This window comes from Salmo trutta, chromosome 2 (assembly GCF_901001165.1).
Source record: "Salmo trutta chromosome 2, fSalTru1.1, whole genome shotgun sequence".
Taxonomy (NCBI): Eukaryota; Metazoa; Chordata; class Actinopteri; order Salmoniformes; family Salmonidae; genus Salmo; species Salmo trutta.
Genome location: NC_042958.1, coordinates 53,442,820 through 53,514,388, shown reverse-complemented (window position 1 = coordinate 53,514,388; position 71,569 = coordinate 53,442,820). Strand labels below are relative to the sequence as shown.

The following is a 71,569-nucleotide window of genomic DNA, read 5'->3' as shown; positions in this document are numbered from 1 at the left end:
CTATTTCTATTGAGATGTGGTTGTCCCAAACCCTGACTCCTAAACTCCATGTTTGAAAATAAAGCAATTTTTTTATACTACAATTTCAATAGAACATCTTGAGTTATTATATTATTACATTGAAAGATACTGATCTAAATTAGTAGTTTTGTTTAATTAAAAAAAAAAGTTCAAATAAATGCTGTCCCAACTTTTGATGGCACTACTGAAACACACACATTTAAAGACTGTAGAATGAATGTGCCTTAAGCCACAACCCTACAAATATCACCAAGTAATGGGATTATTTTTACATTTGTATTTGAATTATTATTATTTTTTTACCTTTATTTAACTAGGCAAGTCAGTTAAGAACAAATGATTATTTACAATGACGGCCTACCCCGGCCAAACCCTGAAGACGCTGGGCCAATTGTGCACTGCCCTACGGGACTCCCAATTACTGCCGGATGTGATGAGGCCTGGATTCGAACCAGTTACTGCAGTGACGCCTCTTGTATTGAAATGCAGTGTCTTAGCCCACCCCTCTCCAGCATGACCACATGGTGAGCAGTCTGCCTGCAAACATTTTAGAGAAAATGAGTGAGCAAGTTGGTAAGTCTTCATGTATTTTTAAGCAGTTTCACTGCCGAACATCTAGTATAATCAATGAATATGTAAAGTACGGTTCTGCGATGTACATCTGCCCAAATGAAAGATAGCCAGCTATATGTTAGCTATGGCGATTCTTAAAGTCCAAAATGTGTCAAAATTGTCCAAACCAAAACGGTTACAACCGAAACAATTGACACCATACAGATATATAGAGTTCTCGTCTTTGTATCTGTGCCATTATGGTATCTGTGACAGCCTCAATGGTGTTGCCCGTGCGATCTCCGTGTAAAAGTTACGCTCCATGTTCTCCCAGCTGAGGAAGAGAGGACCACCATGTGGGTAGTGGACAAGCGCACACTTCAGGAAAAAGTGTCAAGTATTAAGATGCATAGCCAGCAGGGGAGCTCCAACCCTCCAAGAGCCAAAACACTGACATCTATTTGGCCAAAACATAGACACCTTTAATGTGCTATACTGTACTGTGCTCTACTATACTGTACTCAAATTCATCCTACTTGAGTTTCTTACAATTTAATAAAGGGCTCATGAACTCAAAACCACAAATTCAGGGTTATAGTCACCTAGAGTGATCCATGGATGTCTATGATTGACACTTGACACAGAAACACCTGGTATTTTGCCAAAATAAAGATAGGTAAAGTGATCATTTAAACATCTAAAAACACAATTAGATGCTTAAGCAATTCAATCAATCAACAAGTTTCGGATTCATACAATCAACATTTCACAGAGAACAACAAAGATTATATTTATGTTTTTCCTATTTTGTTATGCAAATAAAATCTGTAATACGTTAATCAAAATGATCACTACTGTGCATGGTTCTCCCTTTACCGCAACTCGTTCACTATGTTGTTTCCATAGTTACATATTTACTAAGGTGGTAAGGAATACAGGTAAAATATGCAACACAAAGTGTGCAAGTAGCATATACAGTAAGTCACCTGACATATGTTAGAAGATGTTTGCTGAAAGTTTGGGAAAAATAGGATACAAATTATTACAAAAATTCAACCCCCGATTTGCACATTTTCTGTAGAATGACCCATATAAGCTATAACATGGGGCTTTTGACTCCACTAGGCTATTAAACAAGGAATTTGATATGAAGAGCAGTTTGGATTTTGCACTCCACTGAAAGAGAGATATGTGGGGAAAGGCACTACCATAGTTAAAGCGGCAATCATTAGTAGAAACAATAACAAAGCCTATTCCCCCGTCCCTAATTCGGTAAAAGCTAAGGATGGGGCTGGAGAAATGCAACCACGCTCACATTTATAGACAGAGCTATTGATGCAAGGACTGACCTTCCATGGTATTACAATTATAGGTTTTAACCATGTTTTGAGGATATATCCAGTTTGTTTACATTTACTTTGTTTACAAACATTGGAGTAAAACAAGTTTATATTTTGGGTTCAGATCGGGTACGACAGTTGAACTAAGCTCGTGAGGCATTTATAAGTTATATTCTTCAAGAATCAATGGGCATATATGGTTAATTTATAAGTCCAAAAACAGATATTGCAACTGCTGATTGCCCCTTTAATGATTAAAAACAGAAGTAAGGGGAGAGGTCATGTAAGACACTAAATACAGCATAGATAGGAGATCGGGGGAAATATTATGGGCCGTTTGCCAGTGTACACCTTTGTCTTGGAATATCTTTCTTGTGTTGCGTAACAGTGGATTACTAGTCATTTCACTTTGTATTATTCTGAACACTTTCAAGTGATGTGGACCAACGGCAGGTCTTCACTCTTGAGTCAGTTACATTTTGGTACGTTTCCAAGCATTAATACGCCATGATATGCAGGCATGTTCTTAAACCGTTGTTGCGTTTTAGAAAGAAATCTGTGAAACTGGAAGATAACATACAAGAACAGAATGAGATTAGAGGCAATAACGGACTACTGCATGCAGATGATAGGAAGACGTGGTCCTTGTCTCTTGTGCCAGGCACATCCATTCATTGTGTAGTCTGTCAATGGGCTGTTAGTGCAGGAGTAGTCCCACGTCTCTCTCCGTCAACCAAAGTCTATCCGTGGCCGATATTCTAGTACCATTGGGTAGGCCTGAAAGAGGGAGATGACATTGGTCACCCTTGGACAGAATCCACTACAATGGAGACAATAATCAGAGAATAAGTAACGTAGACGTTCTAACATTGTAACAGCGGTGGGAAAAATACCCAATTGTCATACTTGAGTAAAAACATTTTTACAAATGAAGCATTGTGTTTAGTGAGTCTGCCAGACATGATGCAGTAGGGATGACTAGGGATTTTCCCTTTAAGAGCGTGAATTGGACAATTTTCTTGGCCCGAAAGGCATTACAAAATGTAACGAGTACTTTTGGGTGTCATGGAAAATGTATGGAGTAGAAAGTACATTAATTTCTTTAGGAATGTAGTGAAGTAAAAGTTCTCAAAAATGTAAATAGTAAAGTACAGATACCCAAAAAATGACTTAAGTAAAAATACTTTAAAGTACTACTTAAGTACTTTACACCACTGCATTGTAAGAATAGCATATAAACAGTAGGCTTGCAGGGGACCTTTCTACCTAAAACACAAAAACAACACAATCTGATGTGCTGCTTCATCTATACGGATTGTAGTTTCGTAGCCAGGATATGCTGCAGTGGAAGGAAAGGTATGAGAGCAGAGCAGAGGGAGCGTGATGAGGAGAGAAAAGTCTGATGCAGGTGAAAGAGAAAGACACTCCACAGACACATCATATAAAGCGGGTCTATTTTTAGACAGGCTGGTAGACATGCAGCAGCGGTAGGCAGGAGACACTTACGTACAATCCCAAAGAGAAGGGAAATTAGTCGGCCCACACTGACCCAGTTTCTGGTCATTTGTTCCAGGGGAGGACAGGGATTCATTCTAGGCACAGAGCTATCACCTATTCTGCACAGTGGGACAATCTGCCCCAGATGCCAAATTTGGTCATGTGAGGTCAGTAATACTGTCATCGGATTTTTGGGGGGGTTCAACGTTGATCGCTACATTAAATATTGTTCTTATAAGCTAGAGGGCTTTACTGCTGCCTTCCTTGGATTCTGTTCTTGGAATCAGAACATTCTGCGTAAGGACTGAGGAGTGAAGACGAGGGTATTTTAAGCTTGCCAGAACCTGTCTTTAACACAAGCCTAAATTAGCAGAGTATCAGTCAAAACAGGGAAATCAATTGAATGATTAAAACTGTACAGTTTACTTGGCCTTAGGGGTGTTGTGTGTTGTAACTAAACCAGGGCCTAGTGCTGAATGATTAACCAAAATGTTGGTCATTTTCTTTAAACAGATTGTCCCACTTTGACGGTTAATTTATTTGAATTCCATTTCGTTCTACTTTTTCATGTGAGCTCAATGCACAGTTTCTCTAGAGAGAAATCAGATCAAGCCCAAACTGTGCGATGTAGTAGGGAGTTGTAGTTTCCAACAGGCCAATATTCTACATAGTTTTGGGCAGAAAACTTGGTAATTAACTACAATGACCATGATCCATTGCGTGCCTACTTGTCCGGTCTGTGTATGTCAGACAGAGCGGGAGAGAGAAGAGGCGGAAGAAGAACACGCGATGGAGAGGATAGAGAGCAGTTGTTTAACGAAGTATCTCTACCTGAAAATACATGATCTTGGTGATTGATAGTAGGTATTCAGCAGTCATAAAAGTATGCCTTATTTACTTTGAAGAACTACTAAAATATTTATTTTGTCAGACAGCATAGGCAGTAGCTCTATAGAGATGATCAATTGGAATGAAATAATGTCATCAAATAAAACCAATGTAAAATACACAGCTAAAATATTTAGTTGAAGTAATGTGAATAAATTATGGCTAATAATTACTACCATCATGGAACTTTTATTAATTGTTTTATTTTGTGTAATTAGAGCATTCAACCCACATAATGCATAGTGCATTTCTTGTTTAAAATGACAGAAACCGAAATCGGTGAATATTTTTTTAGAATTGAACTGAAACCGAACCGACCTCAAAAAGCACAAATCACTCAGCACTATTAAAAAGACCCCCCTATTGAGCCAGTGGTGATAAACTGGCTGTGGAAGGGTAGAGTGTCAGGCGACAAGCCCAGGAACAGGCACCCTGCTGGGGCAGCTGTCAGGGGCCTTCACTGCTTTCCTCACCTGTCTTCTTGGACCAATACAGCGATTCATGATCGGACCCTGTGCTGCCGGAGCCCAGACCTGCCCATCTAAAAGTGACAATCATGAGCAATGGAATGAGCAGCCAAGGCACCCGGCTAGCAAATGTGCTTATGAGGTCAAGCTGAAGTGTGTTAGTTAGTGTGTTAGTGTGTTAGTTAGTTAGCCTAGCACACTTTGCAGAAGACTTGGGGGCCCTTGGTTAGGTTTAAGCATGGTTGACTGAAGTTCAGGTGAAGATATAGTGACCACAACATAGGCCGATCTTTTGTGAGGTGAACAAGAGGAAAGTGGATTAATTGAGGAAGAGAAGCAGCCATATTTCTACTGCATTTTACCATGACCTAGCAATACATTACCAGCCTTGCAAATGTCTCCAACTGTGAAACAACTTCATTCACCATTCCACTTCGCAGCTTTTTTTCCTTTCACGGACGAGGCATCCAAACATGCTTTGATGCAAACCTATAGTACCAGACATCTTACAGCCTATAATAAGCTCTGCTAACCATGTCACTGCTACTTCCTGCTTGATGTATCAGTTCACACAGTAGAGTGATGGTGGCATTTTAGACGGCTAACCAGCTAATCGGCTTAAAGCCAAGCAAGCATTGACTCTCATGGAGACTAGTAAGACTACAGCACCGTCATTCAGCGGCCACAGCTTATCCCCTGGCGAGAAAGGTACGGGGCTTAGCATCTTTATAAACGAGGGGAATGGGGGGGGGGACATTGATATCATTGAGGGTTTACTTACGGTTTCACCGCGAAGTCTCCACCGCGTCATGTAGATGAACTCCATGGTGTGGTCTTTTCCCATGATCTCCCCGTTGCATAGGACGTCTAGCTGCAAGGGGACACAGAGGCTGGTGACTAAGAATTCGACTACTATGGGATGATAGTCAGAGCACAGGCTGCTAGAGAACAGGACTAGAGTTAAACATATCTCCCTTTCTCAGAATGTTCAAACAAAAGGACAAGGACTCAAATAGCTCTTAATGGAGAGAATGTGACAGACATTGTACATCGAGAAAGCTGGGTAACATTTTATAATAGCCTTCATTAATAATCCATTAGAAATGTGTATGAATGCTTTTAAATGCCTACAAATGTTTATAAATGCTTGAAGGCAAATGTATCAATGGTACAGTCACTACTTCTAAATAGTTAGTGAAAGTGTTACTGTGTGTATGGCATCTATGCAATCTTAGTGCTCTAGAGGCCCACACTCTTAGAAAACAAAAGGGTTCCAAAAGGGGTTTTCCGCTGTCCCCATAGGAGAACTCTTTTTGGTTCCAGGTAGAACTCTTTGGATTCCATGTAGAACCCTTTGTGGAAAATGTTCTACATGGAACTCAAAAGAGTTCTACCTGGATCCAAAAATGTTCTACCTGGATCCAAAAATGTTCTACCTGGATCCAAAAAGGGTTCTTCAAAAGGTTATCCTATGGGACAGCCGAAGAATCCTTTTAGGTTTTAGATGGCAGGTCTTTCCTAAGGGTGCAGGGTCTTTCCTAAGGGGTGCAGGTCTTTCCTAAGGGTGCAGGTCTTTCCTAAGGGTGCAGGTCTTTTCCTAAGGGTGCAGGTCTTTTCCTAAGGGTGCAGGTCTTTTCCTAAGGGTGCAGGTCTTTTCCTAAGGGTGCAGGTCTTTTCCTAAGGGTGCAGGTCTTTTCCTAAGGGTGCAGGTCTTTTCCTAAGGGTGCAGGTCTTTTCCTAAGGGTGCAGGTCTTTTTCTAAGGGTGCAGGTCTTTTTCTAAGGGTGCAGGTCTTTTCTAGGGTGCAGGTCTTTTCTAAGGGTGCAGGTTCGGAGAGTAAGTACAGCTTGCCTGCTAACAAGGCCAGCCCTTTCCCGCTCAACACTAAACACAGGAGAGGCTGCAGGATACTGCTTTATGTGAGGCCCACACAAAACTAATATTCAATAGCATGGGTTTAATATCGGTCATACAGTAGATACATACAAAAGGGTATAGAGCACGTACAAAAGCTTAGCGTGTTACCTCATAAGAACTTGGAAGCTTTAACTTCAAGCTGAGAAACTTCTTGATTGTTCCGACTGTCACTCGAGTCGAGCAGCGTATAAATTTCTTCATTAAGCCCTAGAGTGGAGGTTCAGAAGATGAATTCAATGATTCAGGCACATTTATTCAGAATTATGTGAAGAGCATGCAAATCCATAGGTTTCAAAGAGCCATTTTCTGGTTAATTTTTATGAATGCATAATTAAGTTCAGTTAGTGCATTTAATACTAATAGCATCCCTTTGGCACAGAGAATCATCCTATATTATACCTCAATATGAAACCATTATGATCCTCTCTCCTCTCTGCTCTCCTCTCCTCTCCTCTCCTCTCCTCTCCTCTCTCTCCCTCCTGCTCTCTCCCTCCTGCTCTCTCCCTCCTGCTCTCTCCCTCCTGCTCTCTCCCTCCTGCTCTCTCCCTCCTGCTCTCTCCCTCCTGCTCTCTCCCTCCTGCTCTCCCTCCTCCTCCTCTCCAAACCACATATTCACTGACCAGCTTTCAGACCAGCCCAGGAAATAAAGGATAACAACACAAAAGAAAATATCACGTGAAAGAAACATGTGGTTTTCAGACACGTGTGAACAACTCAGAATTATTATTTATATTTTTCACAAGTCAGACACGTGGTTTTCAGACAAGTGTGAAGTTTCACAGATAGATTTGTACATGTTTTTTACCCTCATGGGGAAAAAAATCCCCATGTGACATTTGTTTTCCGCACGTTTAATTTTCATGTTTCATTTTTCACCACTTCCAGCTACATCTGGTCTCCCATCCAGAGACCGACCCTGCTTATCTTCAGAGGCAACCCAGCAGTGGGATGCAGGGTGCTATGTTGCTGGAATGAATGTGCCAAAACTTCCAACTGGAAAAAAGACAACGAAAGCAAAGGCCAGGGTAACATAACCAAAGATAGGGAACATTTCTGTGAAAAGGGAGGCATTTTATTTGATCACATTGTCATTTATTTATTTTTTATAACTGAAATTCATTTTGTTCTTGCATTTCAAAATTATTCCCTTGCAATATTTTGTTTTGCTGTCAATACTTTGGGGTTCCTGTTTTTCTTTAGATTTTTTGTTCTGGACTTCAGTAGTTTTCCTTGATCTTATTGGCACAAAAGTAACTCACTCACTAGAGGATTGCACCATATAATAACACTATTACACTATTACTCCCTGCCACAGTTTCAGTAAAAACCTGAGGGAGGGGGCTGGACAAATGCAACCACTCAAATCCATTGACTACGCTATGGATGCAAGGACTGACCGTCCATGATATCAACATTATAGTTTTAAGCCTATACAGTGGTTGTTTACATTTACTTTGTTTACAAACAATGGAGTAAAACAATTGTATATTTTGGGTTCTGATGGGTACGACAGTTGAACTAAGCTCATGAGGCATTTATACGTTGTATATTTAACAATCAATGGGTTCATATCATTAACTTAAAAGCCCAAAAATGTATGTGGCAACTAAGGATGGGCTCTTTAACAGGCAGTGACCTTCATACAGCAGAACTATGTCTCCGTTTGAATGTGATCCATTAACCTGCCTACGAAACATTTATTCTGGCCACTGTTCCGTGAATGTCTTGCAAAATCGTTCCCTTGTCCCGCATTTGGGCTGTTTAGATCTGGTCACCTGTTCCAGATTCTGAGTTTTCCTTTCATATTTCGAGGTAGCACGTTAGCAGGTGGGGTGCACCGATCGGTGTCACCTCATTAGTAAGTACGTGTCACACCAGTGCTGGCTTGCCCATCTCGTTAGTCGGAAGGTGCTAGCCCAGGTGGTATTTAAGAGTGGCTGAGCCAGTGCTCCGGTGGATCTTGAGAGAGTGGGAATGAGAGATGTTGGAAGTGTTTGAGCGCGGATTAGCACTTCCTCTTTGAGTGTGATAAAAACAAAGCCTTTTATCATGTGTTCTCCCCTTTGGTTTGCTCCACTTGCCTTTAGCTCCATATTATAACTTGGCATGGGTTTTTATTTTGGTTAGCCTTTTCTTGGGCAAATTTAGTGGGCATTCGTGGTGTGTGTCTTTTAGGATCCAGACTCTTGTTGCTAGTCAACGTTCAGTGGACAACCCCCGTGAGATTCTTTGAGAACCCCTACTAAAACCCAACTGTATCCGTTTGTTTTGGTTGTCAGTGATTTGCTTTGTTAAGTCCCTTTGTTGTGAGCGACATTTTGAGTTTGTAAGGAGAATAACATTATTTCAACCCCACATGTGAAACTGAGTTTTTCACCAGCGTTTTACATGTGAAACTGCAAATGTGGAAAACATTCAGATGAAAATCACATGTGAAAATGCAATTTCACATGAAAATGAGATTTTCACAAGTGAATGTTCTTCACATGTAAAACTGCATATCCAGTTTTCTTATGAGGTGAAAACATGTTATTCTCCTCACATGTGAAAAAGGTGGAGTTAACATGTGAAATCTAAATTGAATACAGTAAATACGGTTTCACGTGTGAAATTTAAGCTCAATGTGAAAAACAGCTATTTCACATGTGAAACTGCAAATTTAACATGTGCTTTTTGTTGTTGTAAGGGCACAGCATCATTGTCTATCTATATTCTATTCAACTCACATTCTGAGATGTTAGACAGTTAGAAGGACATAATGGAGATAGCTTGATAATACTGTACCTAACCCAATCAACCTAAAAAAGTGGGAGGAATAATGTTAGAGAGACAGGGAAGAGGTAGCAGAAAAAAAAGAACAGCGCAGCAGGGAAGAGATACCTCTCCACCATGACTTACCTTAACAATGTTCTCTCCCACCAGGCTGCTGTTGCGTAGACAGTCAAGACAGATGGCTATCTGCGGGTCACTCCTGTGGTAGTCTCCATCCCCACCATCATCATCATCATCGTCGTCGTCATCCAGCCTGGATCTCTTCGATCGGGGGCCGTCTTCTAAGACAAAATAAATGGATAAGTATGTTACGTGTGAGCAAGAGAGTATACGAGTTTGTTTTCCTTGAATTCATATAAAACTGTGAAAAGACAATTCACAATAGGGCGGTTTTGATTGATACCGATGTCTTTCGCTTTTCACCTAGAAATGCAATATCATAAAAGACCTTTGGGACAAACTGTCGATCGTCATATTGCCATGGGGATGGCATTTGCATCTGGCGGACCGAATCCATCCATCTTTTTAGTCATTCTGTTGTTTCCATGTGATTTGTACATCATAAACAGGGGGAACTCGTCAGTGCCTTGTAGAGAGTGCTGTTAAACCGTTCTCCTTCCTCCTCCCCTCCTCTCAGCCACCTACAGTCACTGCAACAATGCAACCTGAGTCACAACTCCTCTCTGTCTTTGTCTGCTCACTGATCTCTCCCCACATAGAGCCTCCTTACCCATCGCCTCAATAACCAATCACAGCCCACCTCTGCCCACCCGAGTGGGTTCATTCTGGTCCCTCCTGAGGAGGGTCTTGGTCTTCATGGATACACTAACACAGATCATTTACCTTCTCCATTCTCCTTCCACTTTCGACTCCTCCAGAACTCGATCTCCTGCTGTTGTTCCTCTAGTCAATAAACAAAAAGAGAATATATGAATACACAGAGTAGGGGTTATATCATTCAGGTCAAATAGAAAATAGCTTGGCCTACGATCAAATGCAAGATTTATATCTGATGTTGGTGGATACTAAAATGACATCACTCACTTTCTCTTAGCCCAGGCACGAGTTTGAAAATGATTTCCTCTAAAGTGTTGTCCAACCTGGTGATAGAATGAGACGTAAAGGAAGAATAAAAGTACACGCACACTTATTCCCAGACATTGCATCTGTGGGCTGGGCACTGGGTAAGGTCTTCAGCTGTAACCTTGGCTCCAGAATGGTGTCCAGCTGTTGCCTGGATCTCACCCCATCCTCCCCCAGCCCAGCCCACACCAGCCTTACCATCTCACTAGTCGGGTGGACAACTAAAGGGTGTAAACTCAGATCTGCCAAAATCCGGCTAGGGCCAGTTCAGTAGTGCAAAGGCCAGCATGTTTTTACTTTACTGATGGTAATCTATTCAGTAGCATTCATTATCATCCTGTGATTCTCAATATGGAAAATATAAATGCAGATGAGATTCTGTTAGACGTAAAATTAGGTGTATAACCTTAACATCTCTCGAGGGTTGGTTTCATGGACTTGGATGCCACATTTTGGGCAGTTGTTGCTGTCTTCAAAGTGTTGGATGATGCAACTTTTACAAACTGTTGACAGATTAAAGGAGATAGAGAGAAAGAATGGTTGATTTTCTCCAAATACAGACCTAAAGTAAATATGGATTTTTATCACACCATTCAGGTGGCAAAGAAATGCCAAGATGACTGCAGTTTCTCTTTTCGTATCAATTTCTCTCAAATAACCTTCACAATAAAAGGATTTTGTGTTGAAAACCAGAAGGAATAGCATTCTAATATCTAATTTCTAAAGTTTGAACTTGATAAACATCAGAGTATCTGTTGAGCCTTGAAGCATGACTAAAAACTCAGTCCTGCAGTTGAAATTGAAACTGTTGACTAGCAGGGAGATAAGGAAATAGTGGGTATAGCCTGGCCGGTTCTAGATGCATCCATCACACTGTAGCCAATACGACAGAACACACAGAAACAGCGGTCAATACCACAACACACACACACATATATACCATTGCATACAGTATAATGTATAGCTTTATCTTTCTTTGAAGAACACTTAATCCGATTCCATGCAATACTGAGCTGAGGATTAGGCCTATATCCTATGATGTGACGTCACCAAACAGTCAGGAAAAATAAATAAATAAATAAATCAGATCAGCAATATCTGTCACAAGAAGCAGAAATATAGGTCACAGTCTGCCCTCTAGCAATTTCCATGTAAACAGTATATACACTTATTCACTATGCACTGGCCTATAGCCTAGATCAACGTATAGTATTATAGAGCCATGATTACGTTCCATCTCAAAAAACATAAAAAGCAACACGTCACGGCGACTCTCCCCCATGTGACTTACTTGTTGTGTATATACAGTGGGGGGGAAAAGTATTTGATCCCCTGCTGATTTTGTACGTTTGCCCACTGATAAAGAAAGGATCAGTCTATAATTTTAATGGTAGGTTTATTTGAACAGTGAGAGACAGAATAACAAAAATAGCCAGAAAAACGCATGTCAAAAATGTTATAAATTGATTTGCATTTTAATGAGGGAAATAAGTATTTGACCCCCTCTCAATCAGAAAGATTTCTGGCTCCCAGGTGTCTTTTTATCTTGTCCCTGACATCCTTGGAGAGCTCTTTGGTCTTGGCCATGGTGGAGAGTTTGGAATCTGATTGATCGATTGCTTCTGTGGACAGGTGTCTTTTTTACAGGTAACAAGCTGCGGTTAGGAGCACTCCCTTTAAGAGTGTGCTCCTAATCTCAGCTCGTTACCTGTAAAAAAGACACCTGTCCACAGAAGCAATCAATCAATCAGATTCCAAACTCTCCACCATGGCCAAGACCAAAGAGCTCTCCAAGGATGTCAGGGACAAGATTGTAGACCTATACAAGGCTGGAATGGGCTACAAGACCATCGCCAAGCAGCTTGGTGAGAAGGTGACAACATTTGGTGCGATTATTCGCAAATGGAAGAAACACAAAAGAACTGTCAATCTCCCTCAGCCTGGGGCTCCATGCAAGATCTCACCTCATGGGGTTGCAATGATCATGAGAACGGTGAGGAATCAGCCCAGAACTACACGGGAGGATCTTGTCAATGATCTCAAGGCAGCTGGGACCATAGTCACCAAGAAAACAATTGGTAACACACTACGCCGTGAAGGACTGAAATCCTGCAGCGCCCGCAAGGTCCCCTTGCTCAAGAAAGCACATATACATGCCCGTCTGAAGTTTGCCAATGAACATCTGAATGATTCAGAGGACAACTGGTGAAAGTGTTGTGGTCAGATGAGACCAAATTGGAGCTCTTTGGCATCAATTCAACTCGCCGTGTTTGGAGGAGGAGGAATGCTGCCTATGTCCCCAAGAACACCATCTCTACCGTCAAACATGGAGGTGGAAACATTATGCTTTGGGGGTGTTTTTCTGCTAAGGGGACAGGACAACTTCACCACATCAAAAGGACGATGGACGGGGCCATGTACCGTCAAATCTTGGGTGAGAACATCCTTCCCTCAGCCAGGGCAATGAAAATGGGTCGTGGATGGGTATTCCAGCATGACAATGACCCAAAACACACGGCCAAGGCAACAAAGGAGTGGCTCAAGAAGAAGCACATTAAGGTCCTGGAGTGGCCTAGCGAGTCTCCAGACCTTAATCCCATAGAAAATCTGTGGAGGGAGCTGAAGGTTCGAGTTGCCAAACGTCAGCCTCGAAACCTTAATGACTTGGAGAAGATCTGCAAAGAGGAGTGGGACAAAATCCCTCCTGAGATGTGTGCAAACCTGGTGGCCAAATACAAGAAACGTCTGACTGATTGCCAACAAGGGTTTTGCCACCAAGTACTAAGTCATGTTTTGCAGAGGGGTCAAATACTTATTTCCCTCCTTAAAATGCAAATCATTTTATAACATTTTTGACATGCGTTTTTCTGGATTTTTTTGTTGTTATTCTGTCTCTCACTGTTCAAATAAACCCACCATTAAAGTTATAGACTGATAATTTCTTTGTAAGTTGGCAAACATACAAAATCAGCAGGGGATCAAACACTTTCCCCCCCCCCACTGTATACTGACATGTATGTGGAACTGATTGATGCACACACACACACGTTACATGTTAATGTTTTCAAATGTACGTACAGTGCCTTCGGGAAAGTATTTAGACCCGTTGACTTTTTCCACATTTAGTTACAATACAGCCTTATTCTTTTTACCCCTTTTTCCTCGCCAATTTCATGATATCCAATTGGTAGTTACAATCTTGTCGAGAGCTTAACCCAGAAGCCAGCCTGTGTCGGAGGAAACACCGTACACCTGGTGACCGTGTCAGCGTGCATTGCACCCGTCTCGCCACAGGAGTCGCTAGTGCACGATGTGACAAGAACATCCCTGCCGGCAAAACCCTCTCCTAACCCGGACGACGCTGTGCCGCCCCATGGGTCTCCCAGTCGCGGTCGGCTGCGACAGAGCTTGGACTCGAACCAGGATCTCTAGTGGCACAGCTAGCACCGCAATGCAGTGCCTTAGACCACTGCGCCTCTCGGGAGGCAGTTACAGCCTTATTCTAAAATGGATTAAATAAATAAAAAAATCCTCAGCAATCTACACACAATACCCCATAATGACAAAGCGAAACAGGTTTTTAAAATTTTTGGTAAATATATTAAATAGAAAAAATAGAAATACCTTATTTACATAAGTATTCAGACCCTTTGCTATGAGACTCGAAATTGAGCTCAGGTGCATCCTGTTCCCATTGATCATCCTTGCGATGTTTCTACAACTTGATCGAAGTCCACCTGTGGTAAATTCCATTGATTGGACATGATTTGGAAAGGCACCCGTCTATATAAAAAGGTCCCACAGTTGACAGTGCATGTCAGAGCAAAAACCAAGCCATGAGGTCGAAGGAATTGTCCGTAGAGCTCCGAGACAGGATTGTGTTGAGGCACAGATCTGGGGAAGGGTACCTAAACATTTCTGAAGCATTGAAGGTCCCCAAGAACACAGTGGCCTCCATCATTCTTAAATATATGAAGTTTGGAACCACCAAGACTTTTCCTAGAGCTGGCCGCTTGGCCAAACTGAGCAATCAGTGGAGAAGGGCCTTGGTCAGGGAGGTGACCAAGAACCTGATGGTCACTCTGATAGAGCTCTAGAGCTCCTCTGTGGGGATGAGAGAACCTTCCAGAAGGACAATGATCTCTGCAGCACTCCACCAATCAGGCCAGACGGAAGCCACTCCTCAGTAAAAAAGGCACATGACAGCCCGCTTAGAGTTTGCCAAAAGTCACCTAAAGACTCTCAGACCATGAGAAACAAGATTCTCTGGTCTGATGAAACCAAGATTGAATTCTTTGGCCTGAATGCCAGGAAACCTTCCCTATGGTGAAGCATGATGGTGGTGGTAGCAGCATCATGCTGTGGGGATGTTTTTCAGTGGCCGGGACTGGGAGACTAGTCAGCATCGAGGTAAAGGTGAATGGAGCAAAGTACAGAGAGATCCTTGATGAAAACCTGCTCCAGAGTGCTCAGGACCTCAAACTGGAGCGAAGGTTCACCTTCCAACAGGACAATGACCCTAAGCACACAGCAAAGACAACGCAGGAGTGGCTTCGGGACAAGTCTCTGAATGTCGTTGAGTGGCCCAGCCAGAGCCCGGACTTGAACCCAATCGAACATCTCTGGAGAGAACAGAAAATAGCTATGCAGCAACGCTCCCCATCCAACCTGACAGAGCTTGAGAGGATCTGCAGAGATGAATGGGAGAAACTCCCCAAATATAAGTGTGCAAAGATTGTAGCGTCATACCGAATTAGACTCGAGGCTGTAATCGCTGCCAAAGGTGCTTCAACAAAGTACTGAGTAAAGGGTCTGAATACTTATGTAAATGTGATATTTCAGTTGTTTATTTTGTATAAATGTGCAAAAAATTCTAAAAACGAGTTTGTAATTATAAGGTATTGAGGGAAAAAACAATTTAATCCATTTTAGAATAAAGCTGTAACATAACAAAATATGGGGGGAAAAAAATCAAGGGGTCTGAATACTTTCCGAATGCACCATCTTGAAAAAAAGTATTTTATCTGTAATGTCTTTTTCGTTATGTGACGGAGCCCAGTAAGACTAGCTGTCGCCATTGGCGTCAGCTAATGGGCATCCTAATAAAGTCAACAACAACAAATAAACAATCCTCACATACATACATCTGCTGTCTTAAATCAACCCTATAGCATGTCAGAACAACATATCACATGTTTTTTCAATAGCCAGCACACTGCAGCACACACTTTTGTTTCCATTAAAGTCCATCTAGGGACGGGTGTTGAAAATGTATGTGAGCTAGAAACACTATAGTGGAATGCACTGGACGATTGTTTGTTAAATATGTCAAAGTCGGTATACTTGTCCCATATAAACTAAACTAATGTATAGCTGTTTAATTGCATTCTGACTACTGTATTTTTATTTAACTAGGCAAGTCAGTTAAGAACAAATTCTTATTTACAATGACAGCCTGCACCGGCCAAACCCGGACGACACTGGGCCAATTGTGTGCCGCCCTACGGGACTCCCAATCATGTCCGGTTGTGATACCCAGAATCGATTCCAGGCTGTATGTAGTGACGCCTCTAGCACTGAGATACAGTGCCTTAGACCGCTGTGCCACTCGGGAGGTTACGATGAAATAGTATAGACTAATATCAAAGACAATTTTTCCTGGGGATCGCCGAAATATACTGACATACACAGGGAAAGCAATCATAAAACAGCCAAACCATACAGTACTAAGCAGCTGCTGATATTTTTCATTAGAGCTAGGGTTCAATCTGACTTCTATGACAGTAAAGAAGTGACTTTGCCTTCAAACAAACTGGACCCAAACTGCTCATCCTGTGTGGAGGATATTTGTTGTCATGGTGACTGAACCCACTGATCACTTGAGATGTGTCATTCCTGGAAGTGAGCTTTTGCATCTGCCGTTCTCCTCCAATAAAACATTCAGTTCAGATGGAGAGGGCAGAAATGGAGACGGAGACCATGTAATATGATATGTAAATCATGCAGGATGACACAGAGGAGATGGACAGAGCGCGCTCTTGACATTCATAGCACTAAGACTGTGCAAGGCCATTGTATAAAACAACAAATAACAAAGCTAACTGATTCTGTGAGCTCTAAATCCCAGCCACCTTTTAGTGGTGCCATAGATGCCATTTGACATTTTATTAAAATGTCCGTACTACACCAAAATAAACAAGAATTTATAGTAGGGGATGTTAGGTGTAATGCATATCTAATAGAATACACAAATATGCCTGGATATACTGTAACCTATGCAATAGTGAAATTGTGTTTTTCTGGTATAGCCTACATTACATGATGTCATGATGAATGTGGCACCTGAGAGAGAGAGAGAGAGAGAGAAAGAGAGAGAAAGAGAGAGAAAGAGAGAAGGGGGTGGTCTTACAGGTGTGCAGGCACTCTGTCACCGTGGTGGGCTTGATCAGGTATCCTTTACACACGTAGCATGTGATAAAGTGGTTGAAATCCTTGACCAGGTGCTTTCTCGGTGAGGTCATCTTGGACCAGAGCAGGAGTGGTGATGGGAGTGTTGTGTATTTGGGGGAAAGGAATGATGGGTGGATGGGGGCTGGAGGTCAGAGTTCACAGGACTTTCTGCAATGCTCCACACTGTTGGGTTTTCCCCTTCAGTCGCTTCATCTTAATTCAGGCTTCCCCTCCAGGGAGATTTCAAGTGTGCTGCAGTTTCATCTCTGTGGTGCTGTGGGTGTCTGTGAATTAAAGTAGAAAGCAGTGTAATTTGGGTATATCCCATGCTACACGTATGACATGGTTATGACAGAAATATATCAACTTGATATTTGTTCAATTCAAATGCAAATTGCAAAGTTGCATTATCCTAATGAAATTGAATACACTTAAACATGTACCAAGACGTCACTTCATCTTCTACATATTTGACCAAAACAAATGGATACAGGTGCATACGTGCGTTTCACCTTTATGCCCCGCCCCCTCGATGTTTTAGAATCGAAAGCAACTTTAGTTCCTTCCAAAGATTGTTATGATGTAAGTGTTTAACCCCTTAATACTAACAGTAATATAATGGAAATAGTATTTTGGAATCAAACGTTTGGAGACTACTTTGGTTAGCCTATTCAAGCGGAATGACACAATGTATCGAGAACAATATGTACCCATTGGACTTGCAAGATATTTTCGCTGCAGGATCATTATGCTCAGTTGCATGATCCCAACGTTGTTTACAATAACAGTTTAGAGTTCAGGCACTGACTCGCTTGGGTAGGCTATGACTAGAATATTCTGAGAGGAAATGTCATATGATAGAAATTTGATTGCAAAAAAATCGTCAATACGCAGCAAGGAAATAAATCGAGGATGGTCCCCTTTACAGTGACATAATTGTGTCTTATGTCCCTCTCATCATCACCAGGAAATCATACGCGTCATTCTTTGCGTCACTCACGATATTGCGCGGACAACATTATGGATGGTGAGTTTGACATAGTAGGCTACATACCCTGAAAAACTGACTTAAGATTTAAGTTGCTGCCATTGAAGTCGTGTAGGCAAATTGTTGGGACCGTACACCGTTACGTCGATCACTAAGATATGAAATAAACTAACGCCACGGCACACACTTGACTATGATCAAAACGCACATGTCCATAACTTGATAGCCCATATGACACATGATCGCATTCCCAACCCACCCCAAACTTTACTATCACAGCACCTACCGGAAAAGGATATGAACAAGCATCGCTTGCTCGGCTTCTGAGTATCGAGTAGTAAACGCATTGCTTACCTTCCAGTTCAAGGCTCCATGGTCGAGATGGTGTGATCTTATCCGATAATTATACAACCTACACGCTGTATGGTGTGCGCACCGACGTTACATTAAAGTAGCGCTGAATACGGAACTGGTTTCAGAATATAGGCTAGATGATAGGCGAGAGCGGCGGAGGAGGATCCAGCGCTTGTTTACGTATTGCTGCTTTATTTTCATTCCAAGACAGATACACTCTGATTGGACACAAAGTAGGACGCAGCCATCAATTAACAACTTCTTTAGTCCAGTAAAATGTTGTCTATAATATGATAAACACAACCCACTGGGCACACAACTTCAATTCAACGTGGAAATGTTGGTAATATTAGGTTGAGACGTTGATCAATGAGATTTCAACCTTTATTCACGACTCAACAAAAGCCAGGAGTTTGTTGAATTCCCAATGTGTTATCGCTATGCTTTCAAGAATCTAAAAGCACAACCAAATTCCAAACAATGTCTGATTTTTGGCTTAGTTGTCATATACATTTGTTAGCACTGCGCTTTCAACCTTTTAAACGAACAAGAAAGTCCTAATCGGAATTAAATATCAGATATTTTGTATTTACACAAAAACTCAATGAGTTGTTACTGTGTTTCATATAATAGAACAACCAAATGGCCTGGATTGCAGTTGAGATTACATTAAAAGTACATAGTGCAAGTGTGCGACCTTTGCATGTCATCTGGAACATGCAAGCGTTCTATGATGACATAAGAAGACATTTATAGTTAAGGTAACCTCAAAATATGGCAATGGATATGTTACTCATTTAAAGGTTGAATAAATACTGTTACGTTAGTTTATAAGATAGCATTAACTTTAGGCTATTTATTGTATTACAAAAGTAATATTGAATTGTGTTTGGTTGTCAATGCAACCAAATATCAACATTTAAAGGACATGTAGGTCTATCTAATGCTTGGATAGTTTCATCTGAGCCATTTCTTTACCTTTTATTTTTGGTTTAGTTTGACATGTGAATCCAACATATCATTTGTTAACTTTTCGTAAAGTTAATAGGCTATTTACTGTATTGCAAAAGTGATATTGAATTGTGTTTGGTTGTCAACGCAACCAGATATCAACATTTGAAGGACATGTATCTTTTGTGCAACTGACAAAGTCTGGCTTTAATTCCAGTTCATCTAGAAATTAGTAACTGATATGTTGGATTCACGTCTCCATCGCAACAAAAAAATCTAAGTTATTTAAAGACCATTTTGTTTGTTTTTGTCATATTCTTTCATTTTGATTTTTGTTTGAGATGGAAAATGTGAATCCAACATAGAAATTATTAATTTGTAGACAAATTGGAATTAAAGCCAGACTAAGTCAGTGGCACAAAAGATACATCTCCTTCAAATGTTGATATCTAGTTGCGTTGACAACCAACACAATTCAACATCCAGTTGGTCTACAAATTAACAATTGATGTTGGATTCACGTATCCATCTCAACCATAGATCTAAGTTAAAGATGCACTATGCAGAAATCGCTCCGCCATTTCCTGGTTGCATAAATTCTAATAGTTTGCCTAATTTCAGGTTATGTGACAACAAGCAAGTACAGTGTAGAGAGTCATTGTACCATTTAACCACTGTGGAATATATTTTCAATAACCAAAAATATTGTAATTTCAGCTGTTTGAAGCTGGTGTACAAAATTAAAAGATGCAAGAATGAAACTTAGGAAGGGGAGCATAGAAATAGTGCAAATAGAACAGATCTACTTGCTTTCAATGAGAATGACAGATCTGTAACACACATCTCTATGGGAATTTGGCCGGGTTGCTCAAAAAGTTACATACAGTATTGTGGCTTTAATAGGACTAAATCAAATCAAACTATATTTAAAGTGCATTTAAAGTTTGATTTGATTTAGTCCTATTCTTTAACTTAGATTTTTGGTTGAGATGGAGACGTGAATTCTTCAACATATGAATTATTAACATGATTACGTTTGAAATCAACCAAAGCTTGAAACCATAGGCCTATATGTTTTGTATATTTTCTGTTGAACCCTGGGTTGAATAGAAACAATAGATGTTGATGACTTCACAAAATGATGCTACAGTATATAGGCCTAAATAGTCTCATTGATGATATATTATAAGTATGGTCCCATTTCATTTGCTCTGTTTAACCTACCCTTTGGAATGACTTCGATAGCAACAGTGAGTCTATTTAGTTATAGAGATGCCTCAATAATCATTCTCACAATAGCAAATTGGTAGTAGTCAATGACTAATATCAAAGCAGGGCTTGGTTAAAACCCTGGATGGGAGACCAAAGGGATAGCTGTAGATAGATCAACTCTCCAGTAGGAGGTGCTGTCCAGCCTATTGTATTTTTTTCTGATAGTGGATATAACGTTGAAGATCTGAAGTTGTTTCAAAGGTCAAATTCCACATATTTTTTTACAAGGTTTGTCTATGTTGAAAATTGGTTACCATGATGACATAATACATTTCACCCTCAAAACAACAGTTTTGTTGGTTACTTTTTGCAAATCCAATGTATTTTTCACAATATGTTGACAAATTATGTTTAAACAACGTTGATTCAACCAGTTTGTGCCTTGGGTTCATCAACCAAGCAGAGGTATGGTATTGGTTGAGGAACCTGTGGACCTATGGATCTGAAGTAGCCTAGAGTGGCTACTTCAGAGTGGTGCAGCGGTCTAAGGCACTGCATCTCAGTGGAAGAGGCGTCACTACAGTCCCAGGTTCAAATCCAGGCTGTATAACATCCGGCCGTGATTGGGAGTCCTATAGGGCGGCGCACAATTGGCCCAGCGTCGTCCGGTTTTGGCCGGTCTAGGCCGTCATTGTAAATAAGAGTTTGTTCTTAACTGACTTGCCTAGTTAAATAAAGGTTAAAAAAATAAATATATACAGTGGGGAGAACAAGTATTTGATACACTGCCGATTTTGCAGGTTTTCCTGCTTACAAAGCATGTAGAGGTCTGTCATTTTTATCATAGGTACACTTCAACTGTGACAGACGGAATCTAAAACAAAAATCCAGAAAATCACATTGTATGATTTTTAAGTAATTCATTTGCATTTTATTGCATGACATAAGTATTTGATCACCTACCAACCAGTAAGAATTCCGGCTCTCACAGACCTGTTCGTTTTTCTTTAAGAAGCCCTCCTGTTCTCCACTCATTACCTGTATTAACTGCACCTGTTTGAACTCGTTACCTGTATAAAAGACACCTGTCCACACACTCAATCAAACAGACTCCAACCTCTCCACAATGGCCAAGACCAGAGACCTGTGTAAGGACATCAGGGATAAAATTGTAGACCTGCACAAGGCTGGGATGGGCTACAGGACAATAGGCAAACAGCTTGGTGAGAAGGCAACAACTGTTGACGCAATTATTAGAAAATGGAAGAAGTTCAAGATGACGGTCAATCACCCTCGGTCTGGGGCTCCATGCAAGATCTCACCTCGTGGGGCGTCAATGATCATGAGGAAGGTGAGGGATCAGCCTAGAACTACACGGCAGGACCTGGTCAATGACCTGAAGAGAGCTGGGACCACAGTCTCAAAGAAAACCATTAGTAACACACTATGCCGTCATGGATTAAAATCCTGCAGCGAACGCAAGGTCCCCCTGCTCAAACCAACGCATGTCCAGGCCCGTCTGAAGTTTGCCAATGACCATCTGGATGATCCAGAGGAGGAATGGGAGAAGGTCATGTGGTCTGATGAGACAAAAATAGAGCTTTTTGGTCTAAACTCCACTCGCCGTGTTTGGAGGAAGAAGAAGGATGAGTACAACCCCAAAAACACCATCCCAACCGTGAAGCATGGAGGTGGAAACATCATTCTTCGGGGATGCTTTTCTGCAAAGGGGACAGGACGACTGCACTGTATTGAGGGGAGGATGGATGGGGCCATGTATCGCGAGATCTTGGCCAACAACCTCCTTCTCTCAGTAAGAGCATTGAAGATGGGTCGTGGCTGGGTCTTCCAGCATGACAACGACCCGAAACACACAGCCAGGGCAACTAAGGAGTGGCTCCGTAAGAAGCATCTCAAGGTCCTGGAGTGGCCTAGCCAGTCTCCAGACCTCAACCCAATAGAAAATCTTTGGAGGGAGCTGAAAGTCCGTATTACCCAGAGACAGCCCCGAAACCTGAAGGATCTGGAGAAGGTCTGTATGGAGGAGTGGGCCAAAATCCCTGCTGCAGTGTGTGCAAACCTGGTCAAGAACTACAGGAAACGTATGATCTCTGTAATTGCAAACAAAGGTCTCTGTTCCAAATATTAAGTTCTGCTTTTCTGATGTATCAAATACTTATGTCATGCAATAAAATGCATATTAATTACTTAAAAATCATACAATGTGATTTTCTGGATTTTTGTTTTAGATTCCGTCTCTCACAGTTGAAGTGTACCTATGATAAAAATTACAGACCTCTACATGCTTTGTAAGTAGGAAACACTGCCGATTTTGCAGGTTATCAAATACTTGTTCTCCCCACTGTATATTAAAATAAAAGCCTATCCCCTAAGATACCTAGCCTATAAAAATAAAACAAATAGCCTATTCACCAACACATCAAAACAAATTTAGCCTACATAACCATTTGTCTTCACATCTTCAAACAGTGTTAGTGTGATAAGTAGCCTGTTATTAGCATGTTATTACATAGCTTTAGTCTACTATGAAGTAGGACCGGCCAGTATCCAGATATTCAACACACATGTAAATAGAAACTCAATAAACATATATTTTGCTATATTTCAGGAGTGACTCTTATTCCTATGGAGTTTATTATTGTATGTATCGATCAATAAGTTGATGTGTTAGCCACCTTTCAGCCGTTTACGTCAGTCTTAGACAGGACATGCCCTCAATTCTGTCCAGGGCTGTGTTAAATAAAATCAAATGTTGTTTGTCACATGCTTTGTACACAGCAGGTGTAGACTAACAGTGAAATGCTTACTTATAGGCCCTTCCCAACAATGCAGAGAGAATTACAATAGTGAAATAATAGAAAAGTTAAACACCTTTATAATAAAAGTAATAATAAATACACAATGAGTAACAACAACTTGGCTATGTACGCGGGGGTACCAGTACCGAGTCGATGTGCAGAGGTACGAGGTAATTGAGGTAGATATGTACATACAGTATAACTAAGAATAAAGTGAGAGATAGTAAACAGTAGCAGCAGCATATGTGATGAGTCAAAAAAAGTGTGTGCAAAAAGGTCAATGCGGGTAGCTATTTAGTTAACTATTTAACTAACTGTTGAGCAGTCTTATGGCTTGGGGGTAGAACCTGTTCAGGGTCCTGTTGGTTCCAGACTTGGAGCATCGGTACTGCTTGCCGTGCGGTAGCAGAGAGAACAGTCTATGACTTGGGTGGCTGGAGTCTTTGACAATTTTTAGAGCCTTCCTCTAGAGGTCCTGGATGGCAGGGTGCTCGGCCACAGTGATCTACTGGGCTGTACGTACTACCCTCTAAAGTGCCTTGCGGTCGGATGCCAAACCTTTGCCATACTAAGCGGAGATGCAGCACATCAAGATGCTCTCAATGGTGCAGCTATATAATTTTGGGGGGATCTGAGGGTCCATGCCAAATCTCTTCAGCCTTCCCGACTGTGTGGGTGTGTGTGAACCATGTTAATTCCTTAGCGATGTGAACACCGAGGAACTTGAAGCTCTCGACCCACTCCACTACAGCCCCGTAAATGTAAATAGGGGCTCTCCGTTTCCTGTAGTCCACGATCAGCTCCTTTGTCTTACTGATGTTGAGGGAGAGGTAGTTGTTCTTCTCTATAGGCTATAGGCTCCTCCCTATCGTCGTCGGTGATCAGGCCTACCACTGTTGTGTCATCTGCAAACTTTATTGACATGGTAGTCTACTAGGGGTAGACTGGATATCTGGCATTTTGGACAAATGCCAGATGGGCTGGTCCATGATTAAAACAACAATGATACATATGTACTTGGGAATTAAAAAATGGATTTAAATACATTACACAACACTATTCAGTGTACTTGATGCTGTATTGATTATACAGATGGACCAGTGACTTCACTGGGACTCTGAGTCACTTGGTATTGACAGGTCCCAAGACTGATTAGGGCTGCAGCAAGTTCAAATCACCGCTGTAGCTCATTTGAAGGAGAGAAAAAGGCCTGACCCTTACAATCAAGGGGTGGGAGTGAATCTGACACAAATATATGCCTTGTATATTAGCCTGGTCCCTGAAGATGTCTAGTGTTGTCCGCTGTGAGTAATGACTGCTAATGGAGGTGCATGATACTCAGAGGAACATTCAGACGTTATTGTCTAAGGAGGTGAAGCGAAGTTGTTTGTGAAGAATAGCCACGATGGAGATGCAAAGGTGAGATGATAAAGATGCATTTTTAGTTTTTCATTTTTACTTTGTAATAATAGGAATGCAGGAGTTTATTTGGTGCAAAAAGGAAAATAAATTGAGAATGTAAATACAGTTGAAGTCGGAAGTTTACATACACTTAGGTTGGAGTCATTAAAACTCATTTTTCAACCACTCCACAAATTTCTTGTTAACAAACTATAGTTTTGTCAAGTCGGTTAGGACATCTACTTTGTGCATGACACAAGTAATTTTTCCAACAATTGTTTACAGACAGATTATTTCACATATAATTCACTGTATCACAATTCCAGTGGGTCAGAAGTTTACATACACAAAGTTGACTGTGCCTTTAAACAGCTTGGAAAATTCCAGAAAATGATGTCATGACTTTAGAAGCTTCTGATAGGCTAATTGACATAATTTGAAAGGTGTACCTGTGGATGTATTTCAAGGCCTACCTTCAAACTCAGTGCCTCTTTACTTCACATCATGGGAAAATCAAAAGAAATCAGCCAAGACCTCAGAAAAAAAATTGTGGAAAAGTCTGGTTCATCCTTGGGAGCAATTTTCAAATGCCTGAAGGTACCACGTTCAACTGTGCAAACAATAGTACGCAAGTATAAACACCATGGGGCCATGCAACCGTCATACCGCTCAGGAAGGAGACGCGTTCTGTCTCCTAGAAATTAACATACTTTGGTGCGAAAAGTGCAAATCAACCCAGAACAACAACAAAGGGCCCTGTGAAGATGCTGGAGGAAACAAGTACAAAAGTATCTATATCCACAGTAAAACGAGTCCTATATCGACATAACCTGAATGGCCGCTCAGCAAGGAAGAAGCCACTGCTCCAAAACCACCATTAAAAAGCCAGACTACGGTTTGCAACTGCACATGGGGACAAAGATCGTACTTTTTGGAGAAATGTCCTCTGGTCTGATGAAACAAAAATATAACTGTTTGGCCATAATGACCATCGTTATGTTTGGAGGAAAAAGGGGGAGGCTTGCAAGCCGAAGAACACCCTCCCAACCGTGAAGCACGGGGGTGGCAGCATCATGTTGTGGAGGCGATTTGCTGCATGAGGGACTGGTGCACTTCACAAAATAGATCGCATCACGAGGAATGAAAATGATTTGCATATATTGAAGCAACATCTCAAGACATCAGTCAGAAAGTTAAAGCTTGGTCGCAAATGGGTCTTCCAAATGGACAATGACCCCAAGCATACTTCCAAAGTTGTGGCAAATTGGCTTAAAGACAACAAAGTCAAGGTATTTGAGTGGCCATCACAAAGCCCTGACATCAATCCTATAGAAAATTTGTGGGCAGAACTGAAAAAGTGTGTGCGAGCAAGGAGGCCTACAAACCTGACTCAGTTACACCTGCTCTGTCAGGAGGAATGGGCCAAAATTCACCCAGTTTATTGTGGGAAGCTTGTGGAAGGCTACCCAAAACGTTTGACCCAAGTTAAACAATTTAAAGGCAATGCTACCAAATACTAACTGAGTGTATGTTATCTTCTGACCCACTGGGAATGTGATGAAATAAATTAAAGCTGAAATAAATCATTCTCTCTACTATTATTCTGACATTTCACATTCTTAAAATAAAGTGGTGATCCTAACTGATCCTAATCCTAATTTGTACTTGGATTAAATGTCAGGAATTGTGAAAAACTGAGTTTAAATTTTATTTGGCTAAAATGTATGTAAACTTCTGACTTCAACTCTATATTTTCTGTTAAGATAGTTTCATCTGTGCCACTGACTTAGTCTGGCTTTAATTCCAAGTTAAAGAATTGGCCTAAATCAAATCAAACTTTAAATGCACTTTCAATAAAGTTTGATTTGATTTATCCCTATTCTTTAACTTAGATTTTTGGTTGAGATGGAGACGTGAACCCAACATATCAATTATTATTAATATGTAGACATTTTGAGGTAACTAACTATAAATGTTTTCTTATGTAATCATAAAACACGTGCATATTCAAGACAGCATGCAAAGGTCACAGGTCTGTGGAGATCTTCACAATATTGCCACAGTATAATAATCTGTGCAGAATCTCGAACAGAATTAATCATTTGCGCTATGTACTTTTAATGTAATCTCAGCTATAATCCAGGTCATTTGGTTGTGCTATTAGATGTAGCACAGTGATAACATGCTACATTGTATAAATACAAAATATCTGACATTGTATTCCCATTTGAACTTTGTTGTGCTTTAAAATGGATGATAGCGAAGTGATAACACATTTAGAAGACAACTAAACCAAAAATCTTACATAGTTTTTCTGTTGGAATTTGGTTGTGCTTTTGGATGGTTGAAAGCATAGTGATAACACAATGGGAATTCAACAAACTTCTGCCTGTCTTTTTGAGCGGGTGAATAAAGGTTGAAAACTCATTGATCAACATCTCAACCAAAATCACCCAAATTTCCACGTTGGAATGACGTGGTGTGCCCAGTAGATTGCCTCACATTCCTGTCCATTGCACATTCAGCACCTCTGCCCTGCTTGTTTAGTAACCATGTAATGTAAGAGAACACACATAAACATCTCCATTCTGTTAGGGTATATTATGAAAGCTTCACATAGGAAGATAGTCCATGATCATTAGATAGTATGCAACACCACGTTGACTAAAGAGAGATCAACCACACTTGTGAGGCTTTGCATTTTTGCAGGGTAATTTTGCAGGGTAATTGGCTAGCTGCATTGACAATGTTTTTTCCCATTGTCTTTCTCACCAAATACAAAATGGCCACCTGGAAAATGTCTCCCTCCCAGGATTCCTATCAATAATCTTAATTTTAACGAGTTATGTGTTCTTTTATCTAGGATCTGACATTGCTGTGATTAAGCTGCCTGCCCTCTGGGACACCCTGTCCCTGTTTGATGATGAGGAGGAAGAGTTTGAGGAGGCGAATGGTGTTTTTATGGTAAGAACATGTCAAACTGTAAATTACATAATATGCACATTTTTTATTTTCTTTAAATTACAGAGTGACTGTCACGACTTCCACTGAAGTCGGCTCCTCTCCTTGTTCGGGTGGCGATCAACTTCACCGGCTTTCTAGCCATCGCCGCTCCATTTCTCATATGTCCATTTGTTTTGTCTTGTTCCATACACACCTGGTTTTCATTCCATAATCACACTGCATGTATTTAGTCCTCTGTTCCCCTCCATGTCTTTGTGTGTAATTGTTTCGTGTTATGTGGTTATCGTTATGCGCCCGACTGGGTTTTCATGTTTCTGTGTTTTTTGCACACAGTTTGTTTATTTTGCATTACAGTGTCTTGTATTGAACATTTATCACGCCTTACACTTTTGCCTTGTGGGCTGGAGGTTTTCAAGAAGCTGCGTTCTTCTGTTATTTTCTCTACTGCCATAATAAAGTGTGCGCTTGTTCAATACTCCCTGCTCTCCTGCACCTGACTTCTCCACCAGCAGCGCACAGCCCTGACAGTGACAATTAGTTGTAGCTGGTCCTGGATGACCTTATATCACCAAACAATTTTCTATCTCATGTGACTACACCTCTGTTTTTGACACATCTATTACTGTCCACACTTACCCTTTAAGCCCATCCCCATGTGATGAATCAATATGTGACATTAGTGCGAGTCTTTCCATCACGTTTGACAGGCATCACCTGTTGCTTCTACAGTATTGCATGCATAACCCTCTATTTCACACACACGCGCACGCACGCGCACGCACGCACGCACACACACGCACACACACACACACACACACACACACACACACACACACACACACACACACACACACACACACACACACACACACACACACACACACACAGGATGTTCTGCATGTTTCCTCTGTGTGTTGCTGTCTATACAAAGCGCAGCAGAGCAGCAGCAGTCTAGGGTCACATGATTCTCACCCACTCTCTTTGACTCAATGTATGCCTTAAGTTACACACAAATCAAATCAAATTGAATTTGTCACATGCGCCAAATACAACCTTACAGTGAAATGCTTACTTACAAGCCCTTAACCAACAATGCAGTTTTAAGAAAAATACCACCACATTTTTTTTTTAAGTAAGAAATAATTAAACAGTAGCAGTAAAATAACAATAGTGAGGCTATATACAGGGGGTACTGGTACAGAGTCAATGTGCGGGAGCACCCAAACCGGCTGTGCGCATGCGCCATTGTGCGCTATCGTGCATAAATGTATTTTGTCCCCCTACACCAAACGCGATCACGACACGCAGGTTAAAATATCAAAACAAACTCTGAACCAATGACATTAATTTGGGGACAGGTCGAAAAGCATTCAACATGTATGGCAATTTAGCTAGTTAGCTTGCACTTGCTAGCTAATTTGTCCTATTTAGCTAGCTTGCTGTAGCTAGCTAATTTGTCCAGGGATATAAGCACTGAGTTGTTATTTTACCTGAAATGCACAAGGTCCTCTACTCCGACAATTAATCCACACATAAAACGGCCAACCGAATCGTTTCTAGTCATCTCTCCTCCTTCCAGGCTTTTTCATCTTTGAACTTATATGGTGATCTGCATCTAAACTTTCATAGTATTACCACGACGACCGGCAAAGCAGTTCGTCTTTCAATCACCCACGTGGGTATAACCAATGAGAAGATGGGTACCTGCTTCTATAAACCAATGAAGAGATGGGAGAGGCAGGACTTTCAGCGCAATCTGCGTCAGAAATAGAAAGGAGTTCTATTTTAGCCCTTGGCATCGCAGACGCTCGTTGGCGCAATAATTGAATAACATGGATTTCTAAATGTATTTTGCGACGCTCGCACACGCGACGTGTCCGGTCTGGTCAGCATGTTAGTCGAGGTAATTGAGGTAATACGTACATGTAGGTAGAGTTATTAAATTGACTATGCATAGATAACAGAGAGTAGCAGCAGCGTAAAGGAGGGGGTGGGGGGGCAGTGCAAATAGTCTGGGTAGCCATTTGATTAGATGTTCAGGAGTCTTATGGCTTGGGGGTAGAAGCTGTTTTGAAGCCTCGTGGACCTAGACTTGGCGCTCTGGTACCGCTTGCCGTGCGGTAGCAGAGAGAACAGTCTTTGACTAGGGTGGCTGGAGTCTTTGACAATTTTTAGGGCCTTCCTCTGAGGTCCTGGATGGCAGGAAGCTTGGCCCCAGTGATGTACTGGGCCATACGCACTACCTTCTGTAGTGCCTTGCGGTCGGAGGCTGAGCAGTTGCCATACTAGGCAGTGATGCAACCTGTCAGGATGCTGTCGATGGTGCAGCTGTAGAACCTTTTGAGGATCTGAGGACCCATGCCAAATCTTTTCAGTTTACTGAGGGGGAATGGTTTTGTCGTGCCCTCTTCACGACTGTCTTGGTGTGTTTGGACCATGATAGTTCGTTGGTGATATGGACACTAAGGAACTTGAAACTCTCGACCTGTTCCACTACAGCCCCGCTGATGTTAATGGGGGCCTGTTTGGACCGCCTTTCCCTGTAGTCCACGATCAGCTCCTTTGTCTTGCTCACATTGAGGGAGAGGTTGTTGTCCTGGCACCACACTGCCAGTTCTCTGACCTCCTCCCTATAGGCTGTCTCATCTTTGTCGGTGATCAGGTCTACCACTGTTGTGTTGTCAGCAAACTTAATGATGGTGTTGGAGTCGTGCTTGGCCCCGCAGTCGTTGGTGAACAGGGAGTACAGGAGGGGACTAAGTACACACCCCTGAGGCGCCATAGTGTTGAGGATCAGCGTGGCAGATGTGTTGTTGCCTACCCTTACCAGCTGGTGGTGGCCCATCAGGAAGTCCAGGATCCAGTTGCAGAGGGAGGTGTTTAGTCCCAGGGTTCTAAGCTTAGTGATGAGCTTCGTGGGCACTATGGTGTTGAACGCTGAGCTGTAGTCAATGAACAATATTCTCACATAGGTGTTCCTTTTGTCCAGGTGGGAAATGGCAGTGTGGAGTGCGATTGAGATTGCATCAGCTGTTGATCTGTTGGGGCGGTATGCGAATTGGAGTGGGTCTAGGGTATCCAGGAGGATGCTGTTGATGTGAGCCATGACCAGCCTTTCAAAGCAGTTCATGGCTACCGCCGTGAGTGCTACAGGGCGGTAATCATTTAGGCAGGTTACCTTTGCTTCCCTGGGCACAGGGATTATGGTGGTCTGCTTGAAACATGTAGGTATTACAGACTCAGTCAGGGAGAGGTTGAAAATGTCAGTGAAGACACTTGCCAGTTGGTGCGTGCATGCTTTGAGTACACATCCTGATAATCCATCTGGCCCCGCGGCTTTGTGAATGTTGACCTGTTTAAAGGTCTTGCTCACATCGGCTACCGAGAGCGTTATCACACAGTCATCCAGAACAGCTGGTGCTCTCATGCATGCTTCAGTGTTGCTTGCTCATCTGGTAGGCTCGCGTCACTGGGCAGCTCGCGTCTGGGTATCCGTTTGTAGTCCGTCAGAAACGGTGTAGTAGTATTCAATCTAAGTCTTGTATTGATGCTTTGCTTGTTTGATGGTTCGTCGGAGGGCATAGCGGGATTTCTTATAGGCGTCCGGATTAGTGTCTTGCTCCTTGAAAGCAGCAGCTCTAGCCTTTAGCTCAATGCGGATGTTGCCTGTAATCCATGGCTTCTGGTTGGGATATGTAAGTACGCTCACTGTGGGGACGACGTCGTCGATGCACTTATTGATGAAGCCGATGACTGAGGTGGTATACTCTTCATTGCTATTGGATGAATATATACATATTATATAATATATACATATTCCAGTCTGTGCTCGCAAAACAGTCCTTTAGCGTAGCATTCGTGTCATCTGACCACTTCCGTAATGAGCGAGTCACTGGTACTTCCTGCTTTAGTTTTTGCTTGTAAGCAGGTATCAGGAGGATAGAATTATGGTCAGATTTTCCAAATGGAGGGTGGGGGAGAGCTTTGTATGCATCTCTGTGTTGAGTAAAGGTGGTCTAGAGTTTTTTCCCTCTGGTTGCACATGTGACATCCTGGTAAAAATTTGGTCAAACTGATTTAAGTTTGCCTGCATTCATGTCCCCGGCCACTAGGAGCACCGCTTCTGGGTGAGTATTTTCGTGTTTGCTTATGGCCTTATAGAGTTGGTTGAGTGCGGTCTTAGTGCCAGCATCGGTATATGGTGGTAAATAGACGGCTACCAATAATATAGATGAGAACTCTCTGGGTAGATAGTATGGTCTACAGCTTATCATAAGGTACTCTACCTAACAGCTGGTGCGCAATGTCTAATATTACATTGCACACCAGCTGTTATTGACAAAAAGACACACCCCCACCCCTCGTCTTACCAGACGTAGCTTCTCTGTTCTGCCTGTGCATTGAAAATCCCTCCAGCTCTATATTATCTGTGTCGTTGTTCAGCCACGACTCGGTGAAACATAAGATATTACAGTTCTTAATGTCCTGTTGGTAGGATAATCGTAATTGTAGGTCATCAATTTTATTTTCCAATGATTGCATGTTAGCAAGTAGAATTGATGGCAATGGGAGTTTTACTTGCTCACCTACGGATTCTCAAAGGCAGCCCGATCTGTGTCCTTTTTTACTCTGTCTTTTCTTCACACAAATGACGGGGATCTGGGCCTGTTCCCGGGAGAGCAGTATATCTTTCTCGTCGGACTCTTAAAGGAAAAAGCTTCTTCCAGTGCGTGGTGAGTAATCCTAGTTCTGATGTCCAGAAGTTATTTCCAGTCATAAGAGACGGTAGCAGCAACATTATGTACTAAATAAATAAATAAATAAATAAGTTACAAACAACGCAAAAACAAACAAAATAGCACAATTGGTTACGGGCATGTAAAACGGTCATGTAAAAGGTCAGCCATCCTCTTCAGCGTCATCTTAATAGGCAGGTTACCTTAGTGTTCTTGGGCACAGGGACTATGGTGGTCTGCTTGAAACATGTTGGTATTACAGACTCAGACAGGGAGAGGTTGAAAATGTCAGTGAAGACACTTTCCAGTTGGTCAGCGCATGCTCGGAGTACCCATCCTGGTAATCTGTCTGGTCCTGCGGCCTTGTGAATGTTGACCTGTTTAAAGGTCTTACTCACATCGGCTGTGGAGAGCATGATCACACAGTCGTCCGGAACAGCTGATGCTCTCATGCATGTTTCAGTGTTACTTGCCTTGAAGCGAGCATAGAAGTTATTTAGCTCGTCTGGTAGGCTTGTGTCACTGTGTATGGAGTAAAGGTGGTCTACAGTTTTTTTCCTTCTGGTTGCACATTTAACATGCTGGTAGAAATTAGGTAAAATTGATTTAAGTTTCCCTGCATTAAAGTCCCCGGACTCTAGGAACGCCGCCTCTGAATGAGTGTTTTCCTGTTTGCTTATGGTGCTATACAGCTCATTGAGTGCGGTCTTAGTGCCAGCATCGTTCTGTGGTGGTATGTAGACAGCTACAAAAAATACAGATGAAAACTCTCTAGGTAGATAGTGTGGTCTACAGTTTATCATGAGATACTCTACCTCAGGCGAGCAAAACCTCGAGACTTCCTTAGATATTGTGCACCAGCTGTTGTTTACAACCCTTGTCTTACAAGAGGCTGCTGTTCTATCCTGCCGATACAGTGTATAACCCGCCAGCTGTATGTTATTCATGTCGTTGTTCAGCCACGACTTGGTGAAACATAAGATATTATAGTTTTTAATGTCCCACTGGTAGGATATACATGCTTTTAGTTTGTCCGATTTATTATCCAGCTATTGTACGTTGGCCAATAGGACCAATGGCAAAGGCAGATTAGCCAGTTGTCGGCGGATCCTCAACAAGGCACCCCAATCTCCTTCCGCGATACCTCTTCCATCTCTTTCTCCTGCAAATTTTTTATTACATTTTTTTTTTTTTTTACCTTTATTTTACTAGGCAAGTCAGTTAAGAACACATTCTTATTTTCAATGACGGCCTAGGAACAGTGGTTTATCTGCCTTGTTCAGGGGCAGAACGACAGATTTGTACCTAGTCAGCTCGGGGATTTGATCTTGCAACCTTTCGGTTACTAGTCCAACGCGCTAACCACTAGGCTATCCCGGGGATGAGGGCCCGTTTGGGTGTCTGGAGTACATCCCTCTCATTAAAGAAAATTATTTGTCCAATTTAAGGTGAGTAATCGCTGTTCTGATGTCCAAAAGCTCTTTTCGGTCATACGAGACGGTAGCAGCAACATTATGTACAAAACAATTTACAAACAATGCGAAAGAACTAACAAAATAGCAAGGTTGGCTAAGAGCCAATAAAATGGCAGCCATCCTCTCTGGCTTCATTAAAACAACATGCATTTGTTAAGTTACACACAACACAACTCCATGGCATCATCAAACCAAATTCACATGTCCAGACTAATTTAAAATGTGTGCTGTGCCTCAGATCAAACAAAACTGAAACCTCTAGTTGAATCTCAATGCTTTCCTCAAGCATGGTTTGAATTCTAAGATGTGCAATCAATCCTACTTATTCAACGTCCCTGAAATTTGATGAAGATAGCACGGAACAAACTCTGTTTTGTCTCAAGGTGGGTGGTGGGTGATCTGACATGCCTGGCCTGCTCTTAAAGGCACAGAGCAGATGGTATAACCAGTTAAAGGGTCAAGGAATGAGAGGTATTGATATGCAAAGAGACTGACCCTTCAGCCGTGTTGCATTACAGATTTAGTTTTACAAGAATCCACGTGACACTGTGAGGGGAGGAAAGATGTGCAAGGAGGTAGAACTTCACCCCTGATCCCTATGCTGGTGGTCTTTTTATGTTTGCCATATTATTTATAGTTTTATTGTCCTATTCAACATTCCCTATCCAAAAAGTATGCCAACCATGCCAGAGATAGGATTGCCACTTCAGCTAGAGTTTAAAGAACATTAGCTCATGATAAAGTAATTTTTATTGGACAATGTCGGACTTTTCATGTCTGAAAACCTACTTCTGGACTAAAACCTTTTTCAATGGAGATTTTATATTTAAAGTGCTTTTTAGTCCATGTCGAGTAGGCTTCATCTGAGTCTGGGGAACCAGCCCTGTCATTCTAAATCCCATTACCACTATGCTGTACGTTTTTAAACTGGAAGACAGAGCACAGTCTTTATTGATTTAAAAACAACCAAACCTTTAAAATAAATCATTAAATAATTAATAAAATTGCAAACTTTTTTTTACAAGAAACTATTTGCTGCAGTCTCCGAGCAAGAGACCTAACAAACTAACCTGCATAAATAGGTTTAATATTATTTTATTTAGCTTTCGGGTCAAGGGTTTTGTTTCTGTTCTGCTTGCTTGTTATTCCACTCATGCCGTGGCTCATGACTTACAACACTTTTACAACTTGACAACATGAAAATATCTTGTTCACTTGTATGTTGTTCTGAAACTGTATCTCAGTCCTTATGTACGTCGATGTCCTGTCACCCGTTTATGTTGATAGCTCACTCCTGCCCAGGTTACATCTTCAACTACCATCAGATAAACATTATGAAAGAGTGAATTTTTTTCTGTAACAAAAAAAGTATGACACTGTATTAAAAAAGTTAATAAAATTAAAGAAAATAAACAAAAACACTAAGTGGAGATTAAAGATGAGAAATGCAACAAAAAAACATCATAACTTGCCAAATGAGGATGGAGGTAAACAGGAGTGACGTATCTCACGGTTGTTCCAGCATTAGAGGTAAGTGATGAGAGAGGGATGTGATTGGCTGGATGTAGCAGACAGGCTGTAAAGCAATGTTTTCAAGAGGACCAACCTCCCCACAGGAGTAAGATTTTGAGCTGACAGCACAAGAGATCATATCCTCCTCACCTGTCAATACAGGGCTGAACTGAGAAACTATACCAGCAGGTAGAGAGAGACCCTTGCAGGGACAACTTGAGGCCATGGATCCTGCCACTGCAGAAAATGTAAATATACTGTATTCATATAATCAAACAACTTAATAAAACAACTTTGACAATAATGATGTGCAATGTTGGTTGATGATACAATGACAAAATGTTGCTTTACAGCCTGTCAAATCAACCAGCACTGCTGTAAAGGTTCTCAACAGTAGCTGTGAGGGGTTTGGTACAAACATGGATTATAATATCTACTGTATACCAACTGTAATCAAATATGGATACTGATAATATCTATGGCACAACTTGAATGTTGATCTTTAAGCTTTTGGATGTTTTTCTTTTGCCTTTCAGTGTTTGTGGGTCTTATGTTTTTTTTTCTAGCCTGGTCAAATTGAATGGTGAACTCCGAGATCAGGCTGGTTTCACCAGGCTAGTTTTATTTTCATCAGCACGTGTTTAATTATACAACAAGTACTGCGCAAATATTTGTGAAGTTATTATTATAATAGTAATCCAATTGGTTTGTGTTTCATATTTAAAGTTTTCATTGTGATGTATGGTAGGATTAATGATCACTTGATCAGAGAGTAATTGAGGTGCAACCATGTCCCCCCACTGCGCTGTAAACACACGTGCTGTTCATGGTATTACATCAACAGGATAGACTATTCAAGTTCCAATCGATGTGAATCAAACAGGCACTTAGATACAAAACAAGAACAGGTGGAGATTCTAAAATGTTCCCAATCATGGAATCTCACTTCAGTGAAAAGTGAAATAACTATTAGGCCTACTGCACAAAGTTTTAAGAAATAAAACTGAGAGTATCTTTGGGAGCAGGTATCGCAACTATTTTTTTAAAAAAGGGGATGAAGTGCTGTTTGTCCTTTAGAATTAATATGATCTTTAAGAGGCATGCTAGCCCCTGGTATGGTCTTTCCAGACATCGTCAAAGTCCTAATAAAGTAGTCTCTTCTATGTCAGGGCGATAGACACATTTTAAATGTAGATGTAATGGTTACATCTTAATGTTCTGTGTCACTGAGACATATTCTTAGTATAATTAAGACATGCCCGAATACTGCGCCACCCACATTGCTAAAGATAACATTTATGGTGCTATTTATCAATTGGACATGGGAATAAGGTAATTGTGACAGGCTGGATTAGTCCGGTGTAACCATTAAAAATGAGCTATGTTTCACTTGTTCATTTTGAGCTCTACAGCTTAGTGTGTGCTTGTAAAAATACGACAGCTGTCAAACACGTAGCCCATCCATGTGACTCAGTAGAAAGATGTACAAATTACCTCGACTAACCTGTACCCCTGCACATTGACTCGGTACCGGTACCCCCTGTATATAGCCTCGTTATTGTTATTTTATTGTGTTACTTATATATTTTTATTACTTTAGTTTATTTAGTAAATATTTTCTTAACTATTTTCTTCAATCTGCATTGTTGGTTAAGGGCTTGTAAGTAAGCATTTCACGGTAAGGTTGTATTCGTTGTATTCGGCGCATGTGACAAATAACATTTGATTTGATTTATCCCCAGCTCCATTAAAAATAGTTTCAGGGCAGGAGGCTGCTGAGGGGAGAACGGCTCATAATAATGGCCGGAACAGAGGAAATGGAATGGTATCAAACACATGGAAATCATCTATTTGATACCATTCCATCTATTCCGCTCCAGTCATTACCACAAGGCCATTGTCCCCAATTAAGGTGCCACCAACCTCCTGTGAGTTTCAGGTAGTAATAATTTTATTGACCAGTGTCAGTAATGCAATGGTACAGAAATCCAATAAGATAAAAACGACACAGAAAATGCAGTCAGTCCGTCCGTCAGTCAGTAGACCCACTGAGAAACAAACAACTACTCATATCAGTCTGTACATAATATGTCACAGGGTACTAGAACACAGAACACAAGTCATTGATTTGTATAAATAGATGTTTGGATGCTGTAAGCCTACTAAGTCATCCCTTCCTGTCCTGTCTGTGTCGTAGCTGAGGGTTGTAGTTACAGTATGTTCTATGTGGAAGAGGCTACTGGGCCCGGGGCCAGCTGTTGGTGGGAACTGTAAGAGGTGGGAGTGGAAGGCCATTACATGACTGGAGCCTTTGGTCACCGTGCATGACGGCATGCAGTCATAGAGTTGGTTCCGCAATTCAGGTTTCACTTCAATTCCTGGTACTGACTGACAGAGGCGATGGCAGCCAAAGGCATCCGACTCAGTCCCATGGCTTTCTCAGCTCACCCCTTCCTTCTCCCAAACGTGCCAGCCGGGCCGTGACAGGAAACCTTGCCCTGTGGCGGAGCCAGGCGAGACACCCGGGTTAGAACATGATCTCATTGCTTGCCGGCTTCAAACACATATAAGACGTTGAACTGAGGCCTGCAACACAGTTGACACTGACCATTGACTGGGGATTTGAGCTGATGGGTATTCAAAGAGTGGGTCTTTATGTCTTTTTCAAATCAAATCAAATTTTATTCGTCACATACACATATTTAGCAGATGTTATTGCGGGTGTAGCGAAATGCTTGCGTTCCCAGCTCCAACAGTGGAGTGGTATGTAACAATTCCTCTGACAATTCTTCGAAAGCTATCGGCTTTCGTTCCACATTATTTTTTTTATAGTGATCCACAGAATGACCACAGTAGCAAAGAATTTAGGGTTAGAGTCTGCAATTAGGATTTCGGATGTTGGACTGTGTTCATGACACTGAGGTGCAACCTCAACAACTCTGAGATTAACATTAACTTCTACAGTAACAGTTTGAGAACGATAATCACATGAAGACTGAAATTCTCTGTGAAAAGCCTTCTTACACCTGCTGTCAGGTGTATTCTACTCCCTCCCTCTATCACAGATGCCAATGGGCATGGGGTCACAGGACACAGGATTGTCTCAGTTGCTCACATATTCCTAATACAGTGTTTTGTATTCAAGGTTACCGCCAAAAAATGCGAGGGCAACGAGCCTGGAGAAGCGGAGTATTCAGAGGGAGAATACGAGACATCAGTTAACCAGGAGAAACAAGACCTGCGATCTTACAAGGACAGCCTGGCTAACACGGATATCCCCCTGAATTTAAATGTAAGTCGAATACTATCGTAGTATCCTTAGTGCAATGCCAGCGACCTTGTTAAGAGGTTCAGCCCTAATGAGATATGCTTATGTGTTGAATTGACAGACATAAGGTTGCGGTTTGAATCTTGGTTGGGCAACCCTGTGAATTTGCTACAGTAGTTTTGGCACAAGAAGAGTAATCATAAAGATCATGGTACCAAGTATTAAATCCTCAATTGCGAAGCAGCTTTATAGGAGGGCAAGATGTTTAACATCTCTCTACTTGAAATGTTTGATTCTGCAGGTAGACAAATCTGGACATCTGAGGTTAGAGACAATTGATGACCTCCAGAATATTCTGCAACTGAGGAAGTCAAGAAAGAGAGCGAGAAGAGTTCAAGTTCACAAGCCACCACCCCCACCAGAGACTGTGGTAAGACAGGCCTAGTAGCTGAGTAGGATGACTTTAACCATTTGCACATCGTTACAACACATTTGTAATGTCTTTATTCTTTTGGAACTTCTGTCAGTGTAATGTTTACTGTTCATTTTTATTGCTTATTTTACTTTTATATATTATCTACTTCACTTGCTTTGGCAATGTTAAAATATGTTTCCCATGCCAATAAAGCCCTTTGAATTGAATTGATAAAGAATCTAATTTGAGATTTAAGAATAGAGGACATTAATAAGATTTGACCCTTCATAAGAAGACTGATAAATACTAAGTAACTGCTACGTTCAGGGGTGGACAGGAACCAGAAATTGGCCCTGGCACTTCTAACACACTGGCCCATTTTTTCCTTGAGGCACCAATTATTAGTGAAATAATTATAATTTTGTGCAAAAAAACCCCCCAACAAGTTAGACAGGCCCACTGGGCTAAAAATGGACTAGCCCATCTGGCATTTCTGACAGTCCGCCCCTGGCTACATTCAGCTGAATCACCACCTCTCCTTGCAGCCTTATTATGTGAATGAGGAAGATTTCTTCAAGGCCTGCGAAGAGAACAAACTGCCATTGATCGAGAGGTATCTGGAAAAATCGGGAGATATCAACGCTTGTGACAATGTGAGTGTTTAGATAACACCGACCAAGCTGAAGTTTGCCAATGCACCTCAGCTCAGCTGTGTCATCGTGTGTAGTGTGTTATAATGCAATGTCCTCCTTCCTATGCCTTTACAGTTCAGACGCACAGGCCTGCACAGAGCTTGCACACAGGGACACGTGGATGTTGTGAAGAGGCTACTGGAGGCTGGAGCTTCAATTGAGTACAAAGACAAGGTACTTTAATGGAAAAGCTAAAAATAACTGCAGGTCCACTGGAGGCAAGCTCTTGGCAATATATTGCACAGTCTTTGATCCTTTACTGTAAAATCAGTTGGTGTTGATGAGAGAAAGGAACAGAGAAAAACAAGGTGGATTTTTGTATAATGTATAATCCCATTGGTTGCCTTCATTTAGCTGGATGCTACTGCTGTCCACTCTGCCTGCCGAGGAGGAAGCATGTCTGTGTTAGAACTGCTGCTCAACCAAGACGGCAGCTTCTCTGCCAGGGATAAGGTAAGACTACAGAACACAAAGCTAACATGCCACTGTGGGTCAGAACACGCACAAATATGACTAAATGCATCAGGGCCAATGTGATCTCTCATGACAAACCTGGAACTGAGATTAGGTTCAATGTGATTTATCCTTACAGATCTTAATTTGAGCCAGTTTGTTACAGCTGGAAAATAATGTGGATTATAATTCATTTACATTTTTGTAGGGGTTGATACATTTTCCGGAAGAGAAAATGAAGTCTGAAATGTCAGTGGAAAATAGAAACTTCAGAAGCCTTTAAACCTTAAACACACTACAAGTTTGACATTTCCTGGATTGCAGGAAAGTTATCCTGCAACAGGTTGATCAAATGAAGATCTTACATCTGTAAATGTTTCTTTGTTCATTCATTAGCTCCGCAGCACTCCCCTTCATGTTGCAGTGAGAACCGGTCACTATGAATGTGCTGAACAACTAGTCCACTGTGGAGCTGATGTCAATGCCAAAGACAGGGTGAGCTATTCTCATTCAGTGTGGGAATTAATTTGCTCCGATATATATACCTTAGAATCTAATCAGTTCTAATTACATTGGTAACCAGTTTCTAATAGCAATAAGGCACCTTGGGGGTTTGTGGTATATTGCCAATATACCACAGCTAAGGGCTGTATCCAGGCACTCTGTGTTGCGCATAAGAACATCCCAAAGCTGTGGTATATCGGCAATATACCACACCTCCTCGGGCCTTATTGCTTAAGTATGAAACACCAATGTAATGGGTCTTTAACTATGGTTTTGTTTGTTTCTTTTTTTACACAGGAAGGAGATACTCCCATGCACGATGCAGTGAGACTGAACAGATTCAAAATCATCCAACTACTCCTGCTTCATGGAGCCAATCCAAAACTCAAGAATTGTGTAAGTACTTTACTAACATTGACAGCGAACTTGTAACTTCAATCTATAATGTAGTATAGAATGTGGTATTTTGTTTGAAAAATACAATTTAAAAAAAGTGTCTTTGCTTTGTAAGGCTTACAGAGAATCATACTAGTGATAGCAAAAGATGACAGGATTTATCCATGAACACAGTGCCATCTTGTGGTGATGAGTAAGATTTAATCTGAGATCAGAAGAAATACACCCAATATCAAATCACAAGAAAACATCAGTCAAAAGTTATTGCTGTAACATACCACTAACTACTATTGAGATAATAAATACATCTTTGTTTTTCTCCAACACAGGTGGGAAAGTCACCATTGGATAGCACTCTGGAGTGGCAGAGTGGGGCTAAATCGATTCTCAGCAACTTCAAGGATGCAAAAACTCCAGTCAAGTCAAGTAAAGTCTTGTTCAGTTAAATTGCATTTTATACAGGTCGCAACTCACTCAGAATGAGTAGATAACAGCGAAAGATAGCCCAGTTCCTTTGTGCAGAGTAGTTGTCAAAGTGATTATTTATCTGTTGATTAAAGACATACAGCCTCCAAGGTTTCATCATAGAGGAAGAGGCGAAGGGAGAGGATTTACTCAGCCCAAAATCTGTCCGCGTGAGATAAGCCCTCTCCATTGTTAGAGCGGTCATGCGACTATCTTGTCAATAGATCATCTTTGGTTTAATTTACGCTAGGCTGACTTCAAGGACCGGAGTCAATTTTTGTGAACTAGCAGAGGTTACGGCTGGAACTTTGAGATAACTGCATTTGCTCCCAAGGATGTTTGTTTCTTTATAGGCAGCTAATTGGAAGTCTGAAATGCTCAAGGTTGACAAATGAAGTATGGGGGGAAAGAGAAAGTTCAACATTTGGAAAATGTGACTTGCCTTATGACATCAGCATGACTATAGTATACATTCACATTTTAGAAATAAATGACTTTGAATTGATACATTCTTAATTTCTCTTTAATATAAAAAGAAAGTCACAAAGCAATACTGTTCTGCAGAAAGCAAGCCTGTGGCTTCAACCTGGTTTTGTGGTAGTCAGTGAGAATACAGGATTTGAAAATGCTTGTGTGGTGTTAATACACTTCCTGAAGTAACTGCAATGTTTCCACTACATGTTTACCTGTAAATGTATTAAATAGACAGCATTGCCTTTGCCATCTGAATTTGATTCCTTTGTCTAAAAGGAACAAGCATCATCATAGTTGCTAATCCATGACAAACTATATAACCATTGACCTTTAGAAAACAGTCACATTAACACAAATAAGGATATTCATAAAAGGGCATTTACATAAACACATTCTCTATTCATCCAAAAGTATTTTACTTTCTACTATGCTGTCTCAATCTTAGCCCTCTTTGATGCTGAAACATCCTCCTGTCTCTCAGTCAATGGCTGGTCTTTCTTCATAGTGTGTACAATACCCAAGGCAGTCTTTCTTGGTTCTGTAATGACAACACAGTACATTAATTGGTTTTCTTGAGCCACAAATTCTGCTTTGAGACTGATAAACATGGAAAAAATATAGTTTAATGACAGTGTTACATGATAAATTACAAAAAGAACATTCCATAGATGGTTAAACGGGACAGTGAGTAGCCCAAGTGAAGATACCATTTGTGATTTGACACAACATATTCAATTGATCGACCAATAAACAGCAGCCTATTCACCTCCATGTAAGTGGACAGAACGACAATTGGTGGAGATTGCAGATTTGCCATCTCCTTCGGACAGGCCAAAAAGTAGGCCTCTGGGCTTCATTCAGGACAACAGCACTGACACAGGTTGGCCTCATCACACCTGCACAAGTCTGCACTCTATTCTAGTAGCCTACATCAAGTACTGTAGAAAGTAATGTAAGGATACAAGTTGCCAATGTCGTAGGGTCCTCTCAACTCAAGGGGCTGAACAAGGAGGAGGGACACAAAACACATTTACATTAGTAAGGTTCATTTCAGGATGATGTTAACATGCTCAAGGTTCATATGATTGTCATCTAAGAGGGTAAGACAATTTCATTTCTATCTTACCTTTTCTGCCCCACTCGTCACAATTACATTCTACTTGAAAGAAAACATTGCGGTTACACGCACCGTTTGAAAATGGCAGGTGGATTAACAGGTGAACAATGAACCGCGATGAGTGTATTTGTTTACCTTTCCACATCTCCACGAGACTGATGGAATTTGCGATGGTGTGTCTTCTCGTGGTGGAGTCTCGGATTGCAGGTGCGTAACTTATTTCAAAGAACACACCTCTTTCAATTGCCTGACAAGAATAAGTTACATCACTTTTACTATATAAAAAAAAAGGTATCCACTCCAACCAAAAGAAACAAGATGTAAGCGAGTCACCAAATAAGTTGTTATTAAATCAAATACTGACAAATGCCTTGCAAAAGTATTCAGACCCCTTGGATACACAAAATACTCTAATGTCAAAGTGGAAGAAAAATGATATTTAGTATACAACTAAAATATAGTCGTTGCATAAGTATTCAGCTCCCTTGAGTCCATACATGTTAGAAACACTTTTGGCATCGATTACAGCTGTCTTCTTGGGTCTATAAATCCTTAAGAACTTTTCACACCTGGACTGTGCAATATTTGTCCATTATTCTTTTCCTAATTCTAAAAGCTCTGTCAAGATGTTGGGGATCATGGCTACACAGCCATTTTAAATGTCTTGCCATAGATTTTCAAGCAGATAAGTCAAAACTGTAACTTGGCCAGTCAGGAATATTAACAGTCTTCTTGGTAAGCAACTCCAGTGTAGATTTGGCTTTGTGTTGTAGGTTATTGTCCTGCTGAAAGGTGAATTCAACTCCCAGTCTCTGGTGTAAAGCAAACTGAACCAGGTTTTCCTCTAGGATTTTGCCTGTCCTTAACACCACCCCGTTTCTTTTTATCCTGGAAAAACTCCCCAATAGTTGTCGATGTCATGCATACCCATACCATGATGCAGCCACCACCATGTTTGAAAATAAGGAGGCAGTTACTCAGTGATGTGTTGGATTTGCCCCAAACATAAGGCCTTGCATTCAGGCCAAAAAGTGTATTCCTTTGCAATATAACCTTAGTGCCCTTCTTTATGAGGCTTTTGAAGAGCTTCCTGGTCTTTGTAGTTGAATCTGTGCTTGAAATTCAATACTTGACAGAGATATTACAGATGTATTTATGGGGGACAGAGGAAGGGTTAGTCATTCAAAAATCATGTCAACCCCTATTATTTCACAGAGTCCATGTAACTTAATGTGATTTGTTAAGCCACATTTTTATTCCTGAACTAATTTAAGCTTGCCTAAACAAAGGCGATGAATACTGATGCAACGACTACTGTAGTTATGAATTCTTTGTATAAAAAAAATAATAATTCCACTGACTGTATTTTGTGTGTAGATTGTTGACAAAAAAAATAGAAAAATACATCAATTTTAATCCTACTTTGTAAAAATAAAATGAAGAAAACCAAGGGGTGTGAATACTTTTGCAAGGCACTGTATACATACTTACCCCATTTACTGGAGATCTTTTGAAAAAGAAGGGTTGTTTTTCTGTCACTGCTACACAGATGATGTCAACATCGAATGTCATGCAAGCTGCCTATTGAAACAAGTAGAACACCAAAATGAACAGGTCATCCTAACATACATTGTCAGTAGTGGATAATGATATTGAAAAATGTACTTACATGAAACAACTTCTGTTTTAGGATAGACAGCCACTAAGTCATAGGCTTTGTACTCTGCAGTTGGTCTCTGGGAAGGGACAGATGTTATTTGAAAAATCATGCAATATGAATACTGTCAGCAAATGTTTAAACTTCTACTGCACACAGTGTACAAAACCTTAGGAACACCTGCTCATTCCATGACAGACTGACCAACTGAAAGATATGATCCCTTATTGATGTCACCTGTTAAATCCACTTCAATCAGTGTAGATGAAGGAAACAGGTCAAAAAATGATTTTTAAGCCTTGAGACATGGATTGTGTATGTGTGCCATTCAGAGGGTGTATGGGCAAGAAAAGATTTAAGTGCCTTTGAACGGGGTATGGTAGTAGGTGTCAGACGTAGTTTCCCGTGTGTATCAAGAATGGTCCACCACCCAAATCCAGCCAATATGACAACTGTGGGAAGCATTGGAGTCAACATTGGCCAGCATCCCTGTGGAGCGCTTTCAACACCTTGTGTAGAGTCCATGCTCTATGGGCAAAAGAGGTCAACTCAATATTACAAAAGGTGTTCCTAATGTTTTGTACAGTGTATATTGGACTCACAAAGTGTGATGCTCTGAGGCCACAACTGGCAGTCGGTTAAAAACCTTGATTGTTCTGGATTTACCCTGTGCAAAAAAAGAGCAGATATATTTAGTTATTATCCCAATGCATGGAGAAATGTGATAGCTATCATCATGAAAAAGTATTACCTTATATATCAACATTACTATTACTCCACACTACCTGCACTACTGGAAATGTGTCATACAGCTCTGAGACACATTTTGGGTTGCCAATTCCCTGTAAACATAAGCAAACAAATGTTAGTAACAAAGGTGAGGACAGCTCTCTTGACTTGGTGAGTTATAAAACAGGGAACACCGACCCTACCTGTTTCTTTTGTTGCAAATCAACCACATAATTGATGGCAACTGTGGAGTATCCAACTGAAACATGAAAACATTACAGTACTTGATTAGCGAATCAATCAAGACATCTTTCAGCTAGTTCTGGTCCATCGTACGACGACATAGTGAGGGTTGCCTCAAGCGATAAACTAGCGCGTAGACGTTAGCAAAGACGAATCTGAAGTTAGCGTAAGCTTAACAGTTTTGCAAATGAGAACAAGATAAAACATAGCTCGTTACGGTGAGCTGCTAGCTAGCTAACATAACGTTAGCCAGGCAGTCATGGTCTTCTTTATGCATTAAGGTTTGTGTTAGTTAAACAGTTATCCAAATGTGAAAAAGATCCAACATAGTTACGGGTCGCTGCTGTTGCAATAACATTCTGAAGTCGTTTTTTATCGGTTGTGTAGCTAATATTCAAATCCATAAACACCAAGCCATGTTTCCATGTGTATAATTTTAAACTCGCATGTCGACAGTGAGTTAATCGAAATGCCTTATGGGATATGTCGTTTTTGGTATTTCCGCATCTGGTTGTTGGCTGCAGCATGCTGTCTGATTGGTCCAGTTTGAAAATTAGACCGGTCAGGTTGTTTGGAACCAGATCGAGAGGACTGTCAATCAATGTTTGTGTGAATAAAAATACATAGACCGTGAGTTATTATAGTATTTCAACGTTTTAGAAGTATAGCTACAAAAGATAGATGCATAACCTTTTGACTCTCTAAGCCAACGCGTTCTGTCGTCTTTCCAGTGACGCAACGTTAGTTAGCTAGCTTAGCTAACGGCTAACCTTTAGCTAGCTTATTAAACTTTTATTTGTCACATACACATGTTTAGCAGATGTTATTGCGGGTGTAGCGAAATGCTTGTATCAAAAGAGTAAAGGACATCATAAACAATGTGAAATGTCTGTCTTTTAGAGTGATGGATACGTGTTTGGACAAGAAACCGGAGAAAGTGGGACCGATTGTGGTTGAGGATTTGAGAAAGAACTTGTTTGCTGATTTTTGTGCAATTCCATCTGCTATGCCAAAGGTTTGTTTCTTGATGTGACGAGTTAACTTGGGTCATTTTTTGTTATTAGATATGTGCTATATAGCTAGATGTAGTAATTTGTTTCATAGCTTCATCTTTTAACTAAATCCCAATAAAATGCTGTCTACTTATCTGCCTACAGGATTCTGTATTATTTGAGAAAGAGCATCTGCGTGTCTACCTCAGGATACGTCCCTTTACCACAGAAGAGAATGAAAGTGGTGAATCTCAGGTATTTTCCCATGACACACATTCAGTCTACTAAGGAGCATTATGATTGATCCGAATGCTCTGTTACATACTCCTTTTGCTCCGTTTGAATCCAGGAATGTGTCACCATGGAGCCACCAGACACCGTTTTACTCAGGGCACCTAGGACCCGTTTATCAAACAGACGACAAACCAGTCACTCAGACGGTGACAAACCAGTCTCTCAGACAGCCCAACGATTTCAGTTCACTCAGGTAAGGCCTTCTCTGGCTGTTTGATTAGTAGCTATTTGTAAAGATGTACTTTTTCTAAGAAATTAGTGTGGACATTTTTCTTTACCCACCCACCCTTGCCAGGTGTATGGCCCTGACACTACACAGAGGCAGATGTTTGATGGCACAGTGAAACATCTGGTAAGGGATGTTCTAGAAGGAGGGAATTCTATTGTCTTCACATATGGAGTCACCAACGCTGGGAAGACATTCACATTCCTCGGTCAGAATCTATTGAAAAATTATTATTATTATTATAATTATATATTTTTTTGCATGTTTCCAATGTGCACTTTGACCTCTGTTTCATACCTGATGCTCACCACAATAAAACAATTGTGTGACAGATACAGCTTCATGTTAAACACTTTTGGCATTGTGCCTTTTTAACCCTTAATCTATTTTTACTTCCAGGCCCTGAGAGTGATGGTGGAATTTTACCAAGGTCTTTGAACGTAATCTTCAACAGCATTGAGGGCAGAGTCTACACGCGGAACGACGTCAAACCACATCGATGCAGAGACTTCACCAGGCTCACAAAGTTCCAGCAGGATGAAGAAACTACACATAAGCTAAACCTCTTGAGACTGTCAAAGGAGGTGAGGTTTACCAGTAAAACCTCAAGCACAGTGCCCACTTTGTTTTCTCTCTGAAATGTACATGAGTCTGACTACTTTCTTTCCGTCTTTCTTTTCTTCAGAGTGGTTTTCTGAAAAGTACGATGAGCTCCACTTGCAGGTCAACGATACTGGAGGGTAAGAAACTTGTTTCAGGCTTTGAATATGTTAAGTACAGCAGCTATGTATTTTGAGAATTGTTTGATACTCAATTTGACACCAAATAAACATCTTAATTGATACACTGTTGTTATATCAATGTAAGATTTGCTGTCTGATTGACAGGTTCCTCCTTAAGCGACGTCAGTGATCAGGGGGAAGGAGACAGTTTCTGCCTGGATGTGGACTCCCACACTAAATACTCTGTGTGGGTGTCCTTCTGTGAAATCTACAATGAGAATATCCACAACCTACTGGAGCCCATTCCTAATGTCTCACATAGGAGAACTGTCCTTCGGCTGTCCCAGGACATCAAAGGCAACACCTTTGTGAAAGGTAATATCACTTTGATTGAATATGTGAGGTATTAGTCTAGATGCTATGGGATTTCAGTTCATACAGAACATACACATGGTTTCTCTTGTAGCTCTAAAGTGGGTTCAAGTAAACAATTTCGAGGAGGCGTACAAAGTCATGAAGATTGGAAAGAAGAACCAGAGTTTCTCCTGCACGAAGCTCAACAACGTCTCCAGCAGAAGCCATAGCATATTCTCCATTCGGATCTTGCGTATTGAAGATGTTGGTGTACCCAGAGTCCACACAATTAGCGAGTACGTGACCAAGTTATTCTGTGTTTTTTTCCTCCCCTGCTCTTCTCCAGTTTGTCCTGTTTTTATTCATGGTTGTGTGTTATGTCTAAGGTTGTCGTTGTGTGATCTGGCTGGATCGGAGAGATGTGGAAGGACTCAGAATAAAGGAGTGCAACTAAAAGAGGCTGGCAACATCAACACCTCATTGCTGGTTCTGGGCAAATGCATCAACACTCTGAGGCTCAACCAACAAGCCAAGTGAGTATTTGACCTGTGTAGAGATTTATGCTTTTACACACACTGACTGCGTGTTTGTTTCTAATAAACCAATATAATGCTCCTTTTATGTACCGTAAATTCCGGACTATAAGCCGCAACTTTTTTCCCAGGCTTTGAACCTCACGGCTTAAACAATGACGCGGCTAATATATGGATTTTTCCCGCTTTCCATTTTTTTTCTCCAAAAAAACACATTTTGTGACGTGCTCAGTTTTTTGGCGGCATGAAGCATTCATTAGACCAATGAAATTGCCGAACGGGTTAAGGTCAAACAACTTTTTTGTTTACTGTTTAGATTAAATCGAGTGCTCTCAAACTTCTCATCATTCTGATTACGGTAGTCATTTTGTCACCCTCATCATGGCAAAGACACGGAGAAATGCATATGATGCAGCTTTCAAGTTGAAGGCGATTGATCTGGCTGTTGGAAAAGGAAATAGAGCTGCTGCACGGGAGCTTGGTCTTAATGAGTCGAGGATAAGACGTTGGAAACAGCAGCGTGAGGAATTGACTCAGTGCAAAAAGACAACTAAAGCTTACTGCTCATTTTTTATTTTTGTTACAAGCCGTGTTTCGTTAAAGCCTGTGTAAAGTTCATTTGTTTCAATGTACCGGTAGGCACCTGCGGCTTATAGACATGTGCGGCTTATTTATGTTGAAAATAAAAAAAAATTTAAATTCAGTGGGTGCGGCTTATACTTATATTATATGGCTTAGGTGCGCTTAATAGTCCGGAAATTACGGTACATATCTTCCAGGTTCCGACAACATGTGCCCTTCAGAGAGAGCATGCTCACACACTACCTCCAGGGCTTTTTCTCTGGTAGAGGGAAAGCCTGCATGATCGTCAACATCAACCAATGCGCCTCCATGTACGACGAGACGCTCAACGTCCTCAAGTTCTCCGCTGTCGCCCAAAAGGTCAGTCGGTGGAGCTTTATAAGGAAGCGTGAGCTTGTGGTTGGTAATATAGGTGGGACAAAATGCTCATTTATCATATTTCTTTATGGCCTCTCAGGTGGTGGTCCTCAACATCAAACCAGTCCTTGCCATTGCCCCAAAGATATCTGCCAGAGAGGTGTCCCTCATCAACAATGCTGACTGCAAAGACCTGTGGAGTAGGAGGAAGAGCTCCATGGTGGCTTGGGAAACCACTCTGGAGGATTTGCAGGAAGATGAGGATGATGAAGAGGAAAGTTGTGATGAGGGAATGGCAGAGGAAACCATTCTTGAGGCGAGAGAAGAGGACAAGATGGCACTTGAGGACTTCAACAATGTATGTTTTGTCCATATTCAATATTTTATTTTATTTCACCTTTATTTAACCAGGTAGGCAAGTTGAGAACAAGTTCTCATTTACAATTGCGACCTGGCCAAGATAAAGCAAAGCAGTTCGACACATACAACAACACAGAGTTACACATGGAGTAAAACAAACATACAGTCAATAATACAGTAGAAAAATAAGTCTATATACAATGTGAGCAAATGAGGTGAGATAAGGGAGGTAAAGGCAAAAAAGGCCATGGTGGCAAAGTAAATACAATATAGCAAGTAAAATACTGGAATGGTAGATTTGTAGTGGAAGAAAGTGCAAAGTAGAAATAGAAATAATGGGGTGCAAAGGAGCAAAATAAATAAATACAGTAGGGGAAGAGGTAGTTGTTTGGGCTAAATTATAGATGGGCTATATACAGGTGCAGTGATCTGACAGCTGGTGCTTAAAGCTAGTGAGGGAGATAAGTGTTTCCAGTTTCAGAGATTTTTGTAGTTCGTTCCAGTCATTGGCAGCAGAGAACTGGAAGGAGAGACGGCCAAAGGAGGAATTGGCTTTGGGGGTGACCAGAGAGATATACCTGCTGGAGTGCGTGCTATATGTTGATATACTAATTAATTTTCACTGACTGTTAAAGATTTACCTGTTAAAGATTTTTACTGACTGTTAAAGATTTTGATTTTGTTTTGTATTTTAAGGGCCAGCTTGCTCTGGTGGAGGAACTAAAGGAGAAGCTTCTGAAGGAGGAAGCTGAGAAATTGGCTTTGGAGTCTCATATCCGTGAAGAGGTCACCATCGAGTTCATGGAGCTATTCTCCAAAATGGAAAGTGATTACAAGTAAGTAGCCATTGCATTTCCCTCTCTTTAAAAGAGCTGTCAATCTTAGCTGTTGTCTGTAAATGCATTGACTGAACAATGTTTTTGTCTTGCAGCGAGCGTCTTGTGAAAGAGAGGGAGATCACCGAGGACAGAGTGGACAAGAGGTTGGAAATCCTGAAAAATTTAGTCTGCAAGAGTGTCAGCGAGTGTGCAAGTGTCACTGGTGACAAGGAAACAACAAAGGTAAGTCTCATTCAGATCACAGGTCATAATATCAGATTTGGCAGAAAATACAACTTCACCACTAACATCCTTACCTGTTCTTGTTTAAATAGCATGATGAGTTTAGTTCTGATATCTTTGTTTTCCATCACAGGAGGATAAGGTAGGGCTTTTGGAGGGGATCGTTGACACTATGCGAGACGACCTAGCTAGAATCAGGAGGGATGCGGAGGCTGCACAGACCTGTCTGGTGGACCTGCCTGAGTCTCCTGGCACTGTGGCCAGCCTGAGGAAGCAAGTGGACGACTTATCAGAGGAGCTCCTCAAGACGCAACTCAACCTCAAAACCAATGGTATGTATAGTATGTCTCACTTACTGGGATTTGATCATGATAAATATTCTGTATTTAGCTCAAGTGTGTTTTCCTTCTGTTTACAGAAATGGCCAAAATGAGCATTGAAATGAAACCATTGTGCGGGCAGCTAGAGGAAGCGAAGGAGGTAAGCCTGGCTTGATATTGATGTCTGATGTCTTTCGTTGCATATGAGCACTGAATGAAAGGTTGGGTTAGACTTGATGGTTTTCCATATTTTGATTGCAGAAGTTTGAGGCCTTAATGGAAATCTGCCATGAGAAACACAACGTGATAACCAAGCTGCAGGAAGCAATGGACCAGAATAGTGAGGCTTCAACTAGGGATGTAAGTAAATGATGTCATACATGCACCTGCATTAATGGCATATGTGGGGTTGCTTTGTTATCAGTCCAAGTGTATGTAGTATGATCCATCACAGAACCTCTGTATATGATAATATGCATTCCCTTTCACTGTTTTTGTCAACAGAGGGCCTTGGTTGACTCCATCAAAGAGGAGATCCTGAGCTTGAAACAGAACTGTAAATGTCCCAGTTCTGAGGAGGGCAGAAAACTGGAAGACCTTGATGATCAGCCAGCCCTGAAGAAAGGTAGTCCCCCCCAAAAATATGAAAAGGGTTTCATCTTGTATCGGGATAATGGTCCTTATGTTTCCATTTACTTATAGAGTTCTGTATCTGTCTGACCTTCTCCTTTACTCTCTCCAGGGAGTCTTGAGGTCGAGCGTCTCATTCTGGCAGACGAGTTGGAGAAACTCCAGGTGGAATGTCGTCAAAAAGACATGACTATTTCACAGCTAAAAGAAGAAAACGAGGCGACGGTTCAGAAGTTGGAGACGGTCAAAGGTGAGATAAAAAGAAAGAACGAAGTCGCTGAAGAGCTCAAACGTGAGAAGGTTTCATTCGAACAGACTGTCCAGAAGCTCAGCGACGATCTGGAGGAGCAGACTGATTGTTGTGAAGCTGTTATGGCCTCGCTGGAGAAAGAGAGGAAAGAGACAGCCAGGCTCTCCAAAGACAACAAAGCTCTGGTCAACGGCATCTTCCAGTCCCAGCAGACATCACAGAAAGTGGAGTCTTCGGTGAAAACTCACCAAACAGAACTTACCGAACAGACTGAGAGGTCTGCCAAGCTTCCAGAGGAGCTAGAAGCAGCCAGAGCACTCTTGAAGGGTCTTAAAGACAAATCCAACGAAAAATACGAAACCATTGAATCCTTGACTTTGGAAACAGAACGACTCCGGAAGGATGCGGAGGAACTGAAGGTCTCTTCTGCACAGAGGAACAACTCCAAGTTCCATGACACCATAGATGCCATGAAGAGGGAATGTGAGATTGTGGTGGAGAAGTCGGTTCAGAAGAGCCAGCGGATAGCTGACCTGGAGCAGGAGCTCAACCAGGTCAGAGAGCAGCTCTCTGGACAGGAACTCTGCAACCAGCTAGAGACACAGCGATTGGAGGCCCAATTCAACCTACAGGGCTACGAATTAGAGAACGGGGCTTACAATGAAATTATGAAAAGTTACGCCGACCTCAAAAAGGTGGCAGGCCACCAGAAGGAGCAAATCGTGGACCTGCAGGTGCAGGCCTCTGGAGGCAGCTCTGAGAGGGTTGCCGAGTTGGAGAAGCAGCTGGCTGAGATGGAGGCCCAGTGCAGTGCTCTGCAAGAGAGACTAGAAGAGGCTCAACGGATGCTGAAGGAGGTGGAGAGTCATGGAAAGTCCAAGGAAAAGGTGATTGAAGACATGCGTCTTGCACTGACAGTGCAGGACAGGACACAAACCGAACAAGAGCGGATTCTGGAAGCCAAGATGAAAGAGATTGAAGCTTTAAGTGAAGGTGAGTGGTCACATACTTTTGTAGAATCTCTCTCCCCCCCCCCCCCCCCCCCCCCCCATTGATTTAATCGTGTATCTTCATTCAGAAACATTAAGTGGATTTGGCAGTAATGTCTAAATTTTGGATTTAAGAGCTGACAAGTTTGAAGGACGGCTGCCTACAGAAAAACACGAATGGTGCTAAGTCCTCTCATGTCCTCAACGACTGTCCCGGCCAGTGCGAGAACGTGAAGTTGGAATGTCAGCGGACCGAAGAGAGCTTGATGGTAAGATCACTACTCGACGTCCTTCCTGAAACTCCAGCCATTTACGTTTCCGTCTGAAATGTGACGGTGTACGCACACGTGGTGAGGAAAGTAACCATTCCTTTTGATATTCTCCTAGCCGTCTAATGAACAGTATGAGTCGGAGAGGTGGCTTGAAGAGAAGGCCATTCTGATGAAGGTAGCCAATGGGCCAGAGGAGGAGAAGAGCCCGTGCCTGGCCCTGGAGTTGTTGAGAGGGTGTTCAGAAGAGCTCCGCTGTAGCCAGCTGCAGACTGAAGAAGTAAATGGGATCATTCTGACTCTGAATAATAAACACATTCGAACTGCTGGTCTTGTAATGGCGTCTCTGGGTCAAAGGCAGTATTTACCAGAGTTTCTGAGTGCGAGGCAGTGAATGTGCAGCGGGAACTTCCTTTGATGAAATGAGAACAGAATAGGGTCACAGAAATAGCATTTTGGAGTTTCTGTGACGTAGTCCAGTATTTATTAGAACACTGGAAACGTTTTACCTCATCACTTAAATTCGATTAGCTTTTTTGTAGTTTTTTTTTTGTAGGTGTTATCCAATTGGTCGTTAGTGTTGTCCCATCGCTGCAACTCCCGTATGGACTTGGGAGAGGTGAAGGTCGAGTGCCGTGCGTCTTCCAAAACACAACCCAACCAAGCCGCACTGCTTCTTGACACAACGCAGGTTTAACCCGGAAGCCAGCCGCACCAATGTGTCGGAGGAAACACCGTACACCTGGTGACCGTGTCATCCCGGCCGGCCAAACCCTCCCCTAACCCGGGCGACGCTGGATCAATTGTGTTTCGCCTCATAGGTCTCCCGGTGGCGGCCGGCTGCGACACAGCCTGGTATCGAGCCAGGATCTGTAGTGACACAGCTAGAACTGTGATGCCTTAGACCGCTGCACCACTCGGGAGGCCCTAGTCGCATGATCTTTGATCCATCTGATGTAGTGTAGAGACCTCTTCAGCAGAATATTACCAGCCTATGTCTTATCACATTCTTCCAACTAAATGATATGTAGTTGCAGGGAAAGCTGGTGTAAGTTCAGACAGGCGCATTGACAGTATGTCTCACCATAAGGACTGTCGGCCTCTAATGCTAATGTTTCTGTTTTCAGGAGACCTTGCCAAAGCAGCCCTCTGAGAAAGAAGAGAGCAGGGAGGAGAGTGGCTCTCTGGTCGAGGCCCTCAAATTAGAGATGCAGAAACTCCAGGAGAGGAAAGCAGACAAAGAGAGCAAGCTCAGGGAGCTCAGGGAGCACGCCAACTTCCAAACACAAGAGGTCAGTATAGATCAGAGAATCATTGAGCTGCTTCCCATTCTGGGTGGTTGACTGTTTCCTTGTCATTCTTCAGCCACAACATCAGGGATAGACTCATCCAGAGCCTAAATGTAACTTTTTGGTCCACCAGCCACTTTGGCAGATATATGTGTATATATATATATATTTTTTTTTTACCTTACCGTGAAATGCTTACCGACAAAATAAATGTAATCTGAAAGTAACACAAGATCTTTACATAACAATAACGAGGCTATATACAGGGGGTACCGGTACCGAGTCAGTGTGCGGGGCTAAAGGTTAGAGGTAATTTATAAAGTGACTATGCATAGATAATAAACAGCGAGTAGCAGAAGTGTAAAAACAAAGGGAGGGGGGTCAATGTAAATAGTCCAGGTGGCCATTTGATTAATTGTTCCTTTGGTCCTAGTCTCAGCGCTTCACGTGCGTAAGCACAGCCCACAGCCAGGCAGTGTTGCAGCACGAGGCAGAAAGACTTTGAAAACAGCTACTGCAGCATTTATTTTGCTATAAATGTGATCATACTTGACTTTTTATTCACAAATGCGAGTGAAGTGCTCACAATGTGGAGCCCTGACCACCCACCAATGTGGCTGGTGAAATAGACATCTTACCTGCTCATTCAAAAATCTCCTAGCATTTGGCGGGTGTTCATTTTAGCCCCTGGACTCATCCCAATATGGGTGTAAAAAGAACATTCATATTTTCGATTTTGTGGTCTGTGTGTATAATGTTGGCCTGTCTGTCTGGGCAGGAACTGGACTTCTCGGAGGTGTCCACAGACGGCAGCCGAGAGCGTCGCTTCCCCAAACCAGAGGTGGAGATCCAATTCACCACTCTGCAACCCAACAAGCTGAACATCCGGAGGCAGGGAGAGGACAAGTCTGTGACTGGCAAAATCACCCGCTCAGCCAGGAAGAGAAAGAGCAACGAGATGGAGAAGGTACAGATCAGATCAAAGTGTGTGTTTGATAACAGAGAGAAGATCTGAAAATAAGGTCCAGTAGATCTCAAATTAATTTGACTGAAAACCATAACATTGCATATCTCTTGAATCTCATTACACTTCCTCAAAATGTAGACATGGAAAGCCTGGGGTTGCCCTGCATTTTAGTATTTTGTTTGTGCTTGTGAGAGGATGAGAACATCTCAACAGACTGGGTATTACCCAGGAGAACCCAGCCCTTCCAGAGAGCAAGCAGCAGATGCACAACAAACACGACAGTGATCACCTTTACATGCACACAGTATTCCAGAGAGTAGCTAATTTCCCAGTTAAGGTCTTATTCAGGATAAGGTGTTAACATGCACCTACTCTTACAGCATCTACTCTTCCTGGTGTCCAAACAGGTTTATAACAACAACAACTTAACCACCTACATCAGGGGTGTGGAACGTATGGCCAGATCCGGCCCGTGCGGGGGTGCAATCCGGCCCGTTGGTAGTTTGAGAAAAAAAATAAACATCTATGTATTTTAAAATGACAACAAACCGAAACTGTAGGAATGATAATGGACCTGCATTCGTACAGTTTTTTTGTTGTTGTCCAGCTCGCTAATAATCACTGAATTGAAAGCTACAACAACAAAAACAAACGTTTTGATGGATAGGAAATATAACCAATTTTCCGTGCGGCCCTCCGGACCTCGTTGAAGACCGAATGCGGGGCCCCCTGGGCAAAATGAGTTTGACACCCCTGGCCTACATCATAAACAAAACAACGCATCATACAATAAGTTATTACATCACTACGCTGTCACTACAAATCTGCAATATAAAATGTACAATATTACAATGTGTTTGTCTTTTTACAGTCCGCATTGTACCATGAGGTGTTTTATCAGTGTTTTTAAGTCTGATTTTACTGCTAGCTTGAGTTACTTGATGTGGAAGAGTTCCATATAGTCTATAATTAGAAACATGCAGCTTCCCTTCTGTCATTACTTGATGATCAAGAATACAAAATAAAGCCTTGCTCACCAGAATGTCATAAATCAATAGAATGAATGCATCAACAATCTAGTTGACATCGGTAAAGTTGTCTTAAATTTATGTTTCTCTCGCAGAGCAAAAACATTTAGGTACCGGGGAGATGTTTCCGTGCAAAAATGTCCAAATTACATCGGTTTGTTGACCAGTTTTAAGGAAATGAAAAGCTGTGAAAACTATTTGGCATGTTTCTGGTAGTATTTCAGTTTGTCTTCGATGCTTAACTTTCTGGTTGAATTTTTTTTTATATATATATATTTTTTTTTACGTCAGCTTTTATGATGGTAACATTTTTTTGGCCTACACAACACAGTCCCTAAGCGTGCATTTGCATTTTCCCACGGTGAAAGAAGGAAATCATATTTCTCAAATTAACATTTGGTCTCTAATTTTACTGCAAGAAGCACTTAATTCTGCAGGAGTTAATATTATCAGAGGCATACAGTCCGTTCCACATTAGAGTTACTATTCCAACTATTACTGTTTCTATCTGAACTTCAAAGGTGGTACTATGTGATACTGAGACTGCGAAACAAAGTGAACTGGAGAAGATGTTCACATGCCACACTATCCCGTCTAAGATCAGCATTTCCCAAGCATCTTAATCGGGTTTCTCAAAACCAGGATACGAGCTTATTTGAGTTATTTTAAACAGGATATGATGTTCCTATGCGTTGACTCAAACGGAATACTTGAGAAATCCTGAATAATAATGAGATATTGGCGTGCATGTAAACCTGGTCAATGTCTCTCCTCTCTCGCTGCACTGAGAATCTGAGAAACGACCTAAAAGCACCCTTCTCTGTTCAGCAGGATTAAGTTATGCCATAGAAGCAAGAGTAATGTCAACAGATAATGGATTTATAAACAGTTGTGAGAACCTGGAAAACTACAGGCGCAATCCCTTGAGTCCCTTCACATTCCAGTCTCGTGACAGATTGGATAGTATTTCAAGGTCCTGGTTGCAATTCCTCCTTTTTATAAGTTATTTTTTAAAAAACTATAACCGCAATTCCACGGTAACTGAATGATGCTGAGACTTTTTCACTTTTTATTTTTGTTTCCTTTAACTAGGCAAGTCAGTTAAGAACAAATTCTTATTTACAATGACGGCCTACACCGGCCAAACTCGGACGACGCTGTGCCAATTGTGCGCCGCCCTATGGGACTCCCAATCACAGCCGGTTGTGATACAGCCTGGATTCAAACCAGGTTGTCTGTAGTGACGCCTCTAGCACTGAGATGCAGTGTCTTAGACCACTGCGCCACTTGGGAGCCCAAGTGTGGGTCAAATGTATGTCAAACAATGGAATTGCCCATAACACAGATTTAACCAGATCCCTTTGAAATTAAGATCTCAATTATGCTATACATTCATCAAAGGACTGCATCATTCTGACTTGATTGCCTGACGAATTGAGCCCTTCATTGTAATACAACAATGTGTGTGTATGTGTGTGTGTGTCAAGTTTTAGTGTGTGTCCTCTCACAAATTCTAAAATGGTCTCTCTGTGCCTCAGGACCCTGTGGAAAGTGAAAACAAAAATAATATAAAGTTGAGGAGGGACAACAGAGTGAACATACAGGTAAGAAGAGAATCTAGACCAACATTTAAATATGTTACAACTTTGAGCTTCGTCATAACTCATTTGAAAGCCGCTAGTAAAGGTCATCCTGTGTGTACGTCATGTCGACAGTCGCCGACCGTGCTCTGTGTAAAAGCAGACCAGAAGAAGCAACAGACCCCAGCAAGTCTGAAATGCAAAAAGGATGGAACCCTCCAGAAGATTGGAGACTTCATCCAGAGTTCCCCAAGTCTGCTCGGAAGCAAAGGTTAGCAAGACTTGGCTGTTCTCCTTCACTGATGTCAGTGTACTGCACACACATCAGACATTCAGCCAAAATGTTATTCTATTTTATAACTCTCTCCATAGCTAAGACAATTATGGGGATTGTAAGTGGAAGACCTACAGAGCGAGAGAAAGACACAGCAGTGAAACCGAAGAGGACCAAGAGGAAACTGTAGAAGACCGACATCTCCTCCCCTTTGGACATCCCATCTCATCTGGTGAGTGACAACTGAGTGGGACTTGGCCTCCTTTCACATTCTGTTTGAAAACCTGGGAAAGTTCTCCTCAGACGACAATAAAAGGGACTAGAATATGGTGGAGTGCAGATAGGAACTAGTGACATGTAGGCACTTAATAAATATTTCACGTAGGTGGAGCTCCAAACAGGTTGTGCCTCAAAAAAAATTCCCCACTTGCAACAAGCTAGCTAGCATAAGATACAAATAAGTAGCACTGGCTTCTAAAACTCTGCCTGACATGGTAGGAAAAGCAGACAAACTAAGGAAAAACAAGGAAATGCCTCTCCTGAGGGGAAATGTAATAGCTAATCAAATGTGAGCATTGACAGCCAGGGTTTCCAATCAAACGCAAAATACAAGTTTTCCATATTTCTAATATTCGTGTCAACAAGATAAGATTTGGAAGGATGGCCTCGTGAGACTAGGTGGGACTTGGATAGTTTGCTCTTTTAATGTGAAAATATTAAGATTAATTGGACATGGATTGTGTCAAATCTTTTTCTATTTAGGTGGTATTAACAAACCACTGGTGCGGGCTAACATTGGGTTGTTTTGTTCTTATGTTGCAGATCCTTGGTCTTGATCAATATGAGAGAGAAAGCAACTGTTAGCAACCGTTATGCCTCATTATCAAGAGGCAGCTAAGGTCGAGAACAGCAAGGACATGATTACAAACTTGGTCAAAAGTGGCTGAGTTTATTTCTCTCTCTCTATCTATCTATCTATCTATCTATCTATCTATCTATCTATCTATCTATCTATATAATTATTTTTTTTACCTCTTTTGGAAATCAGTGTATTGGTTTTCTAACAACCTATGTATGTGAATATTGTCATTTTGTTTCTCATTTTCCATTATGTTTGAGAGAAAAAAAACAGAATTGTGCTTTTTAGAATAAATTATTTTTAGACTGACTAATAAAGTGTACACACTACAGGGAACATGGCAAATGCCATACGTTTTTGTCATTGTACATTGGCGATGCAGCCTGTGATCAGAGAGCAGTACACATGGGACACATTGGAGGATAGAGTAGGCGTGGTTTAATCCTGCTCGACTGGGGCCAAGAGAATGTCATGGTCATGGCCACCCAGGTGTGGCTGTCATCTAAGGAGAGTGATACATTTCAACTCTCGCCCCTGACAGGTCCCACTCACAGCCAGTCGGGTTCAGCCTCCGGTGGACAATTAATGGGACATTGGCCAGTGTTTGTCTGTCATTGCTGTTGTCATTGAAAACATGTTTCCAATGATGAAATGCTATTTATTCTCTGCAATACTTGGCTGTTTTTTGTCAGCTTGTCCCCTTGCGTGTTGGGTTTGATGTGCTTCTTGAAATCTTGAGCCTCCTTGGCAGTGGAAAACGTGTGTGTTGTGTTCTGGAAGGTCAAGGTGACTTTTGATGGGTGGATGAAGCTGCTGCTCAGGTTTAGCTTGCATAGTTGGGATCTCACCATGTTGTAGGTTACCCTCTGTTTTAGCAATTTTGGCACTCAGGTCTGGGTAAGTGCTGATCCTCTTCCCTGCATATTTTGTAGGTCAGACCTCCAGATTCTGCTGCAAGGCAAACAATTTGTCTCTTGACTTCAAAGCTCTGGATCCATACAATCATACAGCCAGAGCCATTGCAGATTTGACCGGTGCGGTGCGCAATGTTAATCAGCGGCATGGGAACCAACTTCTCCAGCCGAACAGCTCATAGAAAAGATTGCTCATGAAGGAAGTTGAGTTGCCCGCTTCCACACCAATTTCAAGTTCTGTGACCCGCACATTGAATTTACAGGAATTATTTTAGAGTGATTCCGTTTTCTCTTTTAGGAGTTTGACTATCTTTTCCAACTTAGCTTGTGCTGTTTCCAGGTCATGGAGTCACACCTCTGTTGGATTGGCTCTCTCCTCCAGACTTTCCACTTTGGTTGAATAGGGATCAACTTTAGCAGTGAGCACTACCAATAATTAATTTACCGGTTTTAATTGTAAATTGAGGGCAGAGGTAATCAATCTCCTTACCAACTATCTCGGATAGTAGCGAGTAGCGACCAGCTCTTTCTGTTGTCGGGTATTGAGAGCCGCCATGTTCCCACAGTTGAACTGTGGACAGACAAATTCTACCTGCTGGAGCCTAATAGACCTGCTATGTATTGCTTGTCACAAAATGAATGTCCTACACCTTAATATGATGTTTAGTATTGACAAGTTTTAGGAAATAAGTAATTTAATTCATAGTCATTTCCCAAAGAAAAGACACGAATAGGCCACCCGTTTCAATACATGCCACTGGAACCGGAAATGAATTGTACACCTCTGATTGTAAATCCTTGCCAAGCCTTTTGAAAAGACATAAGAACTCCTCTTCTCTCAACTGAGGATGCCAGCTTGCCCAAATCTCTCTCCATGAACTCAAAAGGGTATTGGATAACATGAATAAAGGCAAATAGCTTCTGAGGTCTATTACATTTTTTTGGAACCAATTGGGTCCACTGAAATGATGAACACAGCCGTTGATTTGGAATAGATGTAAGTGCAGCACTAATTCAGCTTTTATTACTAAACATAAGGACGCCACCCAGTGCTCTCACTATCGCCCTGAACTTTAGTATACACAGATATTAAACCATTTTCGAAAATTCTGCCATCCCATCTTGAAACTTATTCACCCAAATTGGTACATTTGTACCAAAGCAGGTTTGTTAAACTATTATCCTCAGATAACCTCCATCGTCTATTACATATGTTATATGCTTCATCAGAAGCCAAAACGCCAATCTCTCGACACATAAAAAGCTTTTGATAGACTAGAATGGTCATATCTTTGGTCGGTTTTGGAACATATGGGACTTGGCTCCAATTAGATTAATATGATTAAAATATTACAGAATTAGTTTTTGTTCCCCACAAAGGGGCTTTATTACGGACAGAAATAATCCAGTTTCATCAGCTGTCCTGGTGGCTGGTCTCAGACGATCCCGCAGGTGAAGCCGGATGTGAACATCCAATTCTCTGGCAACAGTTCTGGTGGACATTCCTGCAGTCACCATGCCAATTGCACGCTCCCTCAACTTGAGACATCTGTGGCATTGTGTTGTGACAAAACTGCACATATTACAGTGGCCTTTTATTGTCCCCAGCACAAGGTGCACTTGTAAAATGATCATCCTGTTGAATCAGCTTCTTGATATGCCACACCTGTCAGGTGGATGGATTATCTTGGTAAAGGAAAAATGCCCATTAACAGGGATGTAAACAAATTTGTGCACAAAATTTGAGTGAAATTATCTTTTTGGAACATTTCTGGGATTTGTTATTTTTTTTTAGCTCATGATACATGGGACCAACACTTTACCTGTTGCGTTTATATTTTTGTTCAGTATACACTACCAGTCAAAAGTTTTAGAACACCTACTCATTCATGGGTTTTTCTTTATTTTTACCATTTTCTACATGTGGGAACTCCTTCAAGACTGTTGGAAAAGCATTTCAGGTGAAGATGGTTGAGAGAATGCCAAGAGTGTGCCAAGCTGTCATCAAGGCAAAGGGTGGGTATTTGAAGAATCTCAACAAAAAAATATCTATATTTTTATTTGGTTAACACTATTTTGGTTACTACAGGATTCCATATGTGCTATTTCCTAGTTTTGATGTCTTCACTATTATTCTACAATGTAGAAAATAGTCAAAATAAAAAACGCTTGAATGAGTAGGTGTTCAAAATGTTTTGACTGGTTGTGTGTGTGTATTTATATACTATATACATATTTTTTTTTTATGAAGAAATACTCCAGTCTGAACTTAAATGACTTAAACCAGGAAGAAAGTGTGGAGAAATGGTAATGAACTTACATTTGTGTCTTTTTAAAATGTTAAATCCATCACAGTATTTTCAATATAGCACTATTAGCAGCACTATTTTGGTTGCTTTTTGTGGTCTCAAGACCACAGTGACTGTACATACATACCCCAACCAGAAGCCATGGAATACAGGCAACATTCACACTGAGTTAAAGGGTAGAGCTGCCGCTTTCAAGGTGCGGACTCTAACCCGGAAGCTTACAAGAAATCCTGCTATGCCTTGCGACGAACCATCAAACAGGCAAAGCGTCAATACAGGGCTAAGATTGAATCATACTACACCAGCTCCGACGCTTGTCTTATATGGCAGGGCTTGCAAACTATTACAGACTACAAAGGGAAGCACAGCTGCGAGCTGCCCAATGACACGAGCATACCAGATGAGCTAAATCACTTCTATGCTCGCTTCGAGGCAAGCAACACTGAGGCATGCAGGAGAGCATCAGCTGTTCCGGACGACTGTGTGATCACGCTCTCCATAGCCGACATGAGTAAGACCTTTAAACAGGTCAAAATACACAAGGCTGCGGGGCCAGACGGATTACCAGGACGTGTGCTCCGGGCATGTGCTGACCAACTGGCAGGTGTCTTCACTGACATTTTCAACATGTCCCTGATTGAGTCTGTAATACCAACATGTTTCAAGCAGGCCACCATAGTCCCTGTGGCCAAGAACACAAAGGCAACCTGCCTATATGACTACAGACCCGTAGCACTCATGTCCGTAGCCATGAAGTGCTTTGAAAGGTTTGTAATGGCTCACATCAACACCATTATCCCAGAAACCCTAGACCCAGTTTAATTTGCATACCGCCCAAACAGATCCACAGATGATGCAATCTCGATTGCACTCCACACTGCCCTTTCCCACCTGGACAAAAGGAACACTTATGTGAGAATGTTATTCATTGACTACAGCTCAGCGTTCAACACCATAGTACCCTCAAAGCTCATCACTAAGCTAAGGATCCTGGGACTAAACACCTCCCTCTGCAACTGGATCCTGGACTTCCTGATGGGCCGCCCCCAGGTGGTGAGGGTAGGTAGCAACACATCTGCCACGCTGATCCTCAACACTGGAGCTCCACCGGGTTGCATGCTCAGTCCCCTCCTGTGCTCCCTGTTCACCCACGACTGCATGGCCAGGCACGACTCCAACACCATCATTAAGTTTGCAGACGACACAACAGTGGTAGGCCTGATCACAGACAACGACGAGACAGCCTATAGGGAGGTCAGAGACCTGGCCGTGTGGTGCCAGAATAACAACCTCTCCCTCAATGTAACCAAGACTAAGGAGATGATTGTGGACTACAGGAAAAGGAGGACCGAGCACGCCCCCATTCTCATCAACGGGGCTGTAGTGGAGCAGGTTGAGAGCTTCAAGTTCCTTGGTGTCCACATCACCAACGAACTAGAATGGTCCAAACACACCAAGACAGTCGTGAAGAGGGCACGACAAAGCCTATTCCCCCTCAGGAAACTAAAAAGATTTGGCATGGGTCCTGAGATCCTCAAAAGGTTCTACAGCAGCAACATCACTGTCTGGTACGGCAATTGCTCAGCCTCTGACCGCAAGGCACTACAGAGGGTAGTGCGTACGGCCCAGTACATCACTGGGGCTAAGCTGCCTGCCATCCAGGACCTCTACACCAGGCAGTGTTAGAGGAAGGCCCTAAAAATTGTCAAAGACCCTAGTCACCCCAGTCATAGACTGTTCTCTACTACCGCATGGCAAGCAGTACCGGAGGTGCCAAGTCTAGGACAAAAAGGCTTCTCAACAGTTTTTACCCCCAAGCCATAAGACTCCTGAACAGGTAATCAAATGGCTACCCGGACTATTTGCATTGTGTGCCAACCCCCCCAAACCCTCTTTTTATGCTGCTTCTACTCTCTGTTTATCATATATGCATAGTCACTTTAACTATACATTAATGTATATACTATCTCAATTGGGCCGACCAACCAGTGCTCCCGCACATTGGCTAACCGGGCTATCTGCATTGTGTCCCACCACCCGCCAACCCCTCTTTTACGCTACTGCTACTCTCTGTTCATCATATATGCATAGTCACTTTAACCATATCTACAGGTACATACTACCTCAATCAGCCTGACTAACTGGTGTCTGTATGTAGCCTCGCTACTTTTATAGCCTCGCTAATGTATATAGCCTGTCTTTTTACCATTGTTTTATTTCTTTACTTACCTATTGTTCACCTAACACCTTTTTTGCACCATTGGTTAGAGCCTGTAAGTAAGCATTTCACTGTAAGGTCTACACCTGTTGTATTCGGCGCACGTGACAAATAAACTTTGATTTGATTTGAGTGAGTTTAACATTCTTCATCAAGAATATGGGCAAAATTGTATTATTGACATTGAAAGAGGTGTGGATGTTGTTCCCTTGTCATATAATTGCTACATTTAATATCAATATAGAATTAAGAATAGTATTCCAGATTGTATTTTGGGGATTATTTTTCGTGATGCGAATATGGAGTTGAGGCTGAGACAGCCTGATTCAATTTGGGTCCTGAGGCAAAACCAGTTGAGAACCACTGTTTTAAATTGTATTTCCCGGAACTAGCACTTCGTCCCATCATAAATTGGTACAGACATGATTATTCCACCCCCTGACTGAGTATAGAGAGAAATGTGGTCTCCTATTGCCTTGGAAGAGGTGGTCTTTATATCCCTTTAAAGCTGCAATATGTAACTTTTTGGGTGACCAAATTCACATAGAAATGTCAGTTATAGATCTGTCATTCTCATTGAAAGCAAGTCTAAGAAGCAGTAGATCTGTTCTATGTGAGCTATTTCCATGCTTCCTGTTCTTAAATTTAGTTTCTGTATCTTTTACTTTTGGTTTTGTACACCAGCTTTAAACAGCTGAAAATACAATATTTTTGGTTAGGACAATATATTTCACAGCGGTTTAGATGGTACAATGATTCTCTACACAACGACTGCTTGTTTTGTCACATTGACTGAAATTACGCAAATTATTAGAATTTTAGCAATCAGGATATGGCGGCTCAATTTCTGCATATTGCTCCTTTAAACAATGTAAACTATGCTTTGGTGCTAGCATTATTGCTCATACAATGTCTATTTGGCGCAAAATTGAAAAACAATGTAATTGGGAATCACAATGGCATGCCCTTACGCCAATATTTCACAATAATGCCTTGCAGTCTTTTGCATCCCCCAATAGTCCAAATAAATTATTTGAGTTCCCGAAAGGACTGATCTCTATAATATATAAACAACTTTTGGAAAGTTCTGAGCTAGCCATTAAAGTATGAACCACAGATATAAGTGAATCTGAACAACCCTTTAATAACTGGAACAGAATATTTCGAAGTGCATGAATATAAATATTCAATGCATTTCATCTACAGTGTTACTTAATGATGATAGCTCCTTGAATCTCTCAATCAATCAGAGATGATTACTACTGGCAGGCATTGTTGCCACAAAAAAAGATGATGGCTCTTAGATGGCAATCACCCCACTATATATATATATATATATATATATATAAAGGTATGTGGACTCCCCTTCACATTAGTGGATTTGGCTATTTCAGCCGCTCCCGTTGCTGACAGGTGTATAAAATTGAACACACAGCTATTCAATCTCCATAGACAAACATTGGCAGTAGAATGGCTTTACTGAATAGCTCAGTGACTTTCAAATTGGCAGTGTCATAGGATGCCACCTTTCCAACAAGTCAGTTCATCAAATTTCTGCCCTGCTAGAGCTGCCCAGGTCAACTGTAAGTGCTGTTATTGTGAAGTGGAAACATCTAGGAGCAACAACGGCTCAGCCGCAAAGTAGTAGGCCACACAAGCTCACAGAAGGGGACCACCGAGTGCTGAAGCGTGTAGCATGTAAAAATCGTCTGTCCAAGGTTGCAACACTCACTACCGAGTTCCAAACTGCTTCTGGAAGCAATGTCAGCACAGCATCATGTTGTGGGGGTGCTTCACTGCAGGGGGGCCTGGTGCACTTCACAAAATAGATGGCATCATGAGGATATATCGAAGCAACATCTCAAGACATCAGTCAGGAAGTTAAAGCTTGGTCGCAAATGGGTCTTCCAAATGGACAATGACCCCAAGCATTTTTACATTAACATTTTAGTCATTTAGCAGATGCTCTTATCCAGAGCGACTTACAGTAGTGAATGCATACATTTTCATTTCATGCATTTTTTTCTTGTACTGGCCCCCCGTGGGAATTGAACCCACAACCCTGGTGTTGCACACACCATGCTAGCATTGCAAACACCATGCTCTACCAACTGAGCCACAGGGAAGGTCAAGCATACTTCCAAAGTTGTGGTGAAAGGGCTTAAGGACAACAAAGTCAAGGTATTGGAGTGGCCATCACAAAGCCCCGACCTCAATCCTATAGAAAATTTGTGGGCAGAACTGAAAAAGTAGGTGCGAGCAAGGAGGCCTACAAACCTGACTCAGTTACTCCTGCTCTGTCAGGAGGAATGGGCCAAAATTCACCCAACTTATTGTGGGAAGCTTGTGGAAGGCTATCCGAAACGTTTGACCCAAGTTAAACAATTTAAAGTCAATGCTACCAAATACTAATTGAGTGTATGTAAACTTCTGACCCACTGGGAATGTAATGAAAGAAATAAAAGCTGAAATAAATCATTCTCTCTACTATTATTCTGACATTTCACATTCTTAAAATAAAGTGGTGATCCTAACTGACCTAAGACAGGGAATTTTTACTCTGATTAAATGTCAGGAATTGTGAAAAACTGAGTTTTAATGTATTTGGCAAAGGTGTATGTAAACTTCTGACTTCAACTGTACATATACATTCTTTTTTTTAGAATATACCTGTAGAAAAGGCCCATGGAGTTGGTGGAATAATCCTTTAATTCATTGCCACTTACTCAGCTGGTCCAGGGGCGCTTTAATTTGGTCAGGTGGAAATGTCCGACAGATCTCCACTCCATAAATGGAAGAAATCGCCTTCGCCTGATCGCGCTGCTTTCTCTTCCTTCACTCTGTCCAATCCAGAAGTTATGTGCGTCCATGAATCCACGTAAATCCACTGTTACCTTTCATCTGAACTATCTGTTGCGATTGGGAGAGTGGGCCATCAGTTGTTGTTTAGAGTTATTACCGCGGAGCGCGGCTTGGAGTGCACGCTCCAAACATATTGTGTAATGTGAATGGTCAATGATCACTGCCCTACGGATCATAATAGGCCAATTATGCAATCGATATGGTTAATATGTAATGAAATTACATGTACACATGAAGACACTTGAAAGGGTGAAATAAGAAAGTCATTGTTTGTTGAACTGATCGACTCTGATATCCAACTAATGGCGATTATAGATTGAATAACCGATCACTGTTTGTATTATTCTTTCATGATTTATGATAAATAGTTATGAGCCTAAATTACTCACCGATGATTCCTATTGACTTATTAATGAACTGGATTGTTGAATTCCCTAAATGATGTTAATAATGAATGATTGTTATGATTTGATCTTTGTGATTATGAATTTGATTGGATACCTGTTATTCTGTTTCCTTTGTTATGCAGCACAGACTACTCAGTAAATATACCACTTTATGGTTAAAGGAATTCCTGCCTCAGTCTCATCCATTCCTCTGTCACCTGACCCGTGACCACCTGTTCCCCCTCACTGTCAGTCATCCTACCTGTCCAGCTACCCACACAGATTCCACTAATCTTACAATACCTTTATTATTCCCTGCAAACCCTACCACCCCTACCCCAATTGGAGTAAACTAATAAACAATAACACTTAGGCTTCTACCTTCAGTTTATACATATTATACACATTTTACAGACACAATCTATTTTACAATAGTTGAGCGCTTGTTGGCTACTTTTCCTTCACTCTGCGGTCCAACTCATCCCAAAACGTCTCAATTGGGTTGAGGTCAGGTGATTGTGGAAGCCAGGTCAACTGATGCAGCACTCCATCACAATCCTTTGTCAAATTGCCCTGTCACAGCCAAGTGGTGTGTTTTGGGTCATTGTCCTGTTGAAAAACAAATGATAGTCCCACTAAGTGCAAACCAGATGGGATGGCATATGGTTACCAGAGCATTCTGCAGCAATTCTGGTTAAGTGTGCCTTGAATTCTAAATAAATTACAGACAGTGTCACCAGCAAAGCACCATCACACCACCTCCTCCATGCTTCACGGTGGGAACCACACATGCGGAGATCATCTGTTCACCTACTCTGCATCTCACAAAGACACAGCGGTTGGAACCAAAAATCTCAAAGGACAGATTTCTACTGGTCTAATGTCCATTGCTTGGGTTTCTTGGCCCAGGCAAGTCTCTTCTTCTTATTGGTGTCCTTTAGTAGTGGTTTCTTTGCAGCATTTCGACCATGAAGGCCATGTGTAACTCTGTTGGTTTTGTCGCACTGCTTTGCATTATCTTGGCCCAGTCGCATTTGTAAATTACAACTTGTTCTCAACTGGCCTACCTGGTTAAATAAAAATGTACGCAGTCTCCTCTGAATGGTTGATTTTGAGATGTGTCTGTTACTTGAACTCTGAAGCATTTATTTGAGCTGCAATCTGAGGTGCAGTTAATTGCCAATTTCTGAGGCTAGTAACTCTAATGAATTTATCCTCTGCAGCAGAGGTAACTCTGTGTCTTCCTTTCCTGTGGCGTTCCTCATGAGAGCCAGTTTCATAATAGCGATTGATGGTTTTTGCCACTGCACTTGAAGAAACTTTCAAAGTCCTTCATTTTACGCATTGACTGACCTTCATAGTGTCTTAAAGTAATGATGGACTGTTTCTCTTTGCTTATTTGAGCTGTTCTTGCCATAATATGGACTTGGTCTCTTACCAAATAGGACTATCTTCTGTATACCACCCCTATATTGTCACAACACAACTGATGGCTCAAACGCATTAAGGAAAGAAATTCCACAAATGAACTTTTAACAAGGCACACATGTTAATTGAAATGCATTCCAGGTGACTACCTCATGAAGCTGGTTGAGAGAATGCAAAGAGTGTGCAAAGCTGTCAAGGCGATGGGTGGCTACTTAGATTTGTTTAAAACTTTTTTGGTCACTACGTGATTCCATATGTGTTATTTTATAGTTTTGATGTCTTCACTATTATTCTACAATGTAGAAAATAGTAAAAATAAAGGACTTTTGACTGGTACTATATATTGGGCCCACAAGGAAGGGGTGATATGGGAAGGGTTTTCTATGGTCACCGGAGCGGGAGGATGGATGTAAAAGCAACTTTGGATGTTTAGGGTGGTAGAGGGGGTGGGTGGGGAAGTAAATACTAAACACCCCGGGCATCCTACAATCTAAGATGCCCTCAATCTCACACAAATTATCAATGAACCCACCAGGTACAACCCCAAATCCGTAAACATGGGCACCCTCATAGATATCATCCTAACCAACTTGCCCTCCAAATACACCTCTGCTGTTTTCAACCAATATCTCAGCGATCACTGCCTCATTGCCTGCATCCGTAATGGGTCTGCAGTCAAACGACCACCCCTCATCACTGTAAAACGCTCCCTAAAACACTTCAGCGAGCAGGCCTTTCTAATCGACCTGGCCCGGGTATCCTGGAAGGATATTTACCTCATCCCGTCAGTAGAGGATGCCTGGTTATTCTTTAAAAGTGTTTTCCTCACCATCTTAAAAAAACATGCCCCATTCAAAAAATGTAGAACCAGGAACAGATATTGGTTTTCTCCAGACCTGACTGCCCTTGACCAGCACAAAAACATCCTGTGGCGTTCTGCATTAGCATCGAACAGCCCCCGTGATATGCAACTTTTCAGGGAAGTTAGGAACAAATATACACAGGCAGGTAGGAAAGCTAAGGCTAGCTTTTTCAAGCAGAAATTTGCAACCTGTAGCACAAACTCAAAGTTCTGGAAAACTAAAGTCCATGGAGAATAAGAGCACCTCCTCCCAGCTGCCCACTGCACTGATGCTAGGAAACACTGTCACCACTGATAAATCCACTATAATTGAGAATTTCAATAAGCATTTTTCTATGGCTGGCCATGCTTTCCACCTGGCTACCCCTACTCCGATCAACAGCCCTCCACCACAGCAATTCGCCCAAGCCTCCCCCACTTCTTCACGCAAATCCAGATAGCTGATGTTCTGAAAGAGCTGCAAAATCTGGACCCCTACAAATCAGCCGGGCCAGACAATCTGGACCCTCTCTTTCTAAAATGATCTGCCAAAATTGTTGCAACCCCTATTACTAGCCTGTTCAACCTCTCTTTCGTATCGTCTGAGATTCCCAAAGATTGGAAAGCTGCCGCTGTCATCCCCCTCTTCAAAGGGGGAGAAACTCTAGACCCAAACTGCTACAGACCTATATCTATTCTACCCTGCCTTTCTAAGGTCTTCGAAAGCCAAGTTAACAAACAGATCACCGACCATTTCGAATCCCATCGTACCTTCTCCACTATGCAATCTGGTTTCAGAGCTGGTCATGGGTGCACCCCAGCCACGCTCAAGATCCTAAACGATATCATAACCGCCATCAATAA

The 71,569-nt window shown here is 41.6% G+C and overlaps 3 protein-coding genes and 1 pseudogene across 7 annotated transcripts in view; 2 read left to right on the top strand and 2 right to left on the bottom strand.

Moving 5' to 3' along the window:
- LOC115157268 (polycomb group RING finger protein 5-B-like) overlaps positions 1-18,491 on the bottom strand; it is an 18,584-nt gene extending 93 nt beyond the window's left edge. Inside the window, exons 1-9 of one of the 2 annotated variants that reach the window (XM_029705387.1) lie at positions 18,329-18,491; positions 16,946-17,270; positions 10,943-11,039; positions 10,498-10,553; positions 10,297-10,356; positions 9,580-9,731; positions 6,790-6,888; positions 5,547-5,636; positions 1-2,690 (exon numbers count right to left, since the gene is read on the bottom strand). The exon at positions 1-2,690 is cut by the window's left edge and continues 93 nt beyond it. In XM_029705387.1, the coding sequence (XP_029561247.1) occupies positions 2,643-2,690; positions 5,547-5,636; positions 6,790-6,888; positions 9,580-9,731; positions 10,297-10,356; positions 10,498-10,553; positions 10,943-11,039; positions 16,946-17,057 (714 nt within the window). In that variant the 5' untranslated portion in view covers positions 17,058-17,270; positions 18,329-18,491 and the 3' untranslated portion in view covers positions 1-2,642. Of the gene's footprint in view, positions 2,691-5,546; positions 5,637-6,789; positions 6,889-9,579; positions 9,735-10,296; positions 10,357-10,497; positions 10,554-10,942; positions 11,040-16,945; positions 17,271-18,328 lie in introns of both variants that reach the window. The other variant, XM_029705378.1, reaches the window with a different exon arrangement.
- Positions 18,492-35,406: 16,915 nt separating this feature from the next.
- On the top strand, positions 35,407-42,096 carry LOC115157258 (ankyrin repeat domain-containing protein 1). 2 transcript variants are annotated; one of them, XM_029705354.1, is made up of 9 exons: positions 35,407-35,646; positions 38,544-38,690; positions 38,968-39,096; positions 39,627-39,734; positions 39,849-39,947; positions 40,128-40,226; positions 40,623-40,721; positions 41,028-41,126; positions 41,456-42,096. In XM_029705354.1, the coding sequence occupies exons 1-9, from the start codon at positions 35,623-35,625 to the stop codon at positions 41,570-41,572; spliced, it is 921 nt and encodes a 306-aa protein (XP_029561214.1). In that variant the 5' UTR covers positions 35,407-35,622; the 3' UTR covers positions 41,573-42,096. The 2 variants fall into 2 exon arrangements, with proteins under 2 accessions (XP_029561214.1, XP_029561223.1); XM_029705363.1 differs by lacking the exon at positions 35,407-35,646 and adding an exon at positions 37,985-38,043.
- A 2-nt stretch (positions 42,097-42,098) lies between these two features.
- Positions 42,099-46,338, bottom strand: LOC115163201 (ribonuclease P protein subunit p30-like; annotated as a pseudogene).
- On the top strand, positions 46,308-59,411 carry LOC115157238 (kinesin-like protein KIF20B). 3 transcript variants are annotated; one of them, XM_029705327.1, is made up of 26 exons: positions 46,308-46,441; positions 46,712-46,826; positions 46,969-47,058; positions 47,153-47,290; positions 47,393-47,531; positions 47,723-47,907; positions 48,009-48,063; positions 48,211-48,420; positions 48,512-48,695; positions 48,786-48,932; positions 49,712-49,874; positions 49,972-50,229; positions 50,928-51,067; positions 51,163-51,292; positions 51,426-51,624; positions 51,711-51,772; positions 51,874-51,972; positions 52,117-52,237; positions 52,355-53,485; positions 53,617-53,750; positions 53,869-54,030; positions 54,878-55,042; positions 55,818-56,006; positions 58,573-58,638; positions 58,750-58,885; positions 58,987-59,411. In XM_029705327.1, the coding sequence occupies exons 2-26, from the start codon at positions 46,716-46,718 to the stop codon at positions 59,076-59,078; spliced, it is 4,506 nt and encodes a 1,501-aa protein (XP_029561187.1). In that variant the 5' UTR covers positions 46,308-46,441; positions 46,712-46,715; the 3' UTR covers positions 59,079-59,411. The 3 variants fall into 3 exon arrangements, with proteins under 3 accessions (XP_029561187.1, XP_029561201.1, XP_029561193.1); XM_029705333.1 differs by lacking the exon at positions 46,308-46,441 and adding an exon at positions 46,497-46,551; XM_029705341.1 differs by lacking the exon at positions 48,512-48,695 and having other exon boundaries at positions 48,746-48,932.
- The last annotated feature ends 12,158 nt before the right edge of the window (positions 59,412-71,569 follow it).

What these genes read in the sequence shown, in the direction of transcription:
- LOC115157238 (XM_029705327.1), top strand. Translation starts at nt 46,716, where the DNA reads ATGGATACGTGTTTGGACAAGAAACCGGAGAAAGTGGGACCGATTGTG. An exon ending in AAAATGGAAAGTGATTACAA is followed by an intron (nt 51,068 to 51,162) that starts GTAAGTAGCCAT and finishes TTTGTCTTGCAG; the next exon opens with CGAGCGTCTTGTGAAAGAGA. An exon ending in AGAGCAACGAGATGGAGAAG is followed by an intron (nt 56,007 to 58,572) that starts GTACAGATCAGA and finishes TCTGTGCCTCAG; the next exon opens with GACCCTGTGGAAAGTGAAAA.
- LOC115157258 (XM_029705354.1), top strand. Translation starts at nt 35,623, where the DNA reads ATGGATCCTGCCACTGCAGAAAAT. An exon ending in ATCCTGCCACTGCAGAAAAT is followed by an intron (nt 35,647 to 38,543) that starts GTAAATATACTG and finishes TTTGTATTCAAG; the next exon opens with GTTACCGCCAAAAAATGCGA. An exon ending in ATATCAACGCTTGTGACAAT is followed by an intron (nt 39,735 to 39,848) that starts GTGAGTGTTTAG and finishes ATGCCTTTACAG; the next exon opens with TTCAGACGCACAGGCCTGCA.